The 71,581-nt window shown below is 46.3% G+C and overlaps 1 protein-coding gene and 1 long non-coding RNA gene across 2 annotated transcripts; both read right to left on the bottom strand.

Moving 5' to 3' along the window:
* Positions 1 to 27,483: 27,483 nt before the first annotated feature.
* LOC114694338 (translation machinery-associated protein 7-like) lies at positions 27,484 to 27,906 on the bottom strand. The gene has a single exon (XM_037201891.1). It carries the CDS (start codon positions 27,904 to 27,906, stop codon positions 27,712 to 27,714), a length of 195 nt encoding a protein of 64 aa, XP_037057786.1. The 3' UTR covers positions 27,484 to 27,711.
* Positions 27,907 to 37,521: 9,615 nt separating this feature from the next.
* On the bottom strand, positions 37,522 to 42,434 carry LOC114694337. Its single transcript, XR_003734682.2, has 3 exons — positions 42,257 to 42,434; positions 39,465 to 39,633; positions 37,522 to 37,559 (listed from the first exon to the last, which is right to left on the bottom strand). It is a non-coding gene; the product is annotated as an uncharacterized LOC114694337 (long non-coding RNA).
* Between the last annotated feature and the right edge of the window lie 29,147 nt (positions 42,435 to 71,581).

Genomic DNA, 71,581 nt, shown 5'->3' with positions numbered 1-71,581 from the left:
AGAGAGAGAGAGAGAGAGAGAGAGAGAGAGAGAGAGAGAAAGAAGACCGTGCGGAGGGGAATACGGAAGGAGAGAGGCACAGAGGCACACCCGCTTTTTAGGCTGGGACGCCATTGCAGGCTGGTGATGTAATTAAGGACATAATCCTTACAAGAAGAAAACAAGCACCAGAATTTGGGTGAGTGGAGGTTCCTTTGGATTGAGAAGCAGGAAGTGTTCTCATATACATGAAGCTTCAACAACATGGCTGCCTGCAGAAGACTTGAACAAGGATGACAGGAACAGACATGCTGTCATGGAAGGGGAATCTTGCAGGCCCCAACCTTAGACAGAACTACAGGCAGCAAGGGGATGCTGAGAGGAGAGGAAACAGTCATCCCCAGAGAAGAGCTCCCACACTGCTTATCCAAGACCAGGCAGGCAGCTCTGAAATCAGATTCACACAAATGACATTGTACAGGCTGAGCAGGCTGTCTTTACGTAGTTAGGAATGCATATGTACACACGCGCATGTGCGTGTACGTTTGTGTGCGAGTGTAACAACCATGGAATCAAAGAGGTTATACATTTGAGAGAGACCATGTTGGGAACATGGGAGGATTAGTGGGGAGGAAAGGAAGGGGGGATTGTTCTGTTGGAAGCTCCGCCTCAGTGCCCTCCTCCCTCTCCAAACCCCGCCCCTCAGAAAGCCCGCCAAGTGGGCTCCTCCCCCGGAGCTGCTCAAGACCACGCCTACAGGGTATTTAACTCCGGGTCTTAGACCTGCCATGTGATCTCTCCTCCTCCTTCCCCGCCCTCACTTCTGAGGGCTTGAGAGTCACCCGAGAGGGCTTTGCTCATTAAACCCGGACTTTTAATTCAGCTTGATCTGGCTTGTTGCATCAGCAGAGAAACCCACAACCGGGGATTTAAAAATAAAACTTATTTAAAATGTCATGATAGTAGTTTAATTTCAAAAAATTAAAAAAAAATTTAAAGCACACGAGGATATCAGTGCTCTTTCATATTATAAAAACCAAAAAAAAAAAAAAGTGAGGAATATGGTATCTTTTTCAGCAGTTCAAGAGGTCACACTCACATTGGATTTAAATCCATCTGAGATGTTGCTTAGACAACTATTTCTCACTAACGTTTTTCTTCTTGGTGAGGAAAGTTCTGGTGGTGTCTGCACATCCTCTGCCCATGATTGTTTTAACCTAAAAATTAAATGATATTAAACCTCTTCTCTCTCTCCAGAAGCCACCCGAGAGGCATTTCACATTGTGATCGCGACCTCAACAGGAACCGAAGTGCCTGCAAGTGAATCCTGGGCTCATCACTCTCACATCCAGCCTTTAAAAACTAAGAGAGAAAAAAAAAAAAAATGAGAAAGAATCTACGGACTTTCACTCCGACAATTTAAAATGGCTTTTGCTCTGGCTTCCTCCGGATCTCTGGATTGGCCTGTAAAAGGAGGACAGCACATAATCAGATGTGCCTGACACTGACGTTTTTATGAGAGTAATAAAAAGGTCAGAACTGCATCATGAATGTTATAGAAGTGAACAGGAAGGAACCAGCAACGGCAAGGAAGAGATAATGAAAGGTTATAGGTTCGGAAACATTTTCTGATAAAAAGGAAATTATTTTGGGTAAGAAAGGACTTTGTAGTATAGGTTCATTTGGGAAGTTTGCCCTAACCTAAAGGATTATTCAAAGTAGAAATAGAAGCTAGGAGTTGGGGGTGGTGGCACACGCCTTTAATCCCAGCACTCGGGAGGCAGAGGAAGGCAGATCTCTGTGAGTTTGAGGCCAGCCTGGGCTACAGAGTGAGTTCCAGGAAAGGCACAAAACTACACAGAGGAACCCTGTCTCAGAAACAAAACAAAACAAAACAAAACAAAAACAACAAACAAACAAAAAAACAAACAAACAAAAAAAGAATAGAGACCAGGATAAAGCTAGACATTAAAACATGTTATAAGAAGGTCTGTGGAGTTTAAACTGAAAAGAGAAACAGACAAGGTACTGCAGTTCGATTCCCAGTACCCACATTGTGGCTCACAGCCATCTGCAGCTCCAGGTCCAGGGTCTCCAACATCCTTTATTTCCGGCCATCATAGGCACTGTAGGCACACGGTGCACAGACATACATGCAGGCAACCCCAGCCCCAACAAACAAACAAAACAACAAAAACAAAAACTGGCATGTGTTTATGGAAACATGCTTAAAGATTTTGTGTTTTGATACTTGCTAGTAGTTTGCACTGAATAAGTCAGACTTTTAGCTAAGAAACTGGAGCAAAGCCCATGAAGACATCAGCTCCCCACAGTTCAATTGTTGTAATGTCACCTTTCAAAACATGCATGACTCTGTAGTGTTACAGAGCATATGCAGCTCTGAAGCTGTGGTCAGTGTTCCAGAGCATGTGTGTGTGCCTCTGCCCTCCATGGTGTGGTCAGTGTTCCAGAGCATGTGTGTGTGACTCTGTGCCTCCATGGTGTGGTCAGTGTTCCAGAGCATGTGTGTGTGGTCCTGTGTCCTCCATGGTGTGGTCAGTGTTCCAGAGCATGTGTGTGTGGTTCTGTGCCCTCCATGGTGTGGTCAGTGTTACAGAGCAGACACAGTTCTGCCTGAAGATTAAGAGGTGATTTATTTGGACACATTATCACATCAGGATTTTCAAAGTTGTAGGAAAATCATTTTTGTAAATTATTACATGTGCGGAAAATATGATCACACTGACCAGATCTGTTCTCAACAGATCTGGGTTTTCAGAAGACAAAAAGAAAGTTATCAGAATCAAGTCAAAAATCCCATTTTTGATCAGATGTGATGGCACACACCTTTAATCCCAGCACTCCGGAGGCAGAGGCAGGGTGATCTCTTTAAGTTCAAAGGCCAACCTGGTCTACAGAGTGAGTTCCAGGACAGCCAGGGCTGCACAGTGACACCTGGTCTCATCCAAAACAAAACAAAACAAAAACCAAAAACAAAAACAGACAAAAACAAAAAAACATTTTTGACAAGCTTTATCTAAGCTCTATACAACAGGCACACTTAAACTATATCCAGGAAACCAGACCCAAGAATTTATTGAGAGCAACCAGACCAAGAAAAGGAGGTCACCCTGTGCCTGGTCCTCATAAGAAATAGACGACAGCACAGTGATTTCAACAGCTCTCATTGACCTGCCATCTGACCACCTGGTGTGCATCAAGGACCCACAGGCAGTGAATTCTTGACTGTCCTGTGACTTCAGCTCTCCTGGGTCCTTGCTATTGACGCAAATTGCCACCTGTCATCCTCTTGGTTACCTATCTGGACATGCGTGCTTTTGTCTGCCTGTTCCTTTGGTTCCGCCCTTTGACCTCTGTAGGTGGACCAACTCTGGCTCTACAGTCTGACTCTAGCAGCCACAGCTTCCCTGCCTCTCGGGGCTTCTGAACCTCTCAAATCTTGTAGTAGCCTTTATAGGCATTGTGTAACCTATAAATCTATTTGTCTATCTGTCTGTCTATCTATCTATCTATCTATCTATCTATCTATCTATCTATATCATCTGTTATCTACTTGTGTAACTATCTATATCTTCTGGTAATTATGTATGTATGTATGTATTATCTATCTAACTATCTATCTATCTATCTATCTATCTACTATCTATCTTTATTATATGACCTGAGAATTAGTATTAGTATTTAAGCTTGGAATAAAAGAACTTGTGTTAGCAAGGAAAGTGGGTGTATCTAGGCACATTTCTGCCTTTGAAATCACCTATCTTGTGAATTTATTGCTATTCAATTCATGCTGACATTGAGGAAAGGCACACAAACAGGATTATTTTTTCTGACATAGTGCTCTCATGCCAGGAAGCTAGATAAATATTAGCAGGCATGGAGGCCAGTCAGGATAGACTCTTCCCTAACATCAGGTTTGTACACACACACACACACACACACCACACACACACACACACACACCTTCTTGTTTCTTTGGTAACACTCACTCATGAGAATTTGAAATACCTGAGAGTGGGCATCCCTGTTATCCTTTTGAGTTGTTATTGTTGTTGTTTTGAGACAGGGTTTCTCTGTGTTGCTTTGGTACCTATCCTGGATCTCGTTCTGTAGACCAGGCTGGCCTCAAACTCACAGATATGCCTGCTTCTGCCTCCTGAGTGCTGGGATTAAGGCGTGTGCCATCACTGCCCAGCTCCTTTTGAGATTTAAAGCATCATATGGAAGGGAGGAAGGTGGAGGTTGGGAGGCTTTGCTGAGGTCCATTAATGGAAGCACAAATATATTATAGAATTATATTTCTTTTTTTTAAAAAAAAAATTCTCTTTAATTTGCTCTGTGGACCAGAGCTCTGTGGACCGAATATGACTTTTGGTCCAAAGAATGAGATCTGAACTATATCTCTGACTCAGTGGAGACATTTGTGAGAGCATGAGAAAGAAATTGGTTGGATGGTTTGCGGGTGGTGTTCTAGTTAGCTTTCCATTGCATGACGCAAACACTGGGACCAAAAGCACCTTTGGGGAGGAAAGGGTTTATTTGGCTTTCACACTTCTAGATCACAATCTACCACTGGCAAGTCAGAGCAGGAACTGAAGGCAGGATCTTGAAGCAGAAGTCATGGAGAAATGCTGCACACTGGCTTCCTTTGCCTGACTCGCTCAGCTAGCTTCCTTCTATGGCCTAGGCCCACCTGTCTAGTATAGTGCAGCCCACAGTGGGCTGGAGCCTCCTATACCAATAATCAACCAAGACCGTTCACAGGCATGCTCACAGGCCAAAATGACAGAGGCAGTTCCTCAACTGAGATGCTTCTTCCCCGGTAACTACAGTTTGTGTCTCACGTTGACAATTAACTGTCCCGGGGTAGAGGCAAGGACCTCAAAAAAACAAAACAAACAACAAACAAACAAAAACCAAAACCAAAAACCCAAAAAAACAAAAAACAAAAACAAAAACACACTTCTGTTTCTTATCCTTGACAACCAGTCCTGTCTTAGCCTGTAGTCAGAAATGTCTTTGATTCTATCAGCAGTTCTGTCGTGGCTCGGGACCAGAATTACCCAAAACGTTAAAGGGCACTGGTTTGTGTCCGGTTTGTTTCTATTCTTCTTCTCTTTTTGCAAAGCTCCTTAATGAGTGAGGCCCCTGCCCGGAAGTTACACACAGTTAGGTGCTTCCTTGGCCTTGAAGATGTGTGCAAAACTCTAGTCCAGACACCAGGATGGAGAAGAACATGAGTGTCTTGTGGTGGGAACAATTGGACTGACCATCCTATGCCCATGCCTCAACCCAGTGAAGCCTTCTTAATCTAGATGGGTGGGGAGAGGCCCTCAGTGGCAACCCTTTCTCAGGGATCTGCTCTTGCTACACGGTGGCTCTGTTTGCTTAAACTCACCTGCTATAACCTCCCCCTTCTGCCGACTGTGAAACTCATTATTTGAGGTCATGAGACAAAGACTCCAGAAGCCATTAGCCTAGAATGGCTTTAGTAGCTGATTCTCTAGGACCCTAGGTGCCACCACTTCCCCCAAGTTCTGCTTGACTGAGCCTAGAAGTCTCTACATCGCTCAAGGACCCCTTACTTCCTTTCAACTCAACTTACAAAATTGCCTCTTCCTGAAGGGTGTTAATCTAAGTGGGCCTGTCCTGGACAAGAAACCTTATCTCAGCAAAGCTGATCCACCTAAAGACGTAGTAAGAAGATGGGAGGCATAATTATCCCCTTTAAAAACTCTTTACTTACACAGACTCCCTCCATGCGGTTGCTCAAAATCTCTCGCTTGCTGAGTCCATCCCTCTTTCTGAGTCCTAACACAAAAAGCATAACTTTTTCTTTTTCTCCTTTCTTTCCCATTTTCAGATATCAGCCCAAACCCTAGCCCCCTTTACCCTGGCAATCTCACTCTTCTCTGAAGAGTCCCAGCCCATAAAACTGCTTATAGACCTCTTTTGTTGAACCTGCCTGTTTTCTTGGACTCAAAAACTCTGATGGTGGGCCTCTCACCCCATGATTTCTCAACCTGTGGGTCGTGACCCCCCATTGGGGGAGGGTGTCTGCATATCAGATATCCTGCATATCAGACATTTCCATTATGATTTATAACAGTGGCAAGACTATGGTTATGAAGCAGCAAAGAAATAATTTCATGGTTGGGGGAGGTCACCACAACATGAGGAACTGTATTAGGTCACAGCACGGAGGGTGAGAACCACTGCTTTTATTCATGATCTTAGTTTCATTTCTCTTGTGACAAAAAGAAGCAGAAGCTTTATTTTTGGAAATACTTGAGGGTATAGCTTATCAGAGCTGAGAGTTAAGTCTCTCGGTGTGGGAACACGCAACTTACTGTGGGTGACATTTCCTAGCATGGGGCCCTGAACTATCCACATGAAAAAAGAAAAATTGAGATGGGCACAAGCCAGCAAATGGACATGCATGTGTTCCTTTCTCTCTGTTCCTGCTGCCCTTCCTTCCAGGCTGTGATAGGCTATTAACTATTAGGGGAAAGGGCAGCGTTATGTTAGTATAATCTTGCTTATTGTTCCCACCCAGAATCAGAAATACATTTCAGATCTTATGAGCCCCAAACCTGCAGCAGTGTAATAAAAGAAAATTAACTAAGCCCTTAGTCCCATCACTCAGGACACAGGGACAGGCAGATCTCTGAATTTGAGGCTAGCCTGGTCTACAGAGTGAGTTCTAGGATAGCCATGGCTACACAGAGAAAGCCTGTCTCAAAAAAACAAGAGAGCGGGGTGGGGTGGAGAATAAATAAAAGGTTTTTATAAAAAAGCTCCAATCCCCGGGGGAGGCATCTTTCTTTAGTGGGCTTAAGCAAAGTCTTTCCACCTCTACCCTCCTCCTGAATTTGGTATTTCAAATTTTAAGGAGGGCCAACTGTGTTGTTTTCCCTTCTTGAAATTAGGACATTGTCAGGGAAACGGGGGTGTGTGTGGTCCAGAACTGATCATGGGGGTGGGGCTATCCTCGGGGACTTCTCCTGCCAGAAATTTTTCTAATGTTCAAGGAGGGGGGTGTTGTGATAAACAGAGGAACTGAGTTGAGTCTTCCTTCAGGCAAGAGACTCATTAATGCCGGCAGGCAGCACAGCACAAGTTAGAGGCTTTGGTCTGGTCAAAGTTCTGAGGAAGTACACTTAGTTAACAGTCAACCTCTTCACCTCTGCTTTATGACTGAGGGTGGGGAGGGAGGGGCATGTGACTTTGGCTACTTAACAGAGGTCACTCCTTCTCTGGGCAGAGGAATGGGCTTGGCTAATGTCTGACTCAATGTGACTCAGTCAGGGAGCTAGCTGAGCTGGAAGGCAGGGGAGAGGGGCACCAGATGTGGGGTGTTTTTTTTTTTTTAATTTAATTTTTGTTTTTGGTTATTGTTTTGCATGTAGCCCTCTCTGCGTAAGGCCTGGCTTCTCTAACATCTGACACCTGGTACCTAAGCCTGACAACATCTGGTACCTCTAACTCTGGGTAGAACCAACGTGAAGATTACAGAAGCACACTATCTCTCCCTGAAAAGTTCATCGAAGTGGGCTTGTCAATCATTCGGACAGAAGTCCACCACTAGGAAAAGCTGGCTGCTCCACACTGGTTCTGGCTGGAAACTGGAAGACTCATTAGAACCCCTAGTTTAAGCCAGGCGGTGGTGGCCCGTGCTTTAATCCCAGCACTTGGGAGACAGAGGCAGGCAGATCTCTCTGAGTTAAAGCCAGCCTAGCCTGGTCTACAGAGTAAGTTATAGGACAGCCAGGGCTGTTATACAGTGAAACCCTGTCTTCAAAAACCAAAACCAACCCCCTGAACCTCTCCCAAAAAGAGATCCAAATTTAAGACTGATAGAGAACCAGTGGGTGGTACTGTAGTCCTATGTCCTTTTCCTCCAAAGAGGTGATGATCCCACTGCCATCTCTGGAGTAAAGATAACCTTGGCCCAGTAGCCATGACAATGGAGTCAGAAGATCATAATACTGATAGGTCTGTGATAATGGTCAGAGCTCCCATTAGTCAGAGCAGAAGGAAGTACCTTCACCTGGAGTTCCAGCCCTTACCCCTCCTACTCTTCTCCAACTACAAGTGGACTCAGAAGATGCTAGAATATAGAGGAAATGGGAGATTAACTGAGAGGGGGATTCCATGACACTGTTTTCATGATGGGATGAGAGACGTCATGTTGATGTAGCTGCTGGGGGGTTATCCATGTTTCTGTAAGTGACCTGACCTCCTCCATGCTCTGGAATTAAATCCCATAAATTCATTGGCTTACCCAGATAAAACTGGGTGGGTTGTAACTTGGGTCTGTCATGGATGTCCTATAGTTGTTCCCATTTTCCCACGAAATGTTAATGAACAGGTGCTTGCTGTCTGCTGCTCTTTGCACCACCCATACTTGGTTATGCATGAGCTGCTGCCTAGGGTGGTGTGTCAAGGGGTTCCATGAAAACTCTTCCGGCTTCCTTTCTTCCTGCTATTGCCACAGCAATCCATACCTTTCATTTAGAAACAGGAAAAGGCTGGGCAAGTTGCTTCCTTCTTTTGCTTTCTGAATGATAAGTGAGAGACAACCCTGCCCCCTTCCCTCCTGCCCATCAGCTCTTTTTCCTAGCCCTCTAGCATCAAGATGGTCCCTCCCTCCCTAATTGTGGTAAAGCTTTGGCTAGTCATGATCACTAAGGAGCCTTGCTAATTCTTAGGCAATAAACATGTTGGCTTGCAGGAAATAACTACCGGAACCCTTCCTTTTAAGGATATCAGGCGGGAGGAGCTGAGGGAGGGTATTTCCTAGACTGAAGGGCTTATTTCAGCCCACATCTAGCTGGAACTTTCCACTGTGCCTGCAGCCTGATCACAGAGAGGATGTGAGGAGAGATGTCAGGATGGGGCTGCTGGGTGGCCAGCATAGGGAGGGACCCTCAGGATATGGCTGTGGATGGAGGTTGGAAATTAGGAAGAGAAAGCTAGGTGTATGGTGGACAGGAGAATTAAGCAGACATTTATTCCTTGGGGAAGCTATGTGAGGATCGGAGGGGAAGGTTGGATGCCTGAGTCCTGTCCAGGACATGTGTGTGCCCCCAGGTTTATGATTTTGGCGGGGTACTATTAACCAGCTCAACTTTAAGGTTTTGTCTGTGCATCCTTTCTCCGAGGATGAACAGCTCCCACGCTATGAAGACCTGCGTGCTCATCCTGCTTGTGGCCCTACTGTGTGCAGAGAGAGGTGAGCTGGGAAAGGGCCTCAGAGTTGGGGGTACACCTTGCATTTCCACTGTGTGCCCTGTGCCTGAGGTGTGCTGGGCCAGGGGATGCCCAGTGTGGATTGGTGTGGGATGGGTGAACTCTCATGGTCTGGGGTGGCTTCCTGGGCCTGTAAACCTGCCAGAACCTGCCTTGCAGCTTTCCTCAGTTGCAAGTAGGGTCTTGGACTTTAGTCCTTCTTGACCATGAGCAGTGGCCCCACACTCCCAGGACCCATAGCCTCAGGAGGAAGAACCGTACCCTCCAGCCCCTCTCTTATTCCTTCTTGAGGCCCAAGCAAACCCTGGTCACTCAGGGCCCCTGTCCTCAGAGTAGCCTGGTGCCCTTGCTCCCAGCCATGCCACGGGCCTGTATGTGTACAAGCTGGCAGGGACTTCTTTTCCTAGCCTAGCTGCCAAGTCAAGAACTTTGGCAACCTCAACTTTTGGCATTCCTTACATGATTACAGTTGACCTTGTCTTACCCTTCAATCCAGCCACATGAAGACCCCAAGGCTAGAACTTCCTTACGCTAAGAGGTTTTGAGCTCTCAGATACCCCTACACTTCCAGTTTACATTATAAAGGTTTCATGATGGAGCCCGACTTTGCAGTTGGGTTCTGGGAAGTCCAGTGCCCTGTCATGCTCTAAGGCTCAGGGTCCAGCTCTGTAAGTGTAGGGTGGGACAGGTCTGAACAGCCTTCCCCATCAGGAACCCCTTGTTGTCCCTGGTACCTACTCCCTCATCCATTCACTGCTTTAGCAGACAGGAGGTACCCATGTCTCCCCTATGGTGACTGTTTCTCTAACACCTCTTGGGGTCCAGGTTTCCCCTGTGGGGCTGGCTGGCGGGCTGAGACAGCAGTACTCAGCTTACTTGAAGAACTATGGTTCTTGGCTCACTTCTGCTTTGGGTGGGGGTCTCTGAGGAGGAGTGTCCCTGCTCTGTCCTATAGCCCAGCAGCTGTGTGGAGGTAAAGCCAGGTGCAGAAGAGGGGTCTGGGCTAGGAAGGACATGCCCTGACCTCATGTATTGGCCTGTTTCTCAGCCCAAGGGTTACGCTGCTACCAGTGCATGGGGGTCACACCTGAGACTTCTTGCCACCAGCTCTCTGCCAATATCCTGACGGGGTCTGCATCAATCAGGAGGTGGAAGTCACTGTGGGTGAGTTCCCTGTGGCCTATATGAGGATGGTTTGGAGGTAGCTTGGGAAGAAAAGTCCGGGCACTTGTGGACCATAGTTGTTTATGGACCATAGTTCTCTTCCCTCCAAGTAGGGTCCTCCTGTGGTTGGAGTGGGGCGCCTATAGAGGGAGCAGGGTGGGGGCTGTGCCCTGGATCCAGGTATGTGGGAGGTAGAGTCTTTAGCAGGGCTGCTCCTATGGCATGTGTGGCTGTCACCATCCCCTCCCACCAGTATTAGCCATGTGGCGCTCCTTCTTCCTTCTCCCCTATGTCTAGAGTCCTCACTGGCTCACTGAAGGACCTGGAGAACTGGGGATTTAGTGACTCTTTGCATATAGTGAAGGAGTCAGGGGATTTATTCTAGAGAATGACTTGGGAATGCTGAAGAAAAGGAGACCCAGGACACATCGGATCCCCGAAGTGTCGGTTTCCAGGCTCTCCTCCAGATAGACAAAGCAGGAGCAGCCCCACCCTGCTCTCCGGTTTCCTAGCGTTTCCACAGCCGCCTGCCTGCCTGGCTCCCAAGTACAACTTCCCGGGAACGGCCAGAGTCTGACAGGCTGACTGACCTTTCTGCTATGCTACTGGGTGATCCCGCATTGTGACATGTCTTTGTGTATGTGTATGTGTGTGTGTGTGTTTGCCTATGAGTGTGGGTGCACATGTGTGCATGTATGAAAGGCCAGAGGACAGCCTTAAGTATCATTCTTCATGTACTGTCTACTGTTTTTTTTTAAAAAAATTTATTTATTTTATTTTATCCAAATGAATGTTTGGTGGATCCCCTGGAACTGGCGTTCTGGATGGTTGTGAACCACCATGTGGGTCTGGGAACCGAAGCTGGGCATCTATAAGAGCAACAAGTGCTTTTTACTCCTGAGCTGTTTCTCAGTCCCAACCACCTTGTGTTTTGAGACAAGATCTTTCACTGGGACCTGGGATTTGCCGACTAGGCCAGTGGGGCTGGCCGAGAGCCCTCTTCCCACCTCCTCAGCTAAGAAATGAGAAGCAGCGCCAGAATGCTTGGCTCTTTGCATGGGTGCTGACGGTTGGACGTGGGTCCTTATGCTTCCATGCGGCAAGCACTTTACTGACTGAGCTGTTTCCCCAACCCATTGTGTGTAAATGCATGTGTGTATACATGTTCCCATGTGTGGGCACACAGGCACTAGTGGTACACGTGTATGGAGCCAGAGGTGGACACTGGGCATCTTCCTTGACAACCGTTTTATTTGCTGAGGCAGGGTCTCTCACTGACTCCCAAGCTTGCAGATTCAGCTAGTCTAGCCAGTGAGGGATTCCCCATCTCAGGGATTCCCCATGTCTGCATCATGAGCGCTGAGATTACAAGTAGGCCACCATGTCTGCCCACCTTTTACATGGGTTCTAGTGATTGAAATTCTAGTCCTCACGCTTGCTCAAGGCAAGCATGTATCACCAAGCCACCTTACCAGCCCATGGCTTTTTTTTTTTTTGAGACAGGGTCTCACTCTAGCCCAGGCTGGCCTAGAATTCCCCATGTAGCCCAGGTTGGATTTGAGCTCATACTAATCCTCCTGCCTTATTTTTCCAAGTTCAGGGATTCCAAGTGTGAGCCACCATGTCTGGCTTCAATGTGCCTTAGAGACAAGGCGGGGCCATCCAGGTGGCATGTGCCCCAGACTTTGGGGTGCTGAGTTGTCCTGCACACGCCGTGAAATCACTCCCTGATGTCTTGCAGGATCTTACAAAGAGAAAAGAAAGAACAAGTACTGCCTTCCCACCTGCCCTGAAGATCAGGATCCTCTTGGAAATTTCCCACATAATCCTTTCATTGCTGCCTCCGTCAGCTCCAAGTTGTCCTGTTGTAAGGGAGACCTCTGCAATGCAGCGGTTCCCACTGGGGCAGCATCTGGACCCTGGCAGGGGTGCTTCTGGTCAGCCTGGGCTCGGTCCTCCTGCAAACCTTGTTGTGAGGGTCCTTCCTGCTACTCCCACCCTCATTTTGAATCCCAACATGTCATCCCTCCTTCCTGCAGCCCTCCAGTGATGAATTGTGAGTTACAAAAACTCTGAGGTGGCTCTTAGGGTGTGGGCTACCTTGCTTCAACTTCATATTCCCTGCTGGGTAGGTGTCCCACCTCCTCACCAGGTCTTTCAGATCTGCACTCCAGCATGCCATTTTGTTGTGGCTTGCTGTCCTTGGCCCTGGAGGCATGTGGACAGTCCAGGGAAGGGGTGGGATTCCAAGGCATTGTGCCACCATTGTCCACACATAAATCTCTGGGCTCCTGCAGGCTTCCCAGTTGAGTCCAATAAACTCTTTGTTCTCCAAGTCAAGAAGTCCACTTTCTTTTGGCTGTACTGAGTCTACTGAGTCCTGACTGCTGGCCCACATCTCTGCCCTTTCAGCCAGCCCCATAGCTATCTCATGTTACCCAGCTCAGAGTGGGGTATCCCTTGGATGGGCTTCCCTCAGGGCTGATACTGGGGACAGAGAGAGGGTTTCTCCATTTCTCAGGAGCACTTGTTTGTGCTAGGAAGGGGTCTGCCAAGGAGATGAGCTCTCACAGGTGAATAGGTGCTGCCCTGCCAGATTCTTTTAGTTCAGAGGTGGAAGCCATTTACTGCAGGGGCTCGTGGCCTGGCTCAGAGCAACCAAAGACTCACTGTGCCTCTTCTGGAGTCCCAGTCTCTATTGGATGCCACCACTGGGAAGGCCTGACTTGACACAGTGGGATAACCAGGGATCCATCATTGCTCTGTCCTTCTGTCCTTGAGAGGTCACTGCCCCAGAGATGATCAGAACCCTTATGGTTAATACCACAGGAGTCCTCATGGAATATGGGCAGCACCCTGGAAACTTGGGTGCTGTGAATATTACCCCTCGCCTTGAAGGTCCTGATGATCTGAGATTTTTTTGCCAAGGTGAAGATCCCGTGAGGTAGAGCTATTACCCAACTAGGGAAACCCTTGTGCCTGCAGCCTCCTGCCCTGGGACAAGCATAGATCCAGGACTGTGGCCCAGATGCTGGTTGGGACGTGAAACTTGAGTAGGGATTCTGGAACTTTTCTTCCAGAAGGCCTTGTTTCTGTTGCAGTCTCTTCTGGCCTCTGCCTCCAAAGTGCTAGGTTTATAGGTGGGTAACTAAGGAAGAGAGGGCCTATGAGGCTGAGAGATGAGCCAACCTGGAGTCTGCCTGAGGCCTAGCAACAGGCGCTGTCAGAGGCCCTGATGGTGCCTAGCCAATGAGGGGAGACCATGCAATGTCACCAGATCAGGATGCAGCCTGGGTGCTGGAGGACTGTATATGAGGCCCTCCCCATTGCTGAATAAATGAGCCTGCTGTTTGCCTTTCACCTGAGTCCTGGTGTCTGTGCTGTTGATGCCGCGTCTTCTCAACACCCCCCCTCACCCCCCGCATCTCCCGAGGGAGCCGTTAGGACCCAGCAACATCTGGCACCCGAACAGGTTCTGGTCATCTCCCCCCCTCACTCATGGCACAGGACAGTGGTCCCAAGATGGTGTGTTTTGGTTTGAAGGCCCCTTAATGTTGCGTGTTTTTGGTCCCTTTGGCAAGGTAAGTGTAGGGACCGCCCCCTCATTCTTTTGTTTTGTCTGTCATTGTAGCTAGAGTTTTCCTGCCTTGCCCACAGTCAGGACAAATCTCTATCACCCGCCAGTCCCACAGCCGCTCAGACCCAACCAAGTAAACACAGAGACTTATATTTGTTATACATACAAACTGTGTGCCTGGCAGGCTTCTTGCTAATGTTCTTATAGCTTAAAATTAATCCATTCCCATAAATCTATACCCTGCCACGTGGCTTGTGGCTTACCAGCATCTTCACATGCTTTGTTGTCCTGGCGGCGGCTGGCAGTGACTCCTTCTGCCTTCCTGTTCTTTTTCTCCTCTCTCTTAGTCCCGCTATACTTCCTGCCTAGCCACTGGTCAATCAGTGTTTTATTTATTGACAAATCAGAGCAATTTGACATACAGACCATCCCACAGCAGTCATGTTTGTCTGCCCATCTGGTTAGGAAGGCATGTTTTTTCTGTTTTGGTTTGCCCGGCACCTCCACATAAGGGCTGATCCCCCAAGAGGCAAAATCAAGGCTCTGCTCCTGAATGCCATCCCTCATCTGGAGACACTGTATGGTCATATGGCCATGGCCTAAAAAAAAAACCCACAGAAGTCCCCCACTAAGCATAAAACATAAAGTTTGACACAATTTTCCACCCCTGTTGGCTGCCATCTTCTCTCTGACTGTTGCTTGCCTGTTGTCTCCCTCTACAAAATGGGTAACCTCTCCATCACTTCCACCCCTTCCATGTCTGATCTCTCTATGGCATCCAATGAGGAGGAAGAGGCAGACAATTCAGGCCCCTCGAAACCTGTTGAGGAGAGCATGGCCACAGTTAAGAACATATGTGCCACTTCCCCGTCAGCCCCACCCCGCTTCAGGAGGCTGCACTTCCACCGCGGTACCCTTAGAGTTGAGTGCCTCAATATCCACCTGCCTCTGAAGGTGGAAATTCCCTCATGCTGAGGTATGCCCCCAGGTGCCTCAGCCCACCCCTCCCATCCCCTCACCCCCAGTCTCGGGCCTCAAAGGCCAATGGAAGCCTTTCCAGTCAACCCGGGACAAAATACCATTAGCCAGCCCTGGATTCCCAACCCCACAGCTGAACTCTCCCTTATCCGGAAGTTGGGGCCCAGATTCACCTTACTTCAAAACACACCCTCACTCAGTGGGCAATGCAACTACAGACTTACTTTGATTGATATAGTCTGCTAAAAAACTGTACTGGAGCCAGCTGCCTTTCTTAGCCGCAAATCGGCTTACAATAATCAAGAAGATACTCAAGTGTGAACGAACCTCTTAATGTTCCAGGGACCCTTGACATGTTCACTGAATGAGGTAACTTTGTCCAACATGCTCATCAGGCACAGATTGGCCGTCCAGCCTACTACCAACAAAATTCTGACCTGACCTTCAAGGCTTTAAGGCATGCACCTCCCATGACCCTTCAGTTTACTTCTGCAATCTTATTCAACAGCCAGGGGAACTTTTTTTTACTGATTTTCTCTCACGTGTCAATGAGGCAATGAAGTGGAGAGTAGACTTGGATCCCACTAGGAAATGTTAATCAAACAATCAGTTTGGGAAGGGCTTAATGCCCCAACCCACAATATGGTCTCTCATACCACTGGCATTCCCTACAATCCTCAGGAACAAGCCATCATGGAAAGAGCCAAACAGAACTCTTAAAGGCCATCTTGCCAGAGGCAGAAAGGGACACCCATTTGGCCCTAATGAAGTCCTTTTCCATATAAATTTTCTCAGCTTTGATGAGGCAGGACTCAGACCAGCATATAAACATTGGGCATTCCTGCCCCAGGGCACACCCTACCCCAGTAAGAAGGATAGACCCTACCTCCCTCCAATGGCAGCCACCAGCTCCCTGCTGACCCATGGGAGAGGGTATGCTCATGTTTTTCCTCAGAGTGCAACTATGCCAATATGGGTTCCAACAAGAGATGTGCATCCCACCACAGACCAGCCCACCTTCATCAAAGAAGAATTGGCCATGGATGGGTAATGTACATACTCACCACCATTGCCCCTTTTATTCCCTCAAAAGCAGAGCATCTATAGACTCTGGTTCCCTTTGCCTCCCATTCTGTTGCCAGTGGCAATTAACTCCTCTGCTTTCCGTGTGATATTTACCACTAACTCTTCCCTAGGCCTCCCCTTTATGGACCTGGTACTGACCAACAAAAAAATTGGAGGATGCTTGGTCTGTGGGGGAAGCCCTTTGCGTTACCCTCCCTTTTTTTCTTTCTCTTGTCCAATGCCTAAGAAATAGAATTAGTAAGAGACATGTCCCTACTGGCCTGCAATCCATGCTTCCAGGCAATTTGCCTCACTCCCTAATTACTCCATTCTACTCCAAGAACAAATATGACCAGGGTCCTGGTGATGTCATTGGAGACAGATTTTTTTAAACTAAAGTCTGGGACAACTTTAAAAGGCTATTTGACCCCTCCTGGATGCTCACATATGCTTTGATTGGGGATGATACTGTTAATCCTTATTATCTTATATGCCTCCTGCAGCACATCCAACAGCAGTAGGCAGTGACTAAGGCCATTCTTCAAATTTTAATGATTCTTAGATATCCTGCTTATAGACCTCCACAGGAGGTTATGCATGCCTGGTTCTCTGAAATTCAAAGGCTACTGCCTAATCTCTCCACCTGGTAGCTCTCCAGGAATGAATGTCTTTAAGGGCTGGTGGTCAATGACAGGTAAGAGCTTGTTAGGTAAGCCAACCTAAGACAGGCACAGTCCAGTTAATGAACATTCCTTAGGTGGGGTCAAAAAGTCCTGAGCAAGAACTCTGGCTCTCGCTGAGCACCCATGTAATGAATAAAAAAGTGTGGATATGTAGTAAGATACGGCCTATGAGACCAAGAGATGAGCCAACCTGGAGTCTGCCTAAGGGCCTAGCAATAGGCATTGCCAGAGGTCCTGATCATGCCTAGCCAATGAGGAGAGACCATGCAATGTCACTGGATCAGGATACAGCCTGGGTGCTGGGAGGACTATATATCGGACTCTCCCCATTGCTGAATAAATGGGTCTGCTGTTTCCCTTTTACCTGACTCCTGGTGTCTGTGCCCTTGATACTGTCTGTGCCTTCTCTCCTCCTCCCCTGAGGGAGCTATTAGGACCCAGCAATAATGTAATACCTCACCGGGAATTCTGTGTATTTTAGAAGTTCAGACTGTGCACTTTAAAAACTGTGATGCCGTCGACTGGGGCATATTCAATCAAAACAAGGGAATGTGTCAGGGCTCCTCAAGAAGAAGAGCTGTCTATGCATCTGTGAAGCCTTGATTCAGTATGCACAGACACAATGTTGTGACATTTTGTTTGTGATTTAACAAAGAAAAGCTTGCCTGAAGATCAGAGTGTGGAGCTAAGCCACTAGTTTAGCCAGAGCCAGACAATGATAGCACAAACTTTAATCCGCACTCAGGAGGCAGAGATAGACAGATCTCTGTGAGTTCAAGGCCCACCTGGGCTACAACAGATTGATCCAGTTTAAAAGAGAACAAAGCCAGGCAGTGGTGGCACACACCTTTAATCCAACACTTGGGATTTTATGCCTTTAATCTCAGCACCAGGGTGGTGGATACAGGAAGTGATATGGCTGGGCAGAGAGAGGAACATAAGTCAGGAGGTGACAGGATCAGGCTCTTTCAGGCTGAGGAGTTGGTGAGGTAAGGTGGTAGCTATGTGTTGCCTTTTTGTCTCTCTGATCTTTCAGCATTTAGCTCTATATCTGACTCTGGGTTTTTATATTAAAACATTAGGATTCCTGCTATCACACACACACACACACACACACACACACACACACGTACACACGTACACACGTACACACGTACACACAGAGACAGCAGAGAGACAGAGAGAGACAGAGGAGAGAGAGAGAGAGAGAGAAAGAGAGAAAGAGAGAGAGAGAGAGAAAGTACTTCTTCTGGTGTTCATGCCTTTGTGGCTCCCCACAAAATCCATTTCTTAGGTCCTGGGGAAAAAGTGCATTTAGAGGTCCAAAGGAACGCACTCTGCTTTAGGTCTTGACACCTGGTGACAATTTTAATATCTGTTATTTGATATTAAATAACTCAGGCACTCAGGTCATAGCACAGCCTCAGGAACAAGTGAGACCTCTGACCCATGTGGCTGCTAGCCAAGCATAACCTCATACTGCCCACAATGGACTGACCATGCCTGCTTGCACCCTAACAGCAGATGGGCAAGCCTTCATATACTCATGTCTTGACCATAGCTGTCTTGAGTAACAAACATAAAGAGGGCAAAAAGGGTCTTGTGAAGACAGATAAGCATTGGAGAAGCCAGGAAAGTTGAACACACAGCTTACCTCTCCAGTGGAATGGGGTGCTTAGTGTTCCTCCTGGAATGCTGAGGACGGATGTAGTTTGCAACCCGGTGATCCTTTGCTGTCTGGTGAGCAGGCTCAACCTGTATCTTCCAGGATTTATGCTTTACTTATCCCAAACCTTTACTCTTAAAACCTTGAGCATTACTTCCAGGCCATAAAACTCATCTTTGTGAGAGATGTCATTTGTACTTTACAACAGCCTAAGTGACTTCTATGTTATCTTAGGGCCAGGCATATTTACCTCTGCCATTCTTTCTGACCCTTAGCTTAAACATTGTTTCTAAGTCAGCAAGAACCCATCTTAGGGATGAAGCCACAGGTACTTTGCTAAGAACTTCAATGTAAACATGTATTAAGCTTTCTTGTACTCACAGGGCTGAGGTAATTGTTATTTGAATACTTCTCCCAAGCTTGTGCTGTGCTTAAAATATGGCTAAAGTAAAATGATCTGGGCCACACTCTAGAAGTCCTGGTCCAGTGCTGGTTACAATAAAAATAGGGCTGAGCTGAGTTTCAGTCTTGTCTCTTTGTGGATCATATTTTCTCTGCCTGCTCTAAAGCCTTCAGGGACAAACACACACACACACACACACACACACACACACACACACACACACACACGGGTTGGGGGGAAATTTAATAGATAAATAATTGTAACCTCAAGGTCATCTTGAGGGGTACTGATATGAGGAAGAATTAGGGCAGAGGTGGTGTTGCACGAATCCTAATTGGTCTTATAATAAAAACCCGGAGCCAGATATTGGGGTAAATGCTGACAGATCAGAGGAAACAAGCCACAGCCACTTCTTACCTCACCCACTCCTCAGCCAAAAAGGGAAGATACTGTCTCCACAAATCCTCAGACTGAAAGCCCCCAATCCTCAGCTGAAAAGGGCATCAAAACTCCTGTCTCCTACTGCTTTATATTCCTATCTCTGCCCAGCCATATCACTTCCTGTCTCAACTTTCCTAGTGCTGGGATTAAAGGAGTGAGACTCCAAATACTGGGATTAAAGGTGTGTGCCTCCACTGCCTGGCTCTGTTTCTCTTTTAGACTCAGCTAATCTTGTGTAGTCCAGGGTGGCTTTGAACTCACAGAGATCCAGATGGATCTCTGCCTCCTGAGTGCTAGGATGAAAGGTATGTGCCACCACTGCCTGGCTTCTATGTTTAATCTAGTGGCTGGCTCTGTTCTCTGATCCTCAAGCAAGCTTTATTTGTTAGAGTACAAACAAAATATCAACACACAGAGGTGAGAGGTGTGTGTAGTTAAGCAGTCCTGGCCCAAGTGGGGTTAGCTGAGCACTATCCCAATTCTTCAAGGCCATCCTTTCAGTGGCAGTAGGAGCCTGAGAATTCCCATTGGTTTTTTTAGGGACCTCCAATGGGGTAAAACCAGATCCTTGGTCTTGTTGCAGAAAGGAATTTTAGGATGGGCCTGAAATTAAAAGCAGAAAGAAAAGTGTTCAGGGAAAGAATGGGTGTGGGCTTCCTAGGGATAAGTGGTGTAAGCAGAGCAGCGGGGCCATGTGTACCATTTTGATGGCCCTCAAGTCATATCTCAAATTCTTGCTAAGAACTCCTTTCTTTCTTTCACCTTTTTTGATGAGTAAGATTTAAAGGAGCTCTGGATGGTATTATAATTTGATAAAATAAAACCAGGAGGCACTAGGGTTGCACAGGGGGCCTTTTATTGCAAATGAGATTTCTGGCAAGGGTCCCAAGAACCTGCAGGTTTTCAGTAAGAAAAGGGAGAAAGGCCATAAACTAATGTTCACTGCCTTGGAATTCTTTAAGAACGATTTACTTTATTTCATGTGTACAAATGTTTGTCTGCATGTACGTATATACACCATGTGCATGCATGCATGCAGTGTCTGAGGAGGCCTGAAGAGGCCATTGGATCACCTGGAACTGGAGTTACAGAGTTATTTGTAAACTGCCATGTGGGTGCTGGGAACTGAACCCGGGTCCTCTGCAAGAGCAGCCAGTGATTTTTAACTGTGGAGCCTTTGCTTCCCAGCTGGTGAGAAGTCCCCATAGTCATCCCCACTCTTTTTTTCTTGCCTCAGTTGGAAGAAGTTATTGCTGTCATGACTCAAAGGGACAAGCTGGTTCTCCTATGACTTCTGGTCCTCGGGCAGCCTCAGCAGCATAGATTGCCATCTTTGTTTGGCGATGGGTTCAGATCCTTGTCAAAATGATGTTGATGGACCAGTGCTGGTGTTCCTCAAATCCAAGGTGACTAGGTTCAGGACTATGATGGCCAATCTTGGTTGTCAACTTGGCTGCATCTGGAATCAACTAAAACCCAAGCATCTGGGCATGCCTGTGAGGGATTTCTTGACTGGATCATTTGATGTGGGAAGACCTACCCTCAATCTGGGCCTACCTTCTGGTGGAAGCCTGTATCAAGGACTTGTAAGAAGGGACTTGCTTTTTACCTGCTTGTTTTCACCAGCTGGGTGAGCTCCAGCCAGCGAGTGATTCTATCTCAGAAGTAGGACTGCCCCTGTGAAGTGACATACTGGAAGTTGTCCTCTGACCTCCACACAAAATCCTACACACGCGCACTCACACATACATAAACACACCACGTAAAAAATATACTTATCTTTAATATTATTAGCAGATATACAATCTTTTACTAGAAAGTTGGTGTATTTGGGTTCCTTCTAGGTCTGTCTGTTGATGTCCATCCTTGTTCTGCTCATGGAAATAACTGCTTCCCCCCCCCACTGATCAGAAGTGTCATTACAGTAGGATTATGTTAGTATGGTGACTCACACCTGTAGTCCTAGCCCTACGGCCATCAGAGGTAGGAGGATCGGTTGGCGAGTGCACACAGAATCTTCTAGTCCCATGGTGCTGCAGTGGGAGCCCCCCTTCCTGTGCCCAGTGCCGGGACTGAGGGGGTGGGAGAAGTGAGAAGCAGGAGTGGAGGGCCAGCCTGGACTGCATAAGACCCTGTCTCAGAGAGACAGAGACACAGACAGAGAGAGATATCCCCCTGGTTTTCTGTTATTTTTATATTTGTTGTAACCTCTTTACAAACTTGCTTTTTGAGCCGGGCGGTGGTGGTGCACGCCTTTAATCCCAGCACTCGGGAGGCAAATCCAGGCGGATCTCTGTGAGTTTGAGGCCAGCTGGGCTACAGTGAGTTCCAGGAAAGGCGCAATAGCTACACAGAGAAACCCTGTCTCAAAAAACAAACAAAACAAAAAACAAACAAAACAAAAAAAAACTTGCTTTTTGTCTTTGGGTTTTGGTGTTTCGGGGTTCTGGATGGCAAACTCATCTATCTGATTGCTGAGGCAGTGATTTGCTGGTATCAATGTCTACTTCTTCGGGATTTCAAAGTATGCAGAAGAGCAGCTGAGACGTCCAGCCTCATGGCTGAAAAACTACCAGCTTCTTGGCCTTTCCACTGGGAGACAGCCATTGTTAAACTAGCCAAACCACAGCCTGTAGCTCCTCTAACAAATTCCACATGCATGTTCATTCTATCAGTTCTCTAGAGAACCCTGACAAATACACTGTATCTCCAAGCAGGCCAGACAAAGTCGTGTTATGGGGTATTCACCAGAGAAGGCTGCTGGGACATGGTATAAGACAATAGAAAGTCTTTAGCCAGCCAGCAATTACATTGAGTGTTCAGGTTCCAAGTGTGAGCACTGAGACTTTTCAGGGTGAGTTTTTAAAGCTGTTCTGGATTGACATACTTCAGTTAATAAGAACAGTTTGCAAGAAGCAGAACTACAGAAGCCAAAAAGCAAGGTTAGAGACTTTACAGAAGTGTGGACTTTTGATGAATTAGATTTTGTTTTAGTTTTAGCAGGTGGTGCTGTCTACGGATGAATTTAAAGCCCAAATGGTACTTTTAATTATGGAGTCAGTGGTGTTAAGGTCTGCGGCCCTGTTACAGTTAACCTGAACAAGCCCTGTTGCGATCTGTCTTGGCTTCCTGACAGCACATAAGGAAGTCCACTTGTCAATGAGTAACTCAACTCTTAGAAGTGTGACACCCTAATGAGCTATGTCTGCTTTACTCAGAGAGCCAGTCCTGAGAGGAGACAGTCTCACGCCTCAGCAAGATCCGGCGGTATCTACCCAGATGTGAGCTCCACAACCTGTCTATCCCTAGAAGATCGACCGACAGGGCACTGTGACATTCAGATACCACCCAACTGCTTCCGTAGAACCTTGCACCCTGCGAAAGCAGACCTTGGAATGCGTCTGCACAGTGTCTCTTTACCATCCAGCCTATGGTGGCATGCCTGTGTCTCTAATACACCCTTTACTTTTACCTTTTTGTCTTGGTGAATTCTTTCAGGGACCACATGTCCCAGCCTGTCAATACCATCCCTGTCATAGCAGGACAAACATAGATCCCTGTTCCTTACCTGTGGTAGTTTGAATGTAATTGGTCTCCATAATCTCATAGGAGTGGCACTATTAGGAAGTGTGGCTTTGTTGAGATGGGTGTGGCCTTGTTGGAGGAAGTGTGTCACTGTGGGGCGGGGTTTGAGGTTTTCTATGCTCAGAATACTGCTGAGTGTCTCAGTTGACTTCCTGTGGCATGCAAGATGTAGGACTCTCAGCTACTCCAGCACCATGTCTGCCTGAGGCTGCCATGCTCCCCATCATGAGGGTAATGGACTGAACCTCTGAAACTGTAAATGAGCCACTCCAGTTAAATGTTTTCTTTATAAGAGTTGCGTGGTCATGGGGTCTCTTCACAGCAATTAACCCCTAACTAAGACACTGCCATCCTATCCAAGGTTCTCAGGTGGAGGGCACTGCTTGGAGAGCTATTGTGGACTCAGCTCCTAATTCTGGAATGTCTAATTCTGGTTCACCATAAAGCAGTGTTGGGTCCTGGAATTTCACAAATAATGGGGAGCAGACCACACGAAGTCTAAAAACAGAAGCATCTTTATTCAAAAACACCATGGGAAGGAAAAAGGCTTCTAACTAGTTTAGGACTATAGAAAGTTATTAGACTCTGTAGCCCCAAGGAAGAGCTACAATCTCCTTTTATAGCCAATGGTTATACACAGGGCAGGGAGTACATATTGGGATTTACTGCGCTTTGGGTGTCTAGGTGTCTGAGACTTGAACTAGCATTTCCTGGTACCTTCTGAGATCTTTGAGATAGGAGGGAGATCTGGAATTTACCACTTCTGATTACAGGATGTTAGTTCAAAATGTTTACATAGTCATGGTTCATTTAAATTGCCTTTTCCTTGCCTGGGAGAAGGCAAGGCAAAGGTCAAAGCGGCGATCAGTCCTAATACACTCAGGGATAACGTGTATAGGCTACAAGCATACAGTTTTGTCTGCATATACCTGCACTCTTCATTCCCCCTTGAGTTTATATCAGAACCAAACCTTTGATTTATTTTTATCATCTTAAATTTATATGATATTTTTCTATTTTATTTAGAGCAGGTTGTTTGTCTTATTATATTATAGAATTATTTCAGCTAATGAATCTATCTGTTGATAGATCTGAGTCTATTTGGCTTTAACGGGTACTTTTTTTTTTTTTTTGGATGTCAATAGCATTAAATTACAGTTAGCTGTTTTGTCCCCTATGTCAGGGAGTTTTCCTTGACTTGGCCTTTTCTAGCCTGTTTCAGGAGTAGGGACGATGTACTCTCTTTATGGCTGCTTCAAGCTGAAATGGGCATAGATGGTCAGGGTCCAAGAAGGCTGAAAGACTAGTCAAAGTAAGGAGGGAATTTAGGCAATGGGGCATTTATCAGAAGCATCTGGTTTGTTGACCAGCAGGGACAAGAGCATTTACATCGCTGGATTGGTTCATATCAGCTTTCAGCAAGTCCAAGGCTCACAGGTTGAAGTCAGCTGATGCCTGGATGTGTCTGTCAGCCAAGCAGAAATCTGCTGAAATAAATATAGACTAGGGACAGAAATTAAAATTTAGGAATATAAAAGAAAATATTACAATTGGAACTTTCAGGCCCATAATCCTATCAATTGGGGAAGGGAGGAATCCCAAGAAAAGAAGAGAGAGAAATATCATCCACAGGAATAAACAGGTAGGAGAAAAATTTAGGCCGTACTTACCTGGAATCCTTTTGACCTGTGAGAAGTGGATACAAATCTAAAGACTTCTTTGATTTTTGAAGCGTATATGTATTTTTAGTTTATAAAAACACAGGAGTTTTATATACATTAGTATTACCATTTTGTATTGAAAGCCACATTATAGAAAAAGCAAGTAACTATGTGGTATTTTATTTGTACTGAAATGTAATTTTAATTGTATGTTAATAAATAAAGTTGCCCGGTGGTCAGAGCTATTAGAGCCATAGTAAGAGTGTGGCGGTGGTGGCACACGCCTTTAATTTCAGCGCTTGGTAGAAGAGCTAGGTAGATCTCTGTGTGTTCAGGGATACAGCCAGCATTGGAGACACATGCCTTTAAGACCTGGAGGGCTGTACTCACAGGCAGTGATGAGGCAGTCACGTGTTTGGTTTACAACCAATTAGAAGGCAGAACAGAAAGACTATATTAAAAGACAAACACACAGGAAATAGCTCTCTTTTGGAGAAGTAGGAGCACCACAGAGGAAGGGTAAGATTTTAGCTCTGAGCTCTGACCTCTTGGCTTTCTCTTTTACATTGGTTCTGTGTTTCTTATTTAATAAGACGGTTGGTTATATCTACAAGTAACAGGTATCTCCAAAACAGCTGGAGTAGACTCATACCTTTGAGTCTTAGTAAAACTTACAGAGGTTAAAAAACATGAACATTTTTTTCTTTTTTGTCCAGAGAACCAGGTATAGATTAGACTGAAATGTCTTTAGCTCAATGAGAAGCATCTTTAAGTTTATATTTAGAAGACAACCAAAAGAAATCTAACAGTAAGTAGTCAATGCTCTTACCAGTTTATTATTACCAGGAGACACAGGTGGTTGATTATTGAGAGCACCATTGTTAATCGAGTTCCTTTTAATAAAGGAATAGTAAAAAGTTACATTGAAAATCTATTTTGTGAGTTTATTTTATTTTTGAGTCCAGTAATGAGGCAAACTGTGTCTAGACCTAGTAGTAGCTCTAGGAAAGTGAGGCCTGTGCCTGAATTTTACACAGAAGGGAAACTAAGAAGGCCGTTGGAGCCTTGGTTGCTATTGTTTAAACTGACAAAGGTATATTAGTCCAGCCATCAAATGTCATCAGAGTTCCGTGAAGGATACATTTTATCTGAGTAAACAGAAGTGTAGACCAAGTAGCTTTCAGATCTGTTAAAAAGAGACTTGTTGGCTACCTAGACAGCTACCCCAGGTTTCTCTGTGGTCATTGGGGGCAAGGTCTCAGGCAGCAGCTGGCTGCCAGGCCCAGAGGATTTGACAGGTTTTTTTTTTTTTTTTTTTTTGGTTTTTTGAGACAGGGTTTCTCTGTATAGCTTTGTGTCTTCCTGGGACTCACTTGCAGTCCAGGCTGGCCTCGAACTCACAGAGATCCGCCTGGCTCTGCCTCCCGAGTGCTGGGATTAAAGGCGTGCGCCACCACCGCCCGGCTTTTGACAGGTTTTTCTGTGAAGTAGGAACTTGAGGGACCAGCCCACTTTGTCTAGGTAAAGTGGGGCAATCGATTCCCCAGTGTCCTGTTTGTCCACTGTCTGGACAGGTCTTGGCAAAGCAAGCTCCAGGTGGAGGTTCTTAGTACCCATCTATCTTCTTTGGAGGAGATAAGGGTGATGTTGCCAGGAGCTGGCATGTCTCTTTATCATAAAAAGTTTTTTCATTAAATATTTTAAATACTAATTCTGCAGATCTCTGAAGCATTTGAGGACTATCTACCTATTAGGTATATCTGAATAAATGAATTTTGTTTGTTTTAAGTTTAACTTTGGAAACATGTACAGGGGGCTAAGTAAGGCTTATCCCTGTAATTAATTATATTTGTACTTAGTATGCATGACTATAATTAAAGAATTTGATCATTTATAGGATGGTGACATAGTTTACAATAGTTAGCAGCTTTTATAAGACTAGGACTTTACATTTCATTCCTGTCTAAGGTGGCTGGCCACTGACTTATATAATTTTTAACTACCCTTATTTGTTTACAATAGGTTAGTAGTAAAGAAACCAAAATATGTGTTCCATGGGTGAAAACAGAATCTCTTGAGAAAGCAAGGAAAAGTGACAGGAGAAAGATCCCCAGGGCCAAATGGGAACAGAGAAAAGGGGGTCTGTGAGTTGGTGGGGAGGCTAGCGAGCAGGGACTAAGGGAGCCCAGAGTCCAGCATTGTCCTTGACAAGTCATGGGGGCTCCTGCCCAAGTGTCCAACCCGGAGAAAAGGACCCTCTCAGGGGACCTTAAGTTTAATTATAATTTATAATATAAAAATATCTTATTTATCAAACATGTGTTATCATTTATCTAGATTCTCTAGAAGCTTGGTGTTGAACACTTGGCAAAGATATAAATACTTAGGTGTATGCTGTGGCTATCGCTCTATATAAATAAAGCACTGATGGCCAGTGACCAGACAGGAAGTATAGGCGAGACAAGGAGAGAGGAGAATTGGGGAAACAGGAAAAAGGAGGGGAGACACAGCAGCCACCGCCAGGACAAGCAGCATGTAAAGACGCCGGTAAGCCACCAGCCACGTGGCAAGGTATAGATTTATAAAATGGGTTAATTTAAGATATAAGAACAGTTAGCAAGAAGCCTGCCACGGCCATACAGTTTATAAGTAATATAAGCATCTGAGTGATTATTTTATACGTGGATTGTGGGACCGCGGGCTTGGTGGAACATGGAGAGAAGCCCTCCAGCAACAGGTATAAATCTCTAAGTCAGTTTTTGTTAGTCTGAATAGATCCTTATAACCTTAAAATTTTAACATCATATACAGTATATATATTTTTTTACAAAGAATGATAGCCTTTTAATGAGTTGGTTTAATTAATTCAAAGTGATACAGAGTTCAGAGTACAACAGAGATGAAACAGCTCCGGTAGGATTTCAGACTGAGTTTACTTTAAATTCACAGCTGAGGTAGGAATTGCTGAACACTAGAGACAATGAGCCATTGTATTATTTATTATTACATTTTTTTTTTTTTTACAAAAGTTTATTACAATGTACAACAGGCTCCGGGATAACACTTCATTCTAACTATAGGTGGCAAAGATGTTATAGTAGGGAATCCAGATGTTTAACAGGCTCCAGGGTAACACTTCATTCTAGCTGTAGGTGGTAAAGATGTTATGGCAGGGAATCCAGATGTTTAAATAGGAATGGAAGAGGCTCACCGTCATCTCAGATATGAGGAACAGCTTACTTTTTGCCAGATTTCTTAATTCCACCTGTGGCCAGGGGTCCCTTGCCCGTGGCCTTGGCTTTTAGCTCCTCCAGTTTCTTCTGCTCCTCCTTCTGTTTCTGCTTGAAAGCCTTATCTTCCTCGTCCATCTCCTTGGCCTGCTTCTTGGGCTGTTTCAGAGGCTTCTTTTTGCTACCTTCGCGGTCCGACATGGCGCTACAGACAGCCCTTCACCAGATCCCCTCATATACAGTATATTTTAAACCAGAGTTGAATCGTATATACAGTATGCTGTAACAAATATAACCTTATATTCTTAGTATCATACAAGAGTTTATATCAATTCAGAATATTTGAGACTCATTGCTTCCTTGGTTTAAAAGGAGATACAATGAACAGAAAATTCGTTATGTACATATCATACAATATGTATTTTTTATTTTTGTAAAGATGGTTGTCAACCATGTGGCCACCTACATTCTAATAAGGTCATCAGCCAAGATGGAGGAGAGCCAAAGGTTGCTATTTAAAACATGTGTTTTTTTTTAAACAATAGTTGGATCTAAGTAGTTATAAGCATATATATGTAGAATTAAATCCAGCTTACATTTATATATGTGTGTGTGTAGAGAGAGAGAGTTAAAACTAAATCATATATGTGCATATATATATAATATATATATTAAACAGGAGTTGAAATATATATATATATCCCCATGTATAGAATTTTAATTATAAGTCTTTTGTTATAAGTTTAAAGCCAAATTTTGTTACAGATTACATAGCTTTTAAACCATACCCAATGAGCAATCTACAAGTCCTGAGATAAGAGCTGATATATCTTAAGATATTATTATTATTATTTATCTTTATATAGTGTATTATTATGGAACATATCAGTTTCCTTTATGACTCAGTTTCTCAAAATGGATATAGCTTTAAAAAGCTAGCAAAACAAGGGGGTTAGACATATATATTTTAAGTCAACGTTTGTTTGCACGAATAAACCTTAATTAAGGAGAGACATTTTTTAAGCCAGTGGTTCCAAGTTGTCAGATGGCTTAGGTTACCATCTTTTATTAATTTTTGGCCTTATTGTATAATAGCTTAAGCAACTGAACAATTAGCTATCTTAGCAAGTCTGTAAGGTATTTGTAAATTCTTAATAAAATATAAATTTTAAAATGTCCCATGGCCTTATAAATTTATATGTTGAAGTTATTTCTTTAAAATATCTAGTTTTTGTTTGTTTTTACTTAAGGAGAAAACGGGGTACAACCATGATCTATATCAGGCAAAACCAAGCTCCAAAAGTGTAAACAATCCAAAGCACTATATCTGGGATTTATTCACAGTCTTTTGGCTTTCTCAAGGGACTTGATCACCTCTTTGGCCCCACACACAGCCTGCTCTGCTTGTTTCTCATGATCTCTTCATGAGTTTGAGGCCAGCCTGGTCTACAAAGCGAGTTCCAGGAAAGGCGCAAAGCTACACAGAGAAACCCTGTCTTGAAAAAACCAAAAACAAACAAACAAACCAAAAAAAAACCCCCAAAACCCCCCAAAACCCACCATCACCGCCAGGAGGTGGTGGCACATGCCTTTAATCCCAGCACTCGGGAGGCAGAGGCAGGCAGATCTCTGTGAGTTCAAGGCCGCCTGGACTACAGAGTGAGTTCCAGGACAGCTAGGACTGTTACACAGAGAAATCCTGTCTCAAAAAATAAAAAAATAAATTAATTAAAAAAAATCACCTGAGCGACTCTTAAATTACAAAGTTTAGCTGCCAGAGGCAGGCATATTTTGCATATACAAGCACAGAGGCGCAGCTTTTAATATTTTATCACACAAGCATTGTTTAGATCCTATTTTTTAAGCCAGTTTTTTTTTTTTTTAAAAACAGCATAAAACATTAAAAAAAAAAATCTCTATTACATCAGACTCAGTAGGAGCTTCAGCCAGGACTCATTGAGCATAGTTGACTTTTACATTTAGAAGCAAATGTTAGTGGTCACATTCATGCATTCAGACCAGACAAAACTTTTCTAACTTTCTCCTGCTGAAATTTTAGGCAGGGGAAGGGGTGGCAGGCTGTTTGTGCTTTCCTGATAAAACCACTCCTGCTCCTCACAGCTCGACCCTCAGGTTTCCTGCTACACATGGGAGCATGTTTCATTTTGTGAGATCTAAAAATATTTTCATCCGCAAGAGGTAGATGGCAGCGGCCACCCGCTAGGTGCTTGGCCTCTCTGGCCAGGGACTGAGTGAGGTACCTGCCGGGGAGGAGTGATTATCTAGGCGGCCAGCGCAGTGAGACAGATCACAGACACAGAGTGGAGCCCTCTGGGCTGCAGTGGAGAGCTGGAGATGCCTGAGGCAGGGAGAGGCAGAGAAGGCTGGCAAAAAAAAACAAAAAAAAAAAACAAAAAAAAAAACATTTCCTCGTTCCTGAAATCCTGGAAATGAGAGAGCAAGATCCAAAAGGGGCCTGAGGCTTAGCGGAAGCTTGGCTCAGGGTAGACATTAATTTACTGACAATTACCACAAAGAGACTGACAATAGACAACGCAATTAGACAGAATTGACAAGGCATACAGAAGGAAGAGCCCTGGGCGTAGGGTCATAGGGCTCCCAAACAAGTCCCGAAGGGCCACACAGATGGGCAACCCAACTGCCAGAAGAGGGGTCGGAAGTGTCCCCTCAGGCTCAGAGGTCTTTGGCACATCCGCCTACTCTTTTTCGAATCTTCCCTTTGGACACCAGATACAGAAACCAGGGAAAAACTTACCAGTCAGCCAAACCCAGTAGAATAAAGTTGCCAGAGACTGGGGTGCCTTCCCAGAATTGCGCAGATCCCCAGATGGGCCACCAAAATGTTGGGTCCTGGAATTGCGAAAATAACAGGGAACAGACCACCAAAGTCTATAAACCAGAAGCATCGTCATTCAAAAACACCACAGGGGTGGGGGAGGCTTCTAACTAGTTAGGACTACAGAGAATTATTAGACTCTGTAGCCCTGAGGAAGGGCTACAAGCTCCTTTTTATAGACAAGGGCTATACACAAGGCAGAGAGTACGTATTGGGATTTACCGCATTTTGGGTGTCTAGGTGTCTTGAGACGTGAGACCTCTGAGATCTCTGAGATAGGAGGGGGATCTGGGACTTATGACTTTTGATTATGGGGTGTTCATAGTCGTGGGTTTGTTTAAATTGCCTTTCCCTTGCCTGGGAGAAAGCAGGGCAAAGGATCCAAGTAGCCATCAGTCCTAACACACTCAGAAATATGCGTATAGGCTACAAGTGTACAGTTTTTTCATATTCCTGAGCTCTTCGGCAGGAACTCCTCCTAGGGCCAGAGGCTGTATCCAGCGGTACTTGGAGTATTGCTCAAGGGCTCTGTCCTCCTGTGCAGTGACTTGGAGGGAGCCTGTGGGGGTCTGAAAGAAAATGACCCCCCCCCCCAAAAGGGACTGGCACCATTAGGAGGTGTGGCTTTGTTGGAGTAGGTATGGCCTTGTTAGAGGAAGTATGTCATTGTGGAGGCAGGCTTTGAGGTCTCATATATGCTCAAGCCATGCCCAGTGAGACAGACCATTTCTGTTGCCTGCCTATCATGATGTAGGACTCTCAGCTCCAGCATCATGTCTGCCTGTATGCCACCATGTCACACCATGATGATAATGGACTAAACCTCTGAACATGTAAGCCACCCCAATTTACTGTTTTTTCCTTTATAAGAGTTGCCATGGTCACAGTGTTTCTTCACAGCAATAGAAACCTTAACTAAGACAGAAGTTGGCACAGAAAATCTGTGATAGGCCTGACCATGCTTTTGTCTGAAGGAATATAGACCTTGGGACTGTGGATTAGAAAAGCAGCTGAGGCCAGTCTCCTGTCTATACAGATCTCCAGACCTCTATGGTTAACTAGTGGCTAGCTCCACCCTCTGATCTTCAGGCAAGCTTTATTTGTCAGAACATAAACAAAATATCACAACATTTCCCCCGTTGTGTCTAAAATAAGAAGAGAAGGTTATAACTAATATAGAAAAACTATATACAATAAGTACAATAACTTAATTGTTATCATATATACTACATACTATATACTACATATACAGGCACTAATTACATCAACAATGTCTAATCCATTAACATTTGACAAATTCAGGGAAAATATTCCATTATCTATCCTATCTTGGTGAGTCCAAAGGGTTGTGCCTAATTCACCTTCTATCCTAATTTGCATAAACAACCCAAAACTATCTTTTGATGTCTTTCAACTCTTTTCTGAGTCTGGTAAAAAGGAAAACTATAACTACAACTATCTAGTCTTCAACCTCATCAGAGACCTGAGAAGGCTATAATATAACCTGTGTAAACAGGAAGTGTAGTTCTTTAGACTTACTTCCTGTTGATTGGGGGTGCTGACAATCTTTGGGGGACCCTGAGAAAATTTAGGATTATGGTCAAGTCCTAACTTGAATATTCTGTGAGGCTGGCTCATCTCAGCCAGCAACCTTGAAGCTGTTCTGGATGCAGAGCTGAGGAAACTGCAACAGATGCACTCTGAAATGCTGGATCATCGGGGCCATCCATTCCCATTGGAGATTTTTCAGGGGTTCTTCCTCGATCAAACCTTATTTTTCTTAACCCAGAATGAATCCAGAGCCTTTCATTTCCTGTAGAAAAAAAAAGCAGATCCTCTTTTCCAAAGTAACATATCTTTTGACTTAAATTTTGAAGTCGAGATATTTTTAAAATATATAGGTTCATTTAATCTATCAGCTTTCATAATCAAATGTCTCTCAGCAGTTATCATTTGTTCATTAGCTGTCAAAAAATTTAAAGACAATATAATAACATACAATGTCCAGACTCTCTGTGTATTTTCCATCTTTTCATGGCTTATTATAATCCTCTTGTACACTGCAGAGATTTTTCACTTGAATTGGTTTAATAAAATGCTGATTGGCCAGTAGCCAGACAGGAAGTATAGGCAGGGCAACCAAACTAAGAATGCTGGGAAGAGGAAGAATGGAATTAGGAATCACCAGCCAGACACAGAGGAAGCAAGATGATAAGGCAGAACTGAGAAAAGGTACCAAGCCATGTGGCTTAACATAGAAAAGAATTATGGGTTAATTTAAGTGTAAGAGCTAGTCAGTAATAAGCCTGAGCTACTGGTCAAGCATTTATAAGTAATATTAAACCTATGAGTGTTTATTTGGGAACTGGCAGGTGGGAGAGAACTGTCCATTTACAAATATGCTGTTTTGAGCCTTTGTCTGAAGAGTCTGCCTGATGCTAAAGTGAAGAGATTTGGATTAATTCCATTGGTAGAAGAAATGTCAAAATAGCCTAGTATTGACTCTGTTGTGTGGTTACTAGCATTAACTCTAATGAAGATACATAATGAAAAGAAGAAAGATGAGCAAGGAAAAATATTTGAGGAAAAAAAATCGCACTAGGAAGTGGAAGGAGTTAAATTCTGTGTTCAAGGAGATAGAACAGATTAAGAAATGGAATAAAAGGAGTGGTGATCTTAGGGCAAGATTTCATCCCCCTAAATTTTCAACTTGTGAAAAAGAATTAAAGAAAAGCTTAGAGCCTGGTGCAGTAGCACACGCTAGTAGGATTTACTGAAAGAGTCAGAGGCAGGAGAATCACGAGTTTGAGGCCAGCCTGGTCTACAAAGCAAGTTCAAGGACAGCCAAGCTTAGGCAGTGAAAATAACCACTGAAAACAGAAAGCTGGTGAAGAAGTAACTGAACAAGGAGGCCATGTTCCGGCCCCAGCAAGCAGCAGAACTTGGCAGCTTTGGCCACATGGTTCTGGCTTTAGAGTCAAGGAGCCACTAAGAAAAACCACTGAGGCCAGACATGTGTCAGGGGTGTTCATGAATGGAGGCCCAGAGAGGCCATTGTGTGAAGCTGTGAAGGTGAAATCTGGATTGCCTTAGAGAACCCAAGATTTTGGAGATGCCAGAGCCGTGGGATACCTGCCTAGGAGAGCTGCTAGCTGAAAGGAGTTGATCTGAAGAGTGTTTTGATATCAGGCATGGAGATGCAGAGTTCGGAGTTTGCCAGCTGTTTTTTGGTCTTGCTTTGGTCCAGTATTTCTCACTATGCTCCCTTCCCTATGTTTTGGAGCAGTAATGTATATCCTGTGCCATTATATGTTCTAAGTATATGATCTGTGTTTTGATTTTGATTTTATAGCGGATTACAGTTAATAGATTGCATGAATCTCAGAAGAGGCTTTGAACTTTGGATTTTTAAACATTATTGAGACTGTGATAGACTATGGGGTGTTGTGGAATATTTGTTTAACTATGCAAAGATGTGTTGCATTTGTTTAATTATGTAAAGATGTATTGCTGTTTTACCTTGCCTACCTAAGGCACCTGATTGGTCTAATAAAAAGCTGAATGGCCAACAGAAAGGGAGGAGGTATGGTCAGAACTTCTGCGCAGGGTGAGTAGGAAGAGGAATTTAGGCTCAGGGAAGAAAGAAAAGGAGATGACTGGGAGACACCAGGGGCCAGACAGACAGACATGGAGGAAGCAGAAAAGTAGGACATACAGAATGAAAGAAAAGTAGAAAGCCCCAAGGCAAAATGTAGATCAATAGAAACAGGTTAAATTAAGTTAAAAGAGCTAGTGGGAAAAGCCTAAGCTAAAGCCTAACATTCATAATTAACAATAAGTCTCTGTATTTTATTTAGGAGCTGGTTGGTGGCTCAAAGAAAATTCCAACTACAATGGGCACTTTTGAAGTTGGACTGAATGCATTTTTGCATTATGATATAATGCAAGCCTTGAGGGCCAGGGAGTAGAATGTGGTGGTTTAAAAGAAAATGGCCCCTAAAGGGAGTGGCACTATTTAGGAAGTGTGACTTTGTTGGAGATGGTGTGATCTTGTTAGAGGAAGTGTGTCTTTGTGGAGGTAGGCTTTGAGGTCTTATATATGTTCAAACCACGCCGGTGACACAGACCACTCTCTGTTGCCTGCAAGTCAAGATGTAGGAATCTCAGATTCATCTCCAGCACCATGTCTGCCTGCACATCACCATGTCCCGCCGTGATGATAATGGACCAAATCTCTGAAAATGTAAGCTAGCCCGAATTAAATGTTCTCCTTAATAGGAGTTGCTGTGGTCATGGTATCTCTTCACAGCAAAAATCCTGACTAAGACAGAGCCTGTCCCTGAAGAGCCAGTACAGGGATGGATAGAGGGACACAGGCTGAGCAAAGGCAGTGGCCAACGAGACAGGAGTGGCCAGGATCAAAGAGGGCCTGGGAATCCTCCAGGAACCCTGGAGCTGTCCTGCCACCAGGCACAGGCTCCCTTACTTTGACAAGCCCTGGTTCTTCTGGAAAGAAGCTGGAGGACCCTGCTTGGATCTCAGAGGCAGTAACTTAAGGGTAACTTTGACCTCTACCTCAGTCCCCCTGCTGGGAGTGAGCCAGCTGGAGAGGCTGACTCAGAGCATTGAGAAACTGAAATTCCAAGAGTCCTAGATCCTCAGCTTGACCATCCCCCACTCATCCCCCACCCCTCCAAGTCAACTGGAAAACTACTACAGGCACCCTTCCTCTGAGCTCCTCTTCAGAGCCTTAGAGAGCTACCTAACCCCAGAGCCTGTCCTCCTGAGAGCACAGGCAGGAGTGTGTGGTCGCCCATGTTCTTTTATTGTGGCAACAGAAGAGACAGATATAGATTGTTCTCCACCCATTAGGTGCTGTGCTAAACACCTCATGAGATCAGACTGCATCCTGTCCCAGGGTTTTACAGACTGTGTGAAACAGTGGTTTTTCAGAATGTACCACCCTTCTGAGAAATTCCATTTTACAATCAGCTTTCTCCTTAAGGGAAAAAATTTTTTTCATACAGCATATTTTGATCATGTTTTCCCTCCCCAAATTCCTCCCAGATTCCCCACCTCCCTACACACCCAACTTTATTTTCTTTTTCTCTGCTTTTAAAAAACAGTCAAACTGGGCAGTGGTGGCGCATGCCTTTAATCCAGCACTTGGGAGGCAGAGGCAGGAGGGTATTTGTGAGTTTGAGGCTAGTCTGGTCTACAGAGCAAGATCCAGGAAAGGCTCAAAGCTACACAGAGAAACCCTGTCTTGAAAAACCAAAAAACAAAAACAAAAGCAAAAACAGTAAAAACAGTAACAAAAAAGAAACATACTTACAAAAATACCCCCACAAGAAACACGCAAAAGACCAGTGAGAAAAATATGCCTCGACAAAGAAGATAGAGACAAAAAGTCTATGAAAATGCCACGGAATTTGTTTGGTGTTGGCCAACTACTCCTGAGCATAGGGCCTTCCCTGATCTGTGGTTAATATACCCAGTGAGACTCCACTGGCGAAAACAGTTTTCCCTTTCCATCAGGCATCAGCTGCAGATAGTTTTTTAGTTAGGGATGTGGGACCCATGTCCACTTTCCCTTCTCAGCGCTGGGGCCTCATCTGATTGGCACTGCGGTCTTTACGTGTGCTGCTACCGTCTCTGTGAGTTCATTTGCCCATCAGTTCTTCCCTGGATTCATCTATCCCCTCTGGCTCTCACAATCTTTCCACATACATGTCTGAGCCTTGAGAGGGGGGCTTTGATGAAGACAAACCATTTAGGACTGAGTGTTCCAAGGTCTCTCACCATCTTTTCACTGTCCGGTTGTGAATCTTCGTGTTAATTCCCATCTATTGCAAGAACAAGATTCTCTGATGAGGGCTGAGTCAGGCACTGATCTATGGATATAGCAGTATGCCATTAAGGGTCATTGTATTGCTAGTTTCCTTTTAGCAGAAAAATAATATTAGGTTTTTGTTGTTGTTTTTTACTCTTTTGAGGGGCCCGCCACCCAGCTCCCAAATAAATTACACATGGAGGCTTATTCTTAATTATAAATGTCCAGCCTTAGTGTTATTAGAATCTTAGATGGTCTTATTAACAGAAAACCCAGAGCCAGATATCAGGGTGAAAGCTGAAAGATTAGAGAAGCAGAACAGCCAGCCACTAGTTCTTACCTCTACAAAATCCTCAGCCTAAGGAGAGTGAGTTCCTGTTTCCTCATGTCTTATATAACTTTCTCTGCCCTGCCATATTACTTCCTGGGATTAAAGGTATGTGTGCCTCCCAAGCAAAGGAATGGGATCAAGGTGTGTGCCACCACTGCCTGACCTCTATGTCTAATCTAGTTGGCTGGCTCTGTTCTCTGATCCTCAGGCAAGTTTTTTAGGGTACACAATACATCACCACCTTTCCTCATTTTTGTCTAAAATAATAAAAGAAGGTTATAACTAACATAAAAAAAACTATATACAATAAGTACAGTAAGTATATACAAATATACTGTAGCTTTTTCCTGTGTCCTGGCCTCCTGGCAGTCAGGACAAATCTCTCCCAGTAGCATCCCCCAAGTAAACACAGAGGCTTATATTAATTAAACTGGTCGGCCTTTAGCTCAGGCCTACCACTGACTAGCTCTTACATTTAAACTAACCCATAATTCTTATTTATGTTTAGCCACATGGCTTGGTACCTTTTCCTAGTTCTGCCTTCACATCTTGCTTCCTCTGTCTCTGGCTGATGAATCCTGATTCAGCCTTCCTGTTCCCAGAATTTTCTTCTCTGCTTGTCCCACCTATACTTCCTGTCTGGCTACTGGCCAATCAGCATTTTATTTATTAACCAACCAGAGCAACACATTCACAGCATACAGAGATATCCACAGCAGCCTCCTTGTCTTGGCAAGGTTTGGCAGTCCTTTCTTTTGTGTCCTGCTTGTCTTGGACAGCATTCTGTCAGCAGTTGAGGCAAGTGCACTTTCTTGTCCAGTGGCTACCTTTTGCTACAAAGAAAGTAAACTCTATAAGGTCTTCAATGCCCATTATCTTCTCTGAAGTAGATTGGTGCTGCCAGGAGCAGACATATCTCATTGTCATAAAAAAGAATCTATGTTATTAAAACATCTTAAATGCCATATTCTGTAGATCTCTGAAGTGTCTGAAGATGACCTGTTTATCTAAAATATATCTGTTTGACCTTAAAAACATACCTAATATGACTACAAGTTTGATTGTAATGACTAACTACCAACTTGCATTTCTTTATATTCTAATTAATTTGTCTTAATAACTTTCAAGGACTAGCAATTTGCATTACATTGTTAAATGAGCTGTATAGGTACAATACCTCTAACAAGATTAGAAATATATGTACATTATATTCTAACAAAATCAATCTCAAATTTGTATCAATATACATAATTGTATACAAAAATCCAATCCAATGTAAAATATTTAAAACTAGTAGTTGCTTTCTAAAAGTAGATTCAATAATCTACAATTTTATCTTATCATAGCTATATATCTCTCTTTTTTCTTTTTAGAGTAGATTCAATAATATACCCTTTATCCATCATTTCTCTTTTTTTTCAGAGTAGTCATCCTCTTATCTATATCCTTTTTTCTTTTAGAAAGAAATTGACTATGATCAATAACATTTTTAACCAATCCCTAAACAAAGACAAACATCCATAATCCATTTTTTTTGGGAATATGGGCATAATTTTCTAGGCTACTTCTTGTTGATTAGGGGTGCTGCTAATCTTATGGGGACACAAGAAAGTTTAGGATTATGGTCAAGTCCTAATTGGAGTAGTCTGTGAGGCTGTAGCATCTCAGCTAGCCATCTCGATATTATCCTGGGCAGTTTGTAGTCCAAAGACTGTCTTTAGGTAGTGTTTGTCAGCTTAATGGCACTATCATTGTCCTGATGGAATTGTCATTCTGGGGTCCCATCATCTTTTTGGAGACTTCAAAGTTGCTGTTTGGCATGGTCATGGTTCACTGCAGAAAATCTTCAGATGTCTTATTTGTCCAGTGGTCTTCAGATTGTTCAATGATTTTAGCCTCAGTCTTTCACCAAGTCCTCCATTGTAACTGGGGATCAGCTTCTAAGTCAGCTGTAACCAAATCTCTGCAGTCTTGAGGGATAGTTCCTTTTTTTTTGTTTTTTTTTTTTTTTGTTTGTTTTTCTTTGAGACAAGGTTTCTCTGTGTAGTTTTGTGCTTTTCCTGGAACTCACTCTGTAGCTCAGGCAGGCCTCAAATTCACAGAGATCCTTTTGCCTCTGCCTCCCAAGTGCTGGGATTAAAGGTGTGTACCACCACCGCCCAGTGAGGAATAATTCCATTGCAAGTTGAACATGAGTTTAACATCTGCTTCACAAATAAGGAATGTATATCATATGACACTATAGCTTCTTTGAATCCTCTCAAATCTAACATTTACACAGGAGTTCAGTCAGCTCTTACACAGCCTTGAGCATGTGGCAGTTCTGTAAGGTTACTGGATAGATTAAGGTTGGCTGTTTGAAAGCCTTAGGCTGTTTCTCTGTAACTGTATAATGCAATGCTGAGATTGGCTCACCTTTAAATTCCTCTGTCTGGGTCTGAATATCTCTGTGATCTGTTTTAACAAGTTTTTCTAAAATTTTTATCTTGGCACTCACATTAACTTTTTTAATGGTAAAACAAAGATGATCAAACAAATAATATTTATAATTGACATTACATAAATCCCATCTACACTAATTATCCTCTCATTTAATTGTTCCATTTTCAGACCATCAATTGTATTATCAAACAGAGATCAATTTCCTCCATTGTAAAAATGCTTCCCATTTTTTAATGTGGAAAAAAAATTCTTTTTTTTAGCTAATTTCTCTCTTTAAGAAATCCCAATTGTCTTACCAAATTTGCCGACAATGAAGATTCAGATGTGAGGCTGACTGCTTCTGCATAGAACAGTAGAAGCCCATGTGGGTTTCAAGGCAGGTAACTAGTGTGGTAGCAGCCCAAGATGGGGATCCAGGGAGAACCCACAACCCACCAAGAGAGAAGAAGCCAAAGAGCCAGCCATCTGCACGAGAGAACACGAGAAAGTGGTTAACTCCTATAGTTTATGGAGCCCAAAACACTAATGGAGTTTGCTGCAGAGGGGCTCCACAAAAACTTGGAGGGTTAGGGACTCTGGCCCACGTGGGGTGGAGACTCTAGCCGCCTGAAGCTTGGGCCTGAGCTGGGGCCTGCAAGGCTGCAGGCAAGAGGCTTTTTTTGTGAATTTGTGCCCCACAAGGTGGACACCAGATGTTGTTCGAATTTTAGATGGTCTTATTAACAGGAAACCCAGAGAAGCAGAGCAGCCAGCCACTAGTTCTTACCTCTACAAAATCCTCAGCCTAAAGAGAGTGAATTCCTGTTTCCTCATGTCTTATATACCTTTCTCTGCCCTGCCATACTACTTCCTGGGATTAAAGGTATGTGTGCCTCCCAAGCAAAGGAATGGGATCAAGGTGTGTGCCACCACTGCCTGACCTTAGCTTGGCCTGTTGCTAGCCAGCTCTACTTAAATTATCCCATCTATCTTTTGCCTTTGGGTTTTTTACCTTTCTCTATTTCTGTCTTCCTTTCTTTCTTACTCTGTTGTGTTGTGTCGCTGGTAGCTGGTCCTTGATGTCCTCCTCCTTCCTGTTCTCTTGCTCTTTCTTCTTCTGCCCCCAGATTTCTCCTTCTATTTCTTCTCTCTGCCTGCCAGCCCCACCTATCCTTTCTCCTGCCTTACCATTGGCCGGTCAGCTCTTTATTAGACCATCAGGTGTTTTAGACAGGCAAAGTAACACAGCTTCACAGAGATAAACAAATGCAACATAAACAAAAGTAACGCACCTTAAAATAATATTCCCAACAGGTTTCCTAAGTAGATAGGTAGAACTTGGATTCTATTGTTTTTTGATCAAGAGATGGAGTTCAAAGTCCATCATGAGGGCAGGATCTATCTTCAATGGCCGCCAAGGCTGGGACTCTCTATGATGCTATTGCCCTTATCAGTCCAAGGTTGGGGTAAAGGTGAGAACAATGAGGATGCAGCACCGGTCTTTATACCTCCTCCCTAAAAGGTAGAGCTGGGGGTTGTGGGAGAACCTCTGGATTCCAAATCCAGACTTGCGACCCACTGAGGAAGAGGCTGCTTTCCAGGAGACAATGAGGAGCCAAGGTCTGGGAGCCTCAGCCTGGAGAGGTGCAACCAGAGACTGGGCTGGGGAGCTTGAGGGAAGCGGAAAAGGCAGCACTGGGGGCAGGTGGGTGGGGAAAACCCCACCCCACCCAGCACAGGATGAAGTGAAGGAGTCACGTGCTTAAGAACAGAGGAGATCTGGCTACCACACTCTCCCTGATGAGAAAAGAAGGTGGAAGTTGGTGAGGGACCCCAGAGCAGCAGTTCTGAGAATGCCGGAGACATCAGAAGAGAGTTTTAATTTCTGGTCCCTTGGGTGAGAAAGGAACCAAAGCTGAGAGGAAGCACCTGGACACTTCTTGGTGGGGCCAACTGTACCGACCAGTTTATCCCTCTCTCTGTGTGTGTTCAGTCCAGTTTCTACCCTCAGTTCTTCTAAGGGCCCTCAGCCTACCTATCCGATGGTAGCCCGATCCCAGAGACACCTCCTATGTATTGGAGCTCTGCTCTCTGTCTCTTAAGATCCCGCTTAGGAACTTACAATAATTTTGTCGCTAAAACTCTGTGGTCTACGAATTTCTTTAATTCCAGAGACAAGACCCGAAAGCCACTGACTTTGGTGGCCTCTGAGTTTTCCGGGACTCTAGCCTCTGAAGCTTAGTTCACTAAGAGCTGAGAAAGGCTCTGTCAAACTCAGACACCCCAAATTTTCCGGTATCTCTCCCGTCCCATCAGCTCTGAGCAGGAAGCGGGATGGCCCTGGAGGGGGGCTCTAAGATGATGAAGTTTCTGACAACTTTTTTAGATTATTCATTTATTGTACCAAAGTCCAGTCTTCCCACCCTACCTCCGGCTCAGGGAACGGGGTGTTAAGGAATTTCCTTGGCACATTTGTGGAACGGCCCCCTCCCATGCACCTGAGTACTTGTCCCCCACCCCCAAGTCTCTGAAGATTGCTGACCAGGCCCTAATGGATGGGGTGCTGATCGAGGGGAATGCTACTGTGTGGGTAGAGGTGATGTAGGGAAAAGGATACAGGAACTCTAAACCCTAGGAGGTCCGCCCACATCTCTAAATCTACAATTAAATCTACCATTTGAGTAAGGAGGACCGAGGCCCAGGGGGGCCAGGAGCCCACCATACTGCCCAGACCTCAACATCTGACTGTGAGGTGGGGACCAGAACCCTCTGTGGGACCAGGAGTTCTCTTTTACCTTCCAACCTTTCAGCCTCTGGCCAGCTGTGCCATTTCCAGCTCCCACTCGCCCACCTCCCGGGCGGTGGTGGTGGTGGAATGTCATGGAGGTCCCACAGGCAAACACCACCAGGTCTGGGCAGAGGCCATGGAGTCCTAAGTGGCACCTAAGTGGCTCTCCCCCACCCTCTTCTCCTCTCCCTCCCTTTCTCCACTCCCTCTGAAGGTCCCCTCAGGCCCCTCCCTCCTCTAAACTTCGGGAAATCGAAACTCAAATTCTGGGCCCCTCTTCTTCCTCTCCTCCTTCCAAAAGTCAAGGAAACAGAAAGTTACCTTCTGGGCTCCCCGCCCACTTGCACCAATTCACTTCCTCTTCTCTCTCCATGCCTCTTGCGGTCTGTCTGAAGCTTTGTGGTGCCCTGTGCACGTTCAGTCCTATGTGGGACCCAGAATCTGAGCAGGAAGGCGGGGGTGGGTACCCCAAGACAACACCCTAGGGTCCTTCCGAGTCAAAGCCAGCTCACCAAACGCACAGATCAGACTAGGTCTTCCCTGGAGCGCTCAGTGCTCCCATTACCCCAAGGACTCCTGGAAACTCGTATGGGGGCATCCTCCTCTTGTTTACAGGGAAGGTCCGTCACGTTAGTGAGTGTTATAGCCCCAGTGTGTGCTCGCTACGGGGAGACTTCTTCCACAGACAGCAACTGGGGAGAGGCGTGATTCCATGGACGTGGAAGCTGAAATGCGCTCGGACTGTTGTGAAAGCTTCTGCCAGTAGAGGGCGCATGCGGCCCAGCCTGGAGCCCGGGTTTGGTGGCACTCTGCCGCGCCAACCTCCCTGGATTGGGTTGGTCCGCTTCCTTCCCCAGCTGTGCCTGCTGATGAATTAAGGGGATAAGAGCGGCTTCTGCTGATAAGGGAAGAGGAACCGGGGTGAGGGGGACTTGTCAGAGGGGGAAAAGCAAAGGGAGAAGGTCCCAAGGCCTCTGGAAACTGAGGCACAGTGGCCTAGGCTGCTTGTGGCCACCAGGCCTGGTGCAGCAGGTTGGGAACGTTAAGAGTTCGTTGCTGGGCAGGTGCGTGCAGGAGGGGACTTGGAAGGGAAGCAGGAGGCTCTCAAGAACAATTTAATTAAAGTTTGAGAGGAAGACCTGCCTGGACTGGCGTGTCAGTGAATCAGCCTGCCTGGGAGAAATGAATTTATCCCATAGGGACATTTGTGCTCCTCTCTTGGTTAGCAGACTACTGAAACAAAGGATCCCAAGAAACTGGAATTTCCTCAGAAACTTCCTGCTGGGAGAACAAAGCCCTGCATGCAACCGGAGGAACTTGTTCCCCGAGAAAGATTTACAACTTGTCAGACTTGGAGCTGAGGCCATGGTGGGGCCCCACATCTTGGCTGGACTGCTCACTTTGTGCATATCTCATCTTCTGTTTACCCCTGTGTGAAGGCCCCAAAGGTGGATTTAGTGAGGTCTGGCCGCTGGGTCTCTTCCTCCCTCTTCCCAATGGGGCTGGTTACACTGGCTTTTAATTGGCTTCTTGAGGGTGGCTGGCCAAACTTGGCTTGTTGAGGCACTAGCCGTAACTCTAAGTGCCCTGCCGTCCACACCTTTAAAGGTAGGCGTGGCGAGCAGAAAGCCACAGGGTCAGAGAAAGCAAGCTTGAGCTTTGGCAGGTATCCAAAATAGGAGATTTTGGGGGAGGGAGAGGAGAGAGAGAAGAAAAGTGGGTAAGGGCATAGTTTATGTCAACTTGCACAGGCTAAGTCATCTGAGAAGGGGGAACCTCAATTAAGAAAATGCCTCCATAAGGTCAGACTGTAGGCAAGCCTGTAAGGCGTTTTATTTTTAATTTAATTTTTTTTAAAAATGTGGATTGGTGCTTTTCCATGGGTGTTAGGTCCCCTGGAACTGGAGTTACAGACATCTCTGAGTTGCCATGTGGGTGCTAGGAATTGAACCCAGGTCCTCTGGAAGAGCAATCAGTGCTCTTAGCCACTGTGAGGCATTTTCTTAATTAGTGATTGATGAGGGAAGGCCCAGCCCAGTGTGGTGGTGCCATCCCTGGACTGGTGGTCCTGGGTTCTATAAGAAAGCAGACTGAGAAAGCCATATTGAACAGACCGGTAAGCAACCCTCCTCCATGGACTCTGCATCAGCTTCTGCCCCCAGGTTCTGGCCCTGTTTTGAGTTCCTGTCCTGACTTCCTTCAGTGATGGGCTATGATGTGAAAATGTAAGCCAAATAAATTCTTTTCTCTTCATCTTGCTTTTGGTCATGGTGTTTCATCATAGCAATAGAAACTCTAACAAGACAGTGCATACACTATGTTTGATACTGGTAAATTTTCATCCAAGGCTTCACAGCTTCCACTTCAAATGCCAATTCTAACTGGATATAAGTTTATTAAATTGTATAGACTTTGGGTCTTGGTTTTTTTCTTTACTTTTTTTCTTTTAGAGGTTTATTTTAATTTTACGTGTGTGTTTTGTCTGTCTGTCTGTCTGTGGATTGCAAGCATTGCAGTGTCCCTGGAGGAGGATAAAAGAGGATGGTACATCTCCACGAACTGGAGTTTCAGACAGTTGTGAGCCTCCATGTGGTTGCTGGGAATTGAACTCAGGACCTCTGGAAGAGCAGCCAGTGCTCTTAACTGCTGAGCCACCTCTCCAGCCCCTGATTTGCAAGCTTTTTTTTTTTTAAAAAAAAATAAAGTTTATTAAAAAGAAAAAAGTTTTTTATTAAAAAAAGGTAATAAAGGAAAAACTGAAAAATGCTGTGTTCGTGGGCATGTCTGAGTAACTATCCAGCAGGTGCCCTTACCCACTTTTCTTCTCTCTCTCTAGGCTCATGTCTCAGAATGAAAGACCGCACCAGGGACACACAGTTAGAATTAGAAGAGTTTAGACAGAGAACACAGTCTGAGGAACGAGAGCAGGCTAGTGGGCCAAGGAGCCCCCGAAACATCCACCATGAAGTGTAGAACCCTTTACAAGACCTTTACATTGCCCTGCCTCTTGTACTTTGGTAGGCTGGGGGTGTTCTCCCCCCCCAACATGGTCTGTTCATTAGGTGAAGCCCAAGTAAGGAAGGTTTGCAGGTGTTTCACTTTGACCTTGCCAGGGCATGCTCAGTTTGTTGTACGAAGCTCAGGTGGAGAGGGGTCCTGAAGTTGCAGTCTCCGGTCTCCATCACTGGAGCCCTTGGGACCAAGGGGAGGCAGCTAAGTACCTGGGTAGGACGCGGCTGGCAGGGTCAGACTGGGGAAACCCTGGTCGGTGATTACTAACTAGCAATAATAGAAAGGGCTGGTCAGGGTTTGGAGGCAGGCCAGGCCCAGAACCCATCGGAGAGAGGGGTTCATCTCTCTCTTGGAACCAGATCTCTGACTCTGGCATGGCCAGGCTGGTGGCCCACACCTGGCACCTCACTTCAAAGCCTGGGTGAGCCTGAGAAGTGTATGCTCACCCTCCTCCCCTCTCCCCTCTGGCCTTTCCTACCTCTAAATTTCAGGAAATTGAAACCGGGAGCTCCTCCTCTTCCCTCTTCAGGAAGTAAAACTTGGCCATGTCACCTCCCTCTCCTTCAAGTCCTCTTACCAGTCCTAGGTATCCGGAAATTGGCTGTCCTAGCCTTCATTTTCCCTGTGATCCCTGGAACTCTAGCGCCCTCTGCCCACCCTTCTCCTGGGAGGAATCAGACTGGACTACCCACTGCAACCCCAGGTTGCAGTCTTGAAAGGATGCTGCCCTGCAGACCAGAGCAGAGGGCAGGCGGCTTAAGGGTGACCTCTTGAGTTTTGGACACCTCCCCCATCACAAAGAAGGAGCTAAGTCAAGACAAGGAGGAACCCAGAGCTTGTTAGATGTCCCTGTCACTGCCTGGTGCCGTTCTGGTTCCCACGTCCTTGGAGTCTAACTCAGGGTCCTCCCTAGATCTGTCATGAACACCATAGTGAATACCAGTTGGCAGCCCAAGCTTCCTGCAGAAGACTTGACTCCATTTCTCGCTTGCCTTTTGACAGTCCTGTAACAAAGCACCCTTCTGCCCGGTGTCTCAGAGGTCCGATAGTTGCTTTCCTGACAAGCTTTCCCCAGAACTTGTGTTTTCTTAGTATGAGCCTGGGCAGATCCATCTGGCATGAGACTAGCTCCTTCCTAGGTCATGGGAGTCCTGGTCCTGAGAATCATGGTACTGACAAAGCCACTGCCTTCATAGACATCCGAAGTCCACCCTGACCCCTGTGATGTCCCCATGCCGGACCCCCACTGGGTAGTATTCCTAGGACACTGGTATCACCAAAGCCAGGAACTGTGTGGATCGTATCCCACTGCAGTATCACTCGGCAGCCCAGAGACTTGGGGAAATCTGAGAATTAGCCTCTTTAGGCCCCCAGATGTGGTGATATATTGTTTTTAATCTAAGAAATAAAACTTTCTTATATTAGTTATAACCTTTTATTATTCTAGACAAAAAAGGGGGGGAATGGGATATATTGTTTATAATCTAAGAAATAAAACTTGTCTGAAGATCCGAGGACAGGGCCAGGCACAGAGGTCAGGCATTGATGGCACACACCTTTCATCCTAGCACTCGGGAGGCAGAGGCAGAGATCCGTCTGTATTTCCGTGAGTTCAAGGCCACACTGGGCTACACGAGATTAATCTAGTCTAAAAGAGAAACAGAGCCAGGCAGTGGTGGCACACACCTTTAATCCCAGTACTTGGGAATCACACACTTTTTTTTTAATTAATTAATTTATTTATTATGTATACAGCATATGTGACTGCAGGCCAGAAGAGGGCACCAGATCTCATTACAGATGGTTGTGAGCCACCATGTGGTTGCTGGAATTGAACTCAGGACCTCTGGAAGAGCAGTAAGTGCTCTTAACCTCTGAGCCATCTCTCCAGCCCCAATCACACACTTTTAATCCAGCAATAGGAAGGTTGAGACAAAGTGATATGGCTGGGTAGGAAAGGAATATAAGGGGAGGAGAAAGGAACTCGCTCTCTTTCAGGCTGAGGAGTTGGTGAGGTAAGAGGTGGTAGCTGTGGCTTGCTCTGCTTCTCTGATCTTTAGGCTTTCACCCTGATATCTGGCTCCGCGTTTTTATTAGAAGACCATTTAGGATTCATTGCAACACACATACAGACCGAAGAAGAGTTGCTTCAAGTCTGTCTCCATGAGTCCCTTGTCCCTTAAACACGAACAGCAATGAACCCCATCAAGCCAGGTGGAGGGGCAGCTGCCTGTAACCCAGTACCTAGACTTTAAGTGAGATCCTGCTTCAGAAACAACAACAACGAAGTCTTAAGTGTCAGGTGTGTGGTACACACCTTTAATCCACGCAGTCAGGAGCAGAGGCAGGGTTACTGTGAATTTGAGGGCAGCTAGTCTAACATATTGGGACCCTGTCTTAAAATACCAGGAAAAAAAAGTGGTGTGTGTGAGCATACCAAACCAAACCAGGAGGAAAAAAAATAATCAAAGCCAGTTACAGGGTGATATATATATATATATATATATATAAAATTTGCCTGGCCACACTTCTGTGGCTTGGACCACAGTGGTTTGTGAAGGGCAAGTGACATACAGCAGGCCTCAGAAGTCCCTGCTATAAATGAATAACGTGTGATCAGCCGCTGGGCCCACCTTTATGGGTAGCTGTACTTCTCAGCTGACTTACAGCCTGGGACAGCACTTTCTCGGGCTCTCTGTCTCCTTTCTCTTTCTCCCTCTCCCCTCCTCTCTCAGACCCATCTCACTAAAAGGGCCTGGATCCCTGGAATTCGCTACGTACACAGCCTGGCCTCACCGATAGCTGTTCCTGCCTCGCTGTACCACCCACACCAGGCTGGTCTCTCGGGATCTTCTGCAGAGCTGTGGCTTGCAGGATCCCCAGTCCCTCCAGATTGAAAAAGAGAAAGAAGACATTTCAAGGAGGGAGAGGGGTAAGGACATCCAGGACAGCGTGGGAACGGGTGGGAACAGTTTATTTGAGGCACTAGAATAGCAGCAGGAAGCCGGTGTGGGCAGAGAGAGGGCAGGGACTCAACGGGATGCAGCGGTGGGAGCCTTCATTGGGAGGAGTGGCAGGCAGTCCTCCATGGGCAGCTTCCTGAATCGAGTACAACATGGCACAGTCATGCCAGGGGAAGGAGTTTGGGTGGAGACAGAGGCCTTCCACTCTAGAATCTTCCAGGTCCCCTTTGCCCATCCCAGATTCCAAGTGGCTTCATTCACATACAGACACACTGAGCACACAGTGTACATTCGTTTTGTTAGACATCCTTGTGAGTGTGTCCACAAGATTGAGGCCTGACCTGGATACTCTTGAGACTCCAAGAAGATTTCACCCCTTTCCTGTCCCCCAAGGGTGGTCACAGGATGGGCTCTGGACACAAGGGTAGCTAGTCCCATTTCAACAGAGCAGATGTTGTGTTAGATTTGGTGCTTCGCCCTGATGCTGAGAGTGTAGAGGGGACTAGACACACCCAGGAGGAGCCGAAGGCTCCTAGAGTCCCCTGGGACCTAAAAGGGGCTGTGCTTTCTTCCTGAGCTGGGGGGGATATATGGGGAAACACATGGGATGGTCAGGATCCAGCTGCAGAAGAGCCAGCAAGCTGAGCAGGAGTCCCAGGCCCAGCAGGGGGATACTGGCGCAAGTCCGAGGCCAGCTGTGCTGATGTTGCAGAAGGAGTGTTGCAGCAGTAACTATTTACAGATGCCACCCCTAAGTTGACATTGATGTTCTCACGAGGGCAGATTTCGGAGCAGCCCTTGTTCAGGGTGTAGCCAAGGTTGACATTCCCTGTATGGAAAGTGAGATTGAGGGGCAGCCGTCTGGGTACCGGGAGATGGGGACAGCCCCGTGGATCCCCAGGTCCAGGCCAGGGAGAAGGCTAGTTACTCACCGAAGCCAGCCGAAGCAGATAACGTGACGCAGTAATTGTCTCGGCTCGAGCATGCCGTTGGCCACAGGCATTTCAGATTGCTCTTCTGATCGGTGCAGGAGAAGCATATCAGAGAATGGGCTGCAAAAGGGACATGCTGTAGGTGACACCTGCTTGCTCCCTGGGGAAGCCGTCCAGGGAAGGGTACCATCCCAGTGGGTCGGGGGTGGGGTGCGGCTGGGCTTGATACCCAACGCTTTGCGGACAATCAGCAACTACAGCATGCTCGGCCCTGGGCCAGAGACAAAACCAAGATGGCAAGTGACAGTAAATAGACTTTGGTCTCCGAGGGGCTAAAGGTCTCCTTAAACACAAGGCAACAACAGTGTGACTGGGGCCAGCACGAGGCAGGGGAACAACGTCACTTTGCTAGGGAGTGGGAGGCAGGAAGGCCGAGAAGTTCACAGGAGAGCTGGCTCCTGGTCAATGAGAACGGACGTCAGGAAGGGCCAGGCTGCCTCTGGGGTCTCAGCACTCATTCCGTACCTTGTTCTACACCAAAAGGGCTGCCAGGAGTACAGGCAGGAAGACCCTCATGCTGGAAGTGGCAGACATCTGCTGAGAGGCTCACAAGCCACAGGAGCCTGCTGTGAGAGAGAGAGGCAGCTGGTTAAGAGACGACGGGCTACCCCACCACAAACCAGGATCCCGCTTAGACACTCCACACACACACACACCCCCACCCCCCAGCGAGCCACACGTCCCTTGGTAATAGTTCCAGCATTCCAGGCCCCAGGAGGGCAGGAAAGCAGTATTAACACCCTGCTGCCCCGAGGCTAGCCACTGAGACAACCTGACTTAAGACCCAATTCCTTATCTCGTGGCTTTCTGGCCCTGCACCATCAGAAGAGCAATTTGTACAGCCTAAAGCCAGCCATGCGCTACACCGCCACACTTACGTAAGCCATGCATTATCTGACCGCCCCTCTTCCTCCTGAAACCTGTAGGAGCCAGGATTTTCCTTTGCCCCACGGGGCTGCTAATCAAATCTTTACCTCTGTACACCTGGCCCCCTCCCGCTGCTACTGTGTGCCAATATTAAAAGAGCTTTTTATCTAACATCCCTTTTGGCACCCGCAGAATCTTAACCCAAATTCATCTAGTGGCACCTTCCAGTTAACACCTTTCCAAACTTGGGGGCACCCAAGGCCAAGTAAGGGGAACCAAGGGCTCTCGGAATGCCATGGAAGGGGTGGGGCTTAGGGGGTGACCCGAGGCTAGGCAGTGGTCCTGTTTAAATGGGCAAACATGAACCCTAAATCTTCGCTGGGCCCTGTGGAACAAATCAGGCCACCCTGGAGAGGGCTGAGGGCTTCTGGCGTCATCATTCCCTCCTGTACTAGGTGGGGGCTCAGGAGCCGTTTCCTGAAGAAGACAACTCCATTCCTCCACTGTGTCTGGAAGGGCAACAAGAGGTTATGTACAGCATCAGCACCCCGGACAGCCAGGTGGGCCATGGGCTTCTCTTGGCCCCTGGGAAGGAGTCTGTGGCACAGGGTAGAGAAAGTTAGCAAAAGGACCAGCTTGCAGGGTTTCGATGTCCTATTTTTGAGTACCACTGGCCTCCTGGGGAGAGTACACTGATCCATCTGTTGAGTGGAGAGGGACATCCAGAGACTGAAAGGAATAGGGGGTGCTTACAGATTTGGGGCGGTCCTCTTAGACAAAGAAAGGGGTGCAGTGGGAGATGAAGTTGTGGTGTCTTCCAGGGGACACCCTGGCCCTAGCCTCTCCTGTCCTGAGCCTTGCTAACATCTTATATAGGTGCAAAAACCCCCAGCTGGTCAAGTTCAGTGCCAAGCCCAGCTGGGCCTGTTCTCGATTCCAGGCGGTACATACTGGAAGAAAGGAGTCTCCTGTCTTTTCTATACACAGTGAGGCTGTGAAACGAAGGAGCCCCGAGCTGCCTGCTAGGAAACTCTGGCATGCACAGCCACAAACAGGTTGAGGAGGCAACCCATCCGTCCCCCGGAGGACACACAGCGCGACCAGAAGGGCTGAGGGAAGTTACCGGGAGTGGTTGGAAACCAGTGCGATGAGTCTGTGATGAGTCTGTCCACAGCTACCGTCTGCAGGCTACTGGGCAGGGCCTCTCTGGGGCCGGAACTCCTCCTCAAACCCACAGGGATCACCTGTGAAAGCCAGGTGTCCAGTGCCAGCGACCGCAGAGGAAGAAGCCTTTAGGTCAACGAGCTAGCCAGGGACTAGCACCACCTCGGGAACCTCAGCACCGGCATGCAAAATCCTGGACAAACAAAGAGCTCCCGCTCCTCACTCTGGTGATCCTGCCTCTCGCAACCAATCCACCTTGTCGGAGGGCCCGGCAACTCCTGCTCTAGTTTACAAGGGTGTATCCCTGAGATCCCAAGCAGACACACCAGCGTTTCATGGAACTGAGAAAGGGGCACCGAGTGAGGGCTTAGCAGGGCCTTTGCCCCTTTCTGCTCCAGATCTCCAGAAACATTCAGGGAAGACTGGGGGATGGGAGGAATGAGCACACTGCAGGGGGCCTCGAAGGCTCCAACCACCCGCACACGGCTCCGAGTGCCCAGACCCCAGACGCTCGGCCAAGCCGCCAGCTCTTCCCAGCGCATCCGCGCTGGGCCCTGTGAAGCCGGGCCCGCAGACTTACTCCGGGACGAAGCGGTGCCACGAAAAGCTCCAGAAACCTCAGGTCCTGGAGATCGCCACAGTCTGGAGATTCCCAGGCAGGCGGACCAGGGCCCGATGCGGGGCGGGGCGGCGCGGGGGCGTTCCACGAGCTGTGCGGGTCTCTGGTGGTGGGAAGGACAACCCAGGATACCCGACTCTGCGTCCTCCTGCGCCCTGGCTAGCAGTACAGCCACTCTTCTGAGGTTTGGATCCGGATCCCGACCCATGCGCCATGGCTGCGGCCCTCAGGTCCCGGTGGCACCCAGAAGTCGGCGAGACCTCCCAAAGTGCCCCATGCCGCACAATGTAGCGTGTGAGCGCTGGCGTGGCTTTTCACTGGCCTGCGGGCAGCCTGTCTTGCCTTCTCTTGCAGGACAGACCTGGGGAGGGTGGAAGGGTCAGGTCTTTGCGGTAATTACTGATACTAGGACCTGGGCTCAGGCTCTGCTTGCTTCCGGGAAGAGTGAGAGGACAGACTGCATCCCGAAGCCCTGGGCGCTCATGGAATCTCTCTGCGGCCAGGGCTGAGGAAGTGCTGGAGCGAGGATGCAGCATCTCCCGCCTGCTGGTTGTCGGTCCCTCCGGCGGAGTCTGTCTAGGCCATCTCTCTCTTGGGGTGAGACAGGACAGGCTTCGGGGAAGGAGGCCACTGCGACACTGGTTTGGACAGATTCTGGTTCTCCTTCCCCTTCCTCTGGGTACAGGGCTGCCTGCCTCTTACACTCCACTAGGTGGCTATGGAACAAAGGCTCCAGAACCCAGTCAACCTGTCTTGGCTCTCATCTAAAGTGCTGGGGCTCCAGTTTTTGGAGGGAAATCCCCCAACCCTTTCTGTTTTTACCTAAGCATCTTCCAATATTCTATTCATAGTGCTCAGGAAGCGCCTTCGCACCCAACAAATATTAACGACCGCTTGCTGAGTGTGGGACCCTGGGTCCATGTCCTGCTTCCGGATGATACTTCTGGGGCAGACCAGGCGCCAAGAGTGGGCTTAGGCAGCAGGTTCCTTTGCCTGGCAGGGCAGTTGGTCTGTTCCCCTTGGCTTCTTCTTGCCTTCCTCCTCCAGGGCCCTCCCCAGGGGATTGTGGGCTGCTGAGTCGCTGCCACCTGCTTTTCTGAGGGTCACACTTCTATTTTGATCACACGTGTGAAATAAGGCTTGGCACCTGATCCTCCCCACAGTCTGAGGAGTTGACGGAAGTGACAATGGCTGGCCCTAGGAATGAGCCTCACAGGATTGGGGGGAAGGGCAGAGGAGGGCGGGGCGAGAGAGAAAAAGCTGTGAAGCTGGATGGCCGATTGCCAGGGTGGGGCTGTGGCCCAGAAGCCCTGCAACAGAAAGCCAGCTGTTGGGGTGGAGTGGGGGGAGCAGGAGCGTATTCAGTGTGTCTGTCGAGTGATGTGAACACAGTGTGTCTTCAAAGTGCTCCTTCGTGACGCCCCCCTCCCGGATCATCCAGCGCATCAAAGGGAGGTGGGGGGCACACCTGCTCCTGGTGCTCCTTCCCAGGAGCTGAAGGTGAGACTCAGTGTGTGTCCTCCGATGGCCAGGCTGCAGCATGTGACATTTGGTGATTGGGAGTCCACAGTCTGGGGTGATGTCCTAGCTGTCCTCAGGACAGAAACCATCCAGAAGACAATGGCCAGGCTGTTGCTCAGAGTTTGGGTCCTTGGTTTTCTGTCCCCTCCTTGGTCTTACCTGGGGGCAGGACAGGTCTGAGGAGCCCGGATGGAAGTGTCTTCCTCATGTTTAGAACATCTTTTTTTTTTTTTCCATACTTCCTCTTGGCTGCTCCAGTGATCTGAATTCCTGCCAGAATATCACTACTGAAGGATTGAGAGCAGAGGACTTCATCTCCCGTCCAGTACTACTGGTAGCTCAGGCAGGTCTCAGTGAGTGTTTAAGGAGTCATACATGGTTTATCAGGACAGGCCCTCCTTTGCAAAGACCTGGAAGACAAGTTGCAGTTTGCGGGCCTTCATGATTATGGATGTCCTAAGGTCTCTGCCAAGGCTCAGCCATTAGGCCTAGACTCCTTGGAAGCACTGTCTAGAAGATCCTGCTGTGCAGTGAGCTGGGCTTGCCAATGCTGTGTCCACAGGTTGCGGGAGTCTGGATGGCTCCCTTAATGCTGTGCAGTCGAAGAGAGACTGAGTGCTCGAGAATAGCTTATAGGAGTTATGATTGGGGTCCAGGTCCCCAAGGAGGACAATGATCTCAGGAATGATGCCAGGGGTTTTACATCAGGCTGACTTCACGTGCTGAACTTCCTTTGGTCTGCCCTTGAATCCCTTACTCCGGTCAGTCCACTGGTAACACCACGTGAAGGCCAGGTGGTGTTCTGGCCTTTCACAGATCTGGGATCCCATTCCCCTGGTGGCTCAGCTTTCCTCCACTCATTCACCCCAAAGCGTCCAGCATCACATGGAGAGGCTTTCCGCTGTCACCCTGTGGCGTCTGTAATACCCAGATCATGGATTCTACACTAGTCCGTTTCTGATTGACTTTATCTCATGTGTCCTCAGTCCAGACTGCACAGACGTTGTGACTAGGACATTCAGACTCCTAGTGCAGCTTGAACAGCTGCCCATCTGCAGACATCCCATCCCCTACCGTGTTCTCTCCTGAACAGAAGCTCCCATAACCACCCTTCAGATGCTGTTGGGAAGCAGTCCCGAATCCATCCACCATGGTGGTGTCTGTCTCCTTGGGCCTGAAACATCTACCCTTTTAGAGCAATGGTTACAGAAACTAATTTTAAGAACAAACAAAAAAAAAAAAAAAAAAAAAAAAACCAAAACAAACAGGATCTGATGTAGCCCAGAGTGTCTTGAACTCACTGAGAGTGAGGATGAACTTCTAATCCCCCTGCCTCTACTTCTGAGTACGAATTACTGGTGTGGCTACCTTACCAGTTTATGAGTGCTGGGGATCAACCTAGGCTTCGTGCATGCTAAGCAAATGCTGTGCTAACTGAGTCACATCTCCAGTCTCTATATGCTAATCTTTCTGTTGCTCAACATGCTGACATTACCATCCATGGTGTGACTTAGGCTTAGCCAATGGCATTGTCATGGGCGGAGTTTTGTGGCCACTGAGACTGTCCTACGCTGTGGATCTAGCTGTTCTTCTGTAATGTTGAGGATGCTTATCTTGAACTTTCTGCCCTTCTCAGGTAGAAAACACCCACTCAGCAGTCCCTGGGGACTTGCAGAGACAAGGGTTGTTAAGCGCAGATGTTCGGCAAGAATCATGAGCCTTTCTACAGCTTTTGGGAGAGAAAGAGAGAGAGAGAGAGAGAGCCGGCAGAGGAGGGAGAGTACGGAAGGAGAGAGTGTGGAAAAGAGAGAGGGCACAGAGGCACGCCCACTTTTAGGCTGGACGCTGTTGCAGGCTGGTGACATAATTAAGGACAGAATCCTTACACAGGGCAGTGTGTCTTCAAGCTCAAGTGGACAGGATGATCCGTCTTAGAATAGGGACGTTTTTCTACTTTGGGAGGACTGTCATCCTCCATCATGCACTGCAGCAGTTGGCAGTCCTTTCTGTCTAGGCAGCTCCTTTAGGGGCGGTAGTTTGATAAGAATGCCGGGTGGTCATAGAACCATGGAGGCTATATATATAGCATGGAGGTCCCTAGGTAGATGTGGCTTATAATAAATTTCGGTTTTACTCAATTATTGAAAAAAAAAAATAGCCAAATGAATGGAAACACATGAACTATGAACCAAAGGCTGAGGGCCCCCAGCTGAATCAGCCCCTGAATAACTTGTGTGGACAGTTATTTGGTCAGTGGACAACTAGGCAGTGACCAATCCTGTGCTCATTGCATGAGTGGCTTTGAAATCTGGGGCTATGCAAGGACACTTGGCTCATGCTGGGAGGAAGGGACTGGACCTGCCTGAACTGAGTCTACCAGGTTGATCCAGTCCTGGGGGGGGTAGATTGCCCTGGAGGGGGAATGGGTGGGCTGGGGGTAGGAGAGGTGGGGGAGAATAGGTGGAACCGTGGCTGATCTGTAAAGAATGATGGGTAAAATAAAATAAATAAAATAAAAACAAAATTAAAAAAAAAAAAAAAGAGTGCCGGGTTGTAGCACATGCCTTTGATCCCAGCACTCGGGAGCCAGAGCAGACAGATCTCTGTGAGTTCAAGGCCAGCCTGTCTATAGAGTGAGTTCCAGAACAGCCAACAGACTGTTACACAAAGAACCCTGTCCAAAAAGAAAAAAAAAAGCCCCCCTCTCCATAGGCTCATGTATTGAATGCTTAGTTACAGGGAATAGTACTACTGAGAAGGATTAGGGTGTGCCTTTTTGAAGAAGTTATCAGGGAGTGGGGGCCTTAGGTATCAAAAGCCCAAGCCAGGCCAGTGTCACTCTCTTCCTGCTGCCTGTGATCCAGATGTAGAACCCTCAGCTACCTCTCTAGTACATTGTCTCCCTGCATGCTGCCATGCTACCACTGTATTAATGGACTAAAGCTCTGAACTGTAACCAGCCCAATTCAATCCTTCCCTTTAGAAGAGTTCCCGGTCATGTGTCTCTTCACAGCAAACATAACATTGACTAAGACAGGATATAACCAGTGCCTGGATATATTCTTCCTCTCAAGTCGCTGACTTTCCGGATAGAATGTAGCCTCATGAGGATGGCTGAAAGTTGGCCAGCCCCCATCTGCAGATCATAGCGGCTCTGGTCCTAGCCCTGAGTGTGCCTGACTCAGCCTTAGTCAGCCCTGAGCCTGCTTTGTCCGTTTGGTCCACATGCTGCCTTGCTGAATTTGCATGCAGCCCAGGTTCGGGGACCAGCCCCTGACTAGCCCTGGCCAACTGTCGGGACCAGCCCCAATCTGTCAAGGGTTCTTGGAGGGAGGAGGGAGGAATTGAGAAATAAGAAGAAGAAATATAACATAGATGAAGAGAAAGATAGACACAGGATAGCTTCGGGAGGCCCCGGTCAATACCCAGTCGCCTCGAGTTTATTCATGATGGGCTTTTATACATCAGCAAGGGGAGGGCAAAAGACCTCCCTTCAAGGTCGAGGTATAAAATACCAGTAAGTGTAACCTTTCAAAATACCTGGTAACCAGGCCTTGGCCAAATCATCCTATTATGCAGCCCTGCTGGGTAAAGCAAGCTCAGGCTTTCTGACCTTGAGTAAGGCCTTACTAGGAAGCCTCTGTGGCCCCCACACCAGGGCAGGGTTGGTGGGATCAGAGAGTCCCTAGGTCCCTTCCACAGTTGGAGGAGCTGGATTGACTCCCTGCCCCTAGAGTGGAGGGACCCTTGTCTGCTGCAGTCTGCTGAGCTTGCGTCTGGGTTTTCCTGGGCAAGACTGTCTTCCTCCTCTTCCTGGCCGAACCATTTTACGGCACAGACCTCTTCCAGGCAGGCCCCTGTCCTGAGGAAGACCCAGGTGAAAGAGAGGGCCAGGACCATTCCCCATGCAGAGCAGAGCTTTACCCAACGGTTGGTGGTTTCCCTCCTGCAGCTCTTCTTGAATCTTCTCTCACGGGCAGCCGATGGGTGCTGCTAGCCCGGAGTAGCCCCTCTGCCTCTGAGTCCCTCATCTGCTGTGTCTCCCCACACTGATCCCTTCCTCTTTGGCACCCCCTGGCAGCAGGTAAGTACCATCCAGAGCTGTTCTGGCTGTGGTTTATCTGACTTGAATCCCCCTCGTCTTAGGATGCCCAGTTGTTCTCAAAGTGAATGAATAAGTGATCAAATGAATGAACGAATAGAGACTCGACATTTTGATGGCAGCACAGAAGTATATCTTCTGCACAGATGTCCTGTCCATCCAGTCCCAGCTGAGGTCACAGGTGTGCAGGCTAAATATACTGTAGGGGACCTCTGCAAGAAGGGAAGATTTTTGTCTTTGGTAGGTGCCCAGGAATGGGAACCCCATAACTGGGGGAGCCTGGGATTTGGGGAAGTAAGCTCAGCAGAACAAAATGTATAGGTGTGGTAACCTCAAGGGAGTGGGTGGAAACCTTCACGTGCCCCAAGTCTAACCGTAGAGGTTACTGGCTTGGAACTGCCAGCACATATAGGGCTGGACATTTCCAGTCTTTGAGCATGCTTAGTGGTATCAGCTTAGTGGTAGATGGCTAGACATTAGCAGGCATGGAGGACACTGGGATGGTCTCTCCCTCATGACCAGTAGCTTGAAGAGTAAAGGACCTCAGTAATTTTCCCAGCTGTGGAGGACAAGTGATCTCATAGGCCAGTCTTATCACCTGAGTTTCCTAAAAGACCGTTAATGAATAGCCATATAACAAGACTTCACCAAGTCATCAGATCATTGGACAGAACCCAGAGTCATCCAACCCAAAGGCTAAGAATATTATCAGTCAGTATCGGAGGCCTATAGCAGAGATTTCCCCCATTTGCTATGACCCGCCTACCTGATGTTTCCACTAGTATATTTGATAAGTGTTTTGTGACTTTGTCTGTCGTCACTATAAAACAAAAAGCTCATCAAACTGTTGCCACATCAGAACATGAAATTTGAAGTAACCTAAATCTGTGTTCCTGGACCATGCTCGTTTATATTGGCTTCAGAATAAACTATCTTCGCTTACAAAAAAGAACCCCTCTTGAGTGAAAGAGACCATGAGCAGAAAAGGTTCAGAAGTCTGGTTAGGGGCTAGAGATGTAAGCTCAGTTGGCAGAGTACTTGCAGCTCGGTCAGTGGAGTACTTGCCTAGCAAGCAGAAAGTCCTGGTTCATTCTTCCCCAGCTCCACAGAACCAGGAGCAGGTGTGCATGTCTGTAATCCAAACATTTGGGAGGCAGAAGCATGAGGTCAGGAGTGTCAAGGTCAAACTGGGATAGAAGAGACCTGTCTTTAAAAAAAGGTGTGTGGCCGGGCAGTGGTGGCGGCGCACGCCTTTAGTCCCAGCATTGGAGGCAGAGCCAGGCGGATCTCTGTGAGTTCGAGGCCAGCCTGGTCTCCAAAGTGAGTTCCAGGAAAGGCGCAAAATCTGCACAGAGAAACCCCTGTCTCGAAAAAGCAAAAAAAAAAATAAAAATAAAAAGGTGTTGTGTGTGTGTGTGTGTGTGTGTGTGTGTGTGTGTGCTATTAAGAGATTGAGCAGCTTATGAGAAGACACTACATGAAAATGTAGGACACCGGACCCTGTCCCTTGTTTTGGAATAGCAGTACTTATGTGCTCTTAATAGGAAGCTGTCGGGGCTTTCTCTTCACTTTGTAGCTTTATTTTCTGTTTGAGTGTTTTTGTTGTTGCTTGCTTTATTTTCTTCTTTCTGTCTAAGACAGAATGTATCCACTGCTTTTCAGTTGCAGAGATAAAACACAGGACCCAAAGCAAATGCATGGAAGAGTTTAGTTGGGGTCAGGGTTCCTTGAGGGATAAGAGTCCATCCTGGCGGGGAAGGCAGCAGAACAGGCAGCCGAGAGAGCACCTCTTCCAGAGCAAGTGTGAAGCCAAAGAGGGCGAGCTGAAGTGGAGGGAAGCCCAAGAACTCTCATAGTTTTGTCCCTAGTGATGTACTTCCTCAAGCAAGGTTCTTCTTCCTATATAACCTCCCCAAACAGCGCCATCAACCCAAGTATTCAAGTACAGGAGCTATAAGGGACATTTCTCTTTCAAACCACCACACAGGTCTCACTCTCAATAGTCCAGCCTGGCTTTCGAATTGTTGGCATTCTCCTGCCTCAACCTACTGGCATTACAGACTTGAGTCACCACCATACGAGCCGCTGCTGTGAACAATGTAAGCTTTTTTTTTTTTTTTTTTTTTTTTTTTCAGAATTAGCTAGAATGACAGAGGCCCCTATGACTTTTCTCTGGCTTGTTTAACCACGATCATCATGAAGTTGAGTGGGTTGGTGACCACAGGAGGCTGTAGCTGCTGGCATGGCGACCAAACAGAACTGTACAGCAGAGAGCTAGGTCACAGTACTTATTCGGCTATCACTATTTCTTGAGAAGGGAGGAGGGTCACTGGACGTTTCCTAGACCCTCCCTTGAGATTCTAATTAGCAGTTCCTCCTGCTGAATGAAGGTGCATGGACTTCTAAGAATGCTTGAAGTGTGTAATAGATGAGAAAACTGGCTGGGTTTGGTCCCAAGAAACTCAGTCATTCATCAGGCCTGGACCTGAGGCATCGTTCCTCTATCGGCCCCTCCCTATTTTGGCTGACTACACTTATCTTCTAACATCTCCCCAGGAGAATTACAAGTCATGAGACTCTAGCTTATGTCAAGATGATAAACAGCTAACCCGTACAACTGACCCCTTGTCAACCTGACATAAGAACAGGATCACCATAAACCTTTTCTTCTTGTTTCTCATGTTAATATTAACTGACAAGTTCTCAAGTTAGTATCATAATATAAAACGTAGTACGGCTTCAAAAGTCCCACAGTCTTTAAAAATTCAACACTTTAAAGAGACCAAGGTCTCTCTTCAAAGTTACTGTGGATTTTTGTACAAACAAAACAAGTTGAATAGTTTTTCCACTCCAAGAGGGAAGAACCAGGGGATGGATAGTCCCAGCAAGTAAAAGCAGAACCAGACTTCCGTGTCACGTGTCTGGGACTCACTTGTGCTCTTCTGAGCTCCAAGGGACCTGAACTGTCCCACTTCTCTGGCTTTGCCAAAACGACCTCCCGTTCTTGGTGGTAACCGCCAGTAAGCTATGGTCTCCACCATGACTTAGACTGTACCTTCACCATTGACCTCTTGACCTCTTGACAGGAACTCAAACCTGTTCCATGAGGTCAAGGCTCAGCTTTTCTCCGTTACCCCTCGGTTCTCAGGTTAACACTGACTGTTACTGGGGCTGCACTCTCACCAATGGCCTCTCCTGGCCTCTCCAGGGCCACGCTCATGGCCCCTTCATGACTTCACCCATGTGTGGGTCTCTCACATGTGACCAACTTCTGCTTGCAGCCAGATGTGCAGCCTTGGCCCAGCCCCCACACTGGGCCACAGCTTCTGTGTGCTGACCCTGAGAAAATACTCAGAGAGATTTAGCCTGGTGATGTTAGTTTTCTTATTAACAAAGCTGATTTTTCTTTTTAGTCCCAGCTGACGAAACTATGGATTTGTCAACTTAAATGCATCAACCCGAATGGTCTGTGGAGTCTCTGCTCTCATCTTCATGATCGGCCTCCACTGTCTACACTGCTGTCAACTCTCCTGTCTTCTACACTCCCATCATGCTTTTGAGCACTGACTGGCTTTTCCGGTCCAAAGATCTAGATACTTCCACATCCACCCCAAGGCGACACTGTCAGGTCTGTCTCAACAAGATCACACTCGCATACCAACTTCAGTGTGCATTTGCTTTGTGCTGCTCTGAGGACAAGTCAAAGCCATTGGCCGAAACCAATCGGAGGGGAGGAAGGGTTTATGCGTGGCTTGCGCTCCACACCGCAGTTCATCATGAAGGGGAGTCAGGGCAGGAACCCAGGGCAGAAATGGAAACAAATACTACGGGAAGTTTCTGCTTGCTTACTTGTTTCCCATGACTTACTCAGTCTGTTTTCTTACACAGCCCGGCCTGCTTGCCCAGAGGTAGCATCACCACACAGTGGGCTGGGCCCTTCCACATCATCATTAACTGAGAAAATGCCCTGCAGACTTGCTCCTGTTAACCTGAGATCGCGAGGAGAACAGACCAATCCACAATTGTCCAATTAAAGCAGCAGTATTTTGGAGTGCCACCTGAGACTGGCCACTGGCTGTCTCACCATAAATTGGGATTCTGAGAAAGCAGCTCGGCTGGCCTTCTTGAGGTCCTTTTTTGTTTGTGTTGTTTTTCAGACCGGGTTTCTCTTGTGTAGCTTTTGATCCTGTCTGGATCCTCACTCTGTCGACCAGGGCTGGCCTCGAACTCACAAGAGATCCACTTGCTCTGCCCTCCCAAGTGCTGGATTAAAAGTGGCGCCACTACCACCCGGCATCTTGAGGTTCTTTTTACAGGAGAAAGAGTTCACAGGGGCGAGAGAGTCAGCTGTTATACGTTGTTAGTAAAATACATGATGAAGGAACAAGGGTCGGAGATATACAATCATGTGAATGGGGTCACGTGCTTTGCAGTGTGCATCAGGTTAAGAACGGGAACTCATTCGCAAGCTACAATGTTCCTGTTTTGGTCTCATACCAAGGCCAATCTGATGGAGGCATTTCTCAATGAGGTTCCCTCTCCTAGCTTATATCAAGTTGACAAAACAACAACTAACTAGCACATTCTTGAAGTCTAAAAGACACACAAATTTAGACCTATATAATATGGACTCATTATTGTTATTATATTTTACTTTAGGGCAAGGTATGGAGCTCTGGCTGGCTGGAACTCGTTATATAGACAGGCTGGTCTCAGGCTCACAGAGATCTGCCTGCTCCGCCTCCTAAGTGCTGACAGGCCTGGCTAAAGGCTGATTAATACACTTTCCAAAGTGTGGGAGAGTCCTAGAGATTGGATACGTCTTGGTTATAATTTAAAGCTGAAGTATTTATGCAATGTGATGATTCCCCTGCAAGCTTTGGGCAGGCAGGGAAAAACCAAATCAGGTCACGGGAAGGCTGAAACTCAGCTCAGCCCGATTTTATTGTAACTGGCACTGGACCAGGACTTCTAGAGTGGGGCCCAGATCATTTACATTAGCCATATTTAAGCACAGCACAAGTTTGGGAGAAGTATTCAGATGACAATTAACTCAGCCCGTGAGTACAAGAAAGCTTAAGACATGCTTACATTGAAGTTCTTTGCAAAGTACCTGTGGCTTCATCCCTAAGATGGGTTCTTGCTGACTCAGAAACAGTGCTCAAGCTAAGGGTCCTGGGAGAATGACTGAGGTAGACATGCTGGCCCTAGATAACATAGAAGTCACTTAAGCTGTTGTAAGTAAATGACATCTCTCACAAGGATGACCTGGAAGTAATGCTCAAGGTTTTAAGAGGAAAGGGTTTGGGATAAGTAAGCATAAATTTTGGAAGATACAGGCTGAGCCTGGATCACCAGACACAAAGGACACCGGGTTGCAAACAACATCCGTCCTCAGATTCCAGGAGGAACACTAGGCACCCATTCCACTGGAGAGGTAAGCTGTGTGTTCAGTTTCCTGGCTTCTCCAGTGCGTATCTGTCTGCACGAGACCCTTTTTGCCCCTTACAGTGCCACAGAGGGACGGTCACAGGATCTTGACCTGTGACTGTACTGAGTCTTTTGCTGTCCATAGTTTTGACTCTTTCCTATAAGTCAGTTTTGGCAAAATGAAACTTTCTTTTATAAACTGATTTGAGATTGTTTGGCTAAAAATAGAATCGCTTTAAAAAACAGTATGGTTTGCGGTTCAAGTTACTAGGTTGGGTGTGTTTTGCTCCTGTTGGTTTTGTTCTATTTTGCCCCCCTCGCTCCCCCACCCCTCGTCCCACTGAAGCACTGGCCCCTTGCCCTGAGAGGATACCTATTGTCTGTAAAGCTGGTGGAACTGAAGCGCCATTCATCTTCAGATTCTTCCCACAGGGGGCTCCTGGAACAAAAATAAAATGGGAAAAACATCGAAGTAGGAAATACTAAGGAAAGTAAATAAAAGCCAGGTGTGAGATAGCCGGTTCTGACCAGTAAAAGAGAGGACAGGACTCACTAATGACGGTCTCTGCTTGCTCCTGTGGGTGGCAGTGAGGAGGAAGGTGCATTGACCTGCAGTATTCTCTGCTGCAGCCCAAGGGCCTGCATGCACTAACACTTATGTTATTTATTAAATGGCACAATGTATTCTTTAAAGCGGCAATGTTTACCATGTGAGAAAAGCCATGAGGTAGAACAAAGCCCACTGTAAGAGTTTATTAAGGGAAGGGAAACAGAAGGGGATGTTTTAGGCCTAAGGGAAGGATTGTGCAGGAAAAAGGGGCCGAGGGATAAGTGGAACCGCTTTTATAGGTTCCTCCAGAACATGTGCATATGGGCTTACGTAGCTACACACATATGCGCATAGATTATTGACAAAGCCCTGGATGACTAAGCATCTTGCTGGCTACTGGACAGCTCATGTATAGTCATGTAGCTGGAGAGTAGCTAGGAATTCTAACATTCCAAACTCTTTGCTTTTTATAAAAAATGGTGGTGAATGGGAATGGGGCGCTGTGTCTCGTGAAACTGCTTCCAGCTGACTCAGTGGAGTTGGTTAAGTTTTGGGGGCAGGAAAGGGGGCTTTTGGGGTAGCTAGATGTCCTGAGTAGTGGATTTGTCCATCGCCTTCTGCTGCTTCGGACTCTGTGACTGTTTGGGTCTGACAAGGTGCTGGGTAAGGCAGAAGGAGTTTAGAAAAAAATTTTACCTTGGGGGATGGTCCTGAGGGGTCCCCAGGGTGAGGGAAGGGGGTCCCGGGACCAGGAAGTTTGAATTATACTTAATCTAAAGTGGTTCTGACCTGTCCAGGTGGATTCAAGCTGGCTCTGGAGCTCAGAAGATTTTTTAAAGATTTATTTTATTTACTATGTATATAGAAGAGGGTGCCAGTTCTCATTACAGATGGTTGTTGTTATGCCAGATTTGTGACCCACAAAGAGACACCGAAGACCTTGGATGTCCAGAATGCAACAGCAAGGTTTATTCTGCAGATACAAGTCTAGAGGGACTCATTCCTACACCAATACAGTGAGGCAGGGAGGAGCCCTCTTTCTTTGGGGAAGTTAGTTTTTATAGGCAAAACCCATAAAATTTCTTAGAGGGGAGGGGTTTAGTACGGGTCCATCCTTGATTGGTCCAGTTTCCGGGCCTGGACTTTATCTTTTAAATCTCTTACTCACAGCAGGGAGGTTGGAAGGAGGCACTCCCCTTTCTTTGTGAGGCTAGTTCTTAAAGGCACAGACCACATAATTCATCTCCCATTGCCGCATCCCTCTTTTAGGTTCATATCAGTAGTTTTTTTTTATGTTATCTTTATTTCCGTTTGTTCAGCAACCGTGTTTGGGGAGTTTTATGAGCTGTTTCTGGGGTTTGGGGAGTTTGGGATGTTTTATGACCACTTAGTCTCTGCCAAATGGTCGTATATCCTAATTCTGTGTTTTCTTAAGTTTTTTGTAGTTGATAAAGCACCTGGAAAAAGGCGTCTAAGTTCTTATCTACACTTAAGAATCCTGGTTTTTAGCTTCTCTTTGTCTGTAGGGGATGAAGTGGGGGTTTACTGAGGTTTCACAGTTGTGAGCCACCATGTGGGTGCTGGGAATTGAACTCAGGACCTCTGGAAGAGCAGTCGGTGCTCTTAACCTCTGAGCCATCTCTCAGCAGCCGATTTTTTAAACATATTAAGAAGCGAATATGTAATTCGCTTACATATTTAAATTACACAGGTAATTTAAAATCTTGAACTAGTAGCCTTGATATTATGTTTAGTATTCTGCTATCAGAATTTTATTGGTTAGTGTTAGCAAGAGAGATAGAAGTCTGGAGCATGCTTTTTTTTCTGAGTGGGTCAGAAATGATAGGCTTAAGTCCCCTAAGGCTCTGGAGTGAGAGAGGGTACTGAGCTTGGGTCATGTACCGGTAGGGTTCTGCAACTGGATAATAATAGAGGGATGGTGCCTAGCAATAGAAGGATTCTGGTGCTCCAGACTTTGGGGTCGATCTGAGGCTGCCAGGGAAATGAAATGTTAGAGCTAGTAGGCTGGGTGACTAGGAAGAGGAGAAGAGGGGCTGCTGATGAGTCTGGAGTCAGGCACATGGGGGAGCAAAAAATAAGCTCCTACTTAGGCTAGAAATCTTTCCATTGGGGCACAGGTAGGGTGGCACAACTGAAAATGTGTGGGTGAGAGGGACACCCTGAAAATATAATTAAGTGGTGGGGTCTGGTCAGGTAGGTAAGGCTGTCCCCCTACCCTGACAAAAGGGAAACAAGAAGGAGAGGTGGGACCCCCAAACTCCCTCAGGAGTGAATAAGTAGCTCCAGTGCCCAAAAGGAAGGACATGGATCATTCCAAATACTGTAAATGGCTACCCTGGGGTCCCCGGTAAGAGATGGCCCCTTCAATTGTCCATCACCAAGCTTAGGAGAATCACCTGGAGGGTGGTCTTCCTTTGATGTCCCCATGCCACGAGGTGCATGGGGGGCAGTCAGCTGACCAGTGTCCCTCTTGGTGGCACTTTGGACAAGGTCCTGATGGTGGCCCACATGGGGCAGGGCAGGCATGAGCCCAGTGGCTTCTGTACCACGCTTCAAACAGGGACCTGGAGGCCTTTGGGAGGCTGGTTGGACAGTGTGTACCAGCATTAGACAGTTCTGTTTACGGGCTTTCTCATCTCTTCCATGGTATACCTTAAATGCCACTGCTAGATTTCTACCTGTGGGGTCAAGAGGCCTCTCCTCTAGATGTTTAAGTTTAGCCCGGATGTTGAGGAAACTGCAAGACAAAGTGGGCCATAAGGAGCTTACCTCGTGAATATTCATGAAACTTTTTGCTCCCCACCTTGAACAGTCCACTCCAATCTCTTTGGATGGTTCAGTTCAGCTTTCCTAAATAAACCACTTCTTTGCTAAATAACTTAATTAAATTATCTACTATCTCTTGACTGAATTCATTCCTTCAAGAAGGTAAGAACCAGCTGGGCAGTGGTGGTACACACCTTTAATCCCTGCACTCCGGAGGCAGAGGCAGGTGGATCTCTGTGAGTTCAAAGCGATCCCAGTCTACGGAGTGAGTTTCCAGGTCAGCCAGGTTCTACACAGAGAAACTCTGTCTCAAAACAAAACAAAACAAAACAGACCAAAGGACCCTGTAGCATCTGCCTCAAAATGACCATGTGACTTCCTATGAGTAGAGGCCCATGTTTAAAGCTCCTGTGGGTACTGTTAACTACCTCCTGTGCAAACATCTGGGCAAACTCAGGATTCTCACTTCTCATGTCAAACTCCGAACTGCTCCTCCCGAGGGACAGCCAGGTGAATGCCGCAGGCCACTCAAGTGAGCTCATCTCCAGCTTTCTGCAGGTGAGAACCCTTAAGACCCCTGGAGCTCTTTCAATTAACTCCCAGTCTTGATATTTCTCTTAGAGTCTTTTTTTTTTTTTTTTTAAATTATAGACTTGCTGTGTAGTCCAGACTGGTCTTTGAATTTGTGGTGATTCTCTATCTCTGCCTCCCAACTTCTGTGATTACAGGCATTTGCCTCTAGCTGATTTTACAGTATTAAAGGCCTTTATAACTGACTTTCCAGAAATTGTCTGAAATACTCCCTTGATTCAGACAATCCTTCTTCCTTCCTTCCTTCCCCCTTTTTTTTTTTTGATACTGAGACTTGAACCCAGGGCTCTGTACATGTTAGACAAGCTTTATGCAGGTTTCTACGTGTGACTTTAGTTAACTCAAAACAAAACAAAACAAAACCACACTGATATCACTTCCCCAGGCTAATTCAGGTTTCCTCAGTGACTGCTTGCCTCCTTGGCTTTCCTATCCTATGTGAGACAAGTCTTTTGTTGTGGTTGTCTGTAATCCTGGGAATAGAAGCCAGGATCATGCCCATTCTAGACTAGTGCCCTGTCACTGAGCTGTGTACCCAGCACACACTGAGTCTTGACACTTGGAAAGATTCAAATTTGATGCAGCCTCCAGCAAATGACTCATTATTTAATACAATTTCAAAAAAAGGGGAAGACTCCAGGTCTGAGGCTGGTAAGGCTGTCTTTTAAACACTCAAAAGAAACTCCACGTCCAAACCCCATGAGCAAGACAGCCCAGAGGAAAGAGGAAGAGCACTAACTGGGTCCAACCTGCTGAGTTCTGAATTGCTGTTGCGGTACCCTCTCAGAGACACTTGTGTTCTCTCTGCTCTTGCAAAGGAGACCCAAGGATTCCAGTTTGACTTTTTTTTATCCAAATTTCACAAAACTAATTCGTCTCCACTGGCAAAAACATTCATGGTGGGTTCATTAGAATTAACCAAATACTAGTACTGAAAAAAGACCACACCTGATAGAGGCACTAGAGGTTTTCTGTATGCAAAGATACCCAGGGCTGGAAAGCTGGCTCAGTGGTTAAGAGTGCTAACTGCTCTTGCAGAGGAACTGGGTGTAGTCAGAAGGTTTCTCCAGTCCTGCCAAGCCCCCTTATGGCCCACTTATAAAATAATCACTCAGAAGCTTATATTAATTATAACTGCTTGGCTATTAGCTCAGGCTTATTACTGACCAGCTCCTACACTTAAATTAACCCATAGTTCTTACCTATATTTAGCCACGTGGCTTGGTACTTTTCTCAGTTAGACATTCTTATCTTGCTTCCTCTGCATCTGGCTGATAACTCCTGACTCCCTTCTTCTTCCCAGCATTCCTTTAGTCTGCTTGCCCCATCTATACTTCCTTCCTGGCTACTGGCCAATCAGCACTTTACTAAACCAGTGTACAAAAACATTATCCCACAGCACCTGGGTTTGGTTCCCAGCACCAGCATGGCTCATGACTGCCTATAACTGTAGTTTCAGGAAATCTAAGGCCCTCTATTGGCCTCTAAGGGTTCCTGCAAGCATGTGGTACACATAAACTCACTGAGGCTCACACATATGTATAAAATTTAGAAATAAATTAATTTAGAATTAACATTCTTTAGAATATAATTTGCTCTTGAGCTGTGCATGATGGCTCATGCTATAATCCCAGCATTTGGGAGGGTGAGGCAAGAGGACCATTAGAAGCTTGAGGCTAGTCTTGCTTACAGAGTAAGATGCTGTCTCAAATATTTCCACTGAGGCTAGGCTCCCACAATCTGATCAGTTGGTCTCTTGCATTGTGTCTGGTTGTGATTTTCTGTGGTGGTCTCCATGCATTGCCAAGAGAAGCTTCATTGATGGGAAAGGTAGCTACACTTATAAAGATAAGATTTAGAATATAGTTATGAATTGTTCTGGTCTAGTTGAGTGGCAGTAGTATATTGGTGAAATTATTAAGGCCACTCCATATAGTTAAAAGGGAGGTTTATTTTGTGGGGTAACTTACACGTGAAGGGATAGGTGGTTTACAGGGTCTGGGAAAGGTGTGGCGCAATCCAGCGGTGTTCTCTGGAGAACTCTGCTCGGTCTACCTCCAGCGTCTAGGGTCCAGGCACCAAGAGTGCCAGCACATCTGGATCTCTGGTCTTCAGGGTCCTTTCTTGGCCCTGCCTTGTAGGCGTGACAGTTACCGAAGCCTCAATGGGGTTGGAACTTCCAGATCAAAGCTGGAATGGTTGCTTACTACAGTAGTATAGTCTGTTCTAGACCCATGACCTCACTAGCCCCAGGAAGTTGGCTGCAGCTCCAGTATCAGGCATGATTTCCCCCCTGTTGTGTGGGCCATAAGTCCAATCAGGCATCTGTTGGTTACCACCAACATGTGAGGGCCACTTATTGTACCTTTACAATAGCTTGCCATGCTGGTCATTGTTGTGATTCATGGGTGTGCAGCTGGGTAGGATTATTCTTTGCTTCTCTCCCTTGGCAGCTCCTGCATCTATGGCTCAGGGAACATTGCAGAAGAGGAGGCAGAAAGATGGTAATAGCCAGAATACCAGGGAATATGCTGTGAAACAGTCTCCCCTAGAAATAGTTGCATACACATGACCAGAACAATGGCAGTAGCAATAGATATGCTAATATGGAAGGAGGAAAATCTCACTGTGTCCCACCCCTAGACAAAGAACTACAGACAGATAATGATTGCCAAGAGAGGAAGAATTAGCCTCTGATAGAGATGTGCCCCCTAATTGTGACCCAATATGAAGTGGCCAGCCTTGAAACCATATGCGCACAAACAATAAAAACAAACACAGCAGATTGTATTTATATGTTTGCACATGTATGCGCACACTCATATACACACATGTAATAATTATAACAAAAGAAAATGAGGCTTTCAATTTAAGGGTGTCAGGGGACATGGAAGAAGTGTCAGAGTGAAGGGACTTGGGAGGGCCGGAGGGAGGAAGAAAAGAAAGGGAGGAAAAATGATATAATTATATTTTAATTTAAAATGCATAAAAATAATGTTTTATAAAATAAGACATTGAGAATGTCATTTCACAAAGAGGAAAAACATATGAAACAAAAATTGTTATTACAAGAATGGACCAATAAATAAATAAACAAATAAATGAGATGCTGGTGTGGTGGGAGTGATGGCACTTGTAATTCCAGAACTGAGGAAGGAGGTTGAGGCAGGGAATTCCCGGGAATTCCAGGTCAACCTTGTTGTAGAATATTATTTTAAGGTGTGTTACTTTTGTTTATGTTTCATTCCTTTAACTCTGTGAAGCTGTGTTACTGTGCCTGTGTAAAACACCTGATGGTCTAATAAAGAACTGAATGGCCAATGGCAAGGCGGGAGAAAGGATAAGTGGGGCTGGCAGGCAGAGAGAATATACAGAAGGAGAAATCTGGGAGGAGAGGAGAAGAAAGAGCCAAAGAATGAGGAGGACTCCAGGGACCAGCACCCAACTATACAGCAAGCCATGGAGTAAGAGTAAGATTCAAAGAAGTAAGAGAATGGAAAAGCCCAGAGGCAAAGGGTAGATAGGATAATTTAAGTTAAGGAAAGCTGGCTAGAAATAAGCCAAACTAAGACCAGTTACTTATAAATAAGAACAAGCCTCAATGTGTAATTTATTTGGAAGCTGGGTGGCAGGCCCCCAAAAGACCAAAGACCAACCAGGAACACTCTTGAGGACCTCAAAGAATATATTTATAGAGATTCAAGTTGTGTATTAAAGCTATACTTTGACCAGCCAAGGGTCTGTCAAATGGGAAGCAATTTATCATGAAATATGTGGTGTTATCTAGTTTTTAATATTTCAGCTGTCTTCTGCTATGAAATTCTTGTGTGCCCAAATACTATAGACCATTTGCCAACAGCTAAGCTTCCCAGACCTGCTAAACTTCTAGGTAACTAACTCTCCTGCTGAGCCTAGGAGGCAAGCAAGCTTTGTTTCTTGTGCAAATGAAGCTCAGACCATCCCCTTCCCTCAGGCCTAGGGGCGTGGCAGAGAAATTGACTGAGGACAGCAGGGCTTTTTGCATAACCAGGTGCAGTAAGGACAGGAGCAGAGTTCCAGAGGCAGACACAGAACCGAGTGGCCAGAGAGGAAAGAGGAAGACAGAGGTTCTGCAGAGGGTAAAGCAGATCTCTTGTAGAGTTAACGAGGGCCAGGGGTAAGGAGCCAGGAAGGATAGAGGGAGGATGAAGGAACAGAAGATGAAGATCAGGTCAAAAGCGTAGGAGCTTACTAAAACTATGAGGATAGGAAAACTGGGCACAGAGAGGAGCTGAGTGTGAGCTGTGTGGATAGAATTTTGTCATAGAGGAATAAAATTAATGGACAAAAGAGCATAGATTCCTTTCCCTCAGATAACCCACATCATAAGTAGAGTCCAGGACTCTGGGAGGAATTTTCTCAGGGCAGGAACTTGGGAAAATTTTGTTATCCTTATAACACAACCCGGATCATACGTAACAAGACTGTTTCAAAAGACAAAGACATCCAAAGTCAAACCAAACCATGGACTGGGCTTTTTTTTTGGGGGGGGGTCACCAACCATCTCCCAAATCATGACACAGAGACTTATTATTACTTTTGAGTGCTCATCTTAGCTTTAGGTTTGTTTCTGGCTTGCTTTTTTAACTTAACCTGTTTCTCTTTATCTACCCTTTGCCTTGGGGCTTATTACCTTTCTTTCTTCTGTATATCTTACTTTCACTACTTCTGTATGTCTATCTGGTGTCTGCCTGGCTTCTGGTCCTGGGTGTCTCCCTCATTCTCTCTTTTTCCTTCTCTCATTCCTCCTCTTTCCTTCTGAGCCCAGACTTTTCTATTTATTCTCTGTGCCTGCCAGCCTCACCTAACCTTTCCCCTGCCTAGCGACTGGCCTTTCAGCTTTTATTAGACCGATCAGGTACCTTAGCCAGGCAAGATGAAACAGATACAACACGTTCTTACATCATTAAACAAATGCAGCATAAACAAATGTAACCCACCTTTACACAGTTAAAGTAATATTCTGCTGCATCAACAAATGTTAACATCTCTTTGCCTAGTGAAAATAC

The sequence above is a fragment of the Peromyscus leucopus genome, unplaced genomic scaffold (genome assembly GCF_004664715.2).
Source record: "Peromyscus leucopus breed LL Stock unplaced genomic scaffold, UCI_PerLeu_2.1 scaffold_254, whole genome shotgun sequence".
Lineage (NCBI taxonomy): Eukaryota > Metazoa > Chordata > Mammalia > Rodentia > Cricetidae > Peromyscus > Peromyscus leucopus.
Note: the sequence above shows the minus strand (reverse complement) of the source record. Positions and strands in the feature narration are given on the sequence as shown.

Bases quoted from the DNA above. Each gene is read 5' to 3' on its own strand.
- LOC114694338 (XM_037201891.1), bottom strand. From the start codon at position 27,906: ATGTCGGACCGCGAAGGTAGCAAAAAGAAGCCTCTGAAACAGCCCAAG.